The sequence below is a fragment of the Colius striatus genome, chromosome 21 (assembly GCF_028858725.1).
Source record: "Colius striatus isolate bColStr4 chromosome 21, bColStr4.1.hap1, whole genome shotgun sequence".
NCBI lineage: Eukaryota > Metazoa > Chordata > Aves > Coliiformes > Coliidae > Colius > Colius striatus.
The window spans coordinates 5,419,329-5,488,395 of NC_084779.1; the positions used below are offsets into that span (position 1 = coordinate 5,419,329).

Genomic DNA, 69,067 nt, shown 5'->3' on the forward strand with positions numbered 1-69,067 from the left:
TCTGCCTCTCACCAGGCACTAGCCAGAAATCTTGTGCCTCTCCTTTCTTCATATCATCCTGCCATGATTAACCTGAGAATCTTCCCTAGTACTACAACTTGTGAAAGCCACCTGTGTTATTTACACAGATGTAGTTACATCTATAACTTCATCCATTCCCTCCTTTGAGAGCTGAGGACACCATTTGCTGAAGAGTGCTGAACCACAGGCAGTGGGACTCCAGGAGCTTAAAGCACCTTGGGAAAAGCAGCTTGCCTCTAGATGTCAAAAGAATTCACAGCAAGTTTGTTATGAGCCTCAGCAAGACTAGCACAGGGCAAAGTCAGGGATCTTTAGCATCACACTACACAGCAGGACCAGTGAATCTAGAAATGCTCTCATGCACAAAGGAAAAGGTCATTTGGGAAACAAATCATTGAAAGGGAGGCAGGAACATCCACCAGTGAATCCATGGATGTGTCACTTCTCTCCCTGATGCCATCCAAGAGCCAGCACTGGGGATAATGAGGAGTCCAACAGATCTTGGCTGCCATAGGCCAAATATGGAAGCCTTAGGTGATATTTGTTTCTACCCCTGCTGTGGCAGAGATCAGAATTGGACCCAGCTCCTCTCCCAGCAAGCAGCAGCAAGCCACAGAGCACAGAGACAGCCATTTGACTAATACTGAGCACAATCTCCAGTTGTTTCATCCCCTCCCTCACTGCTGCTTCACTGCTGGGTTTATCATCAGCTAAATATGACAAATGTGCCTGGAAAACCTACTGTTAAAATTTCCCCATCAACCCCCAGTGCTTCAGAACCACCTATAACCTGCTACTAAATGCCAGGCTGCTGCCCTCCTTGTTCCAAAGGGCTACAAAGGAAAATATCTCCTCTTCACAGCTATCAAAGAGATCAGCAAAAGCAGAACTAATCACATAAAGGTAAAATGCATTTTTGGGAGCCCAGAGAAGAGTGGTGACAGCACTGTCCTCTTACTGGCCTTATCAGTACCAGAGATGTGCTGTTGGAAAGGAAGAGGGAGAAGTAAGGTGTGCAGTGGGCCACTGTAGGATGACCAGCCCACAGGGGATGCTCCTTCTGAGTCCCTCATTAGTGAAGGTTTTGTTTATTCCCCCCAGCGGGGCTATCACAGAGCCTAGGAGAACACAATTCCTTCAGTACACAGTCCCAACCATCCCTGAGGATGGATTGGATTGTGGATACATGCCAGTGGATACATGCCAGCTTTACAGCAGGCAAGCTGAGAACTGCTGCTGCACATCCTCCTGCATCTCCTTCTGCAACAGAGCCCCGCTGTCAGCACATAACCCAAGGTGAAAGCAATGAAGTGCCAGAAAAGCAAGCAGAGCACCTGCAGCTGGATAATAACCAGTCAAGCCTGGGCTCATGATGATGCTGTGCATTGAACCCTGCCTCAGCTCAGCCACTGGGTCACTCAGGAGAGGGCAAAGAAGGGAGACAACCAAGCAAATGCTTGGATACCACAGCTAAATGTTAATGTCTCATAATGAAGGGCCTCTAGTGCCAGCTTCCATCAAGGACTTGGCGATCCACTTTGATGAAAGCGCTGCAAACACGTCACTGCCCTTTCAGCCTGCTGCAGTGAGCCAGGAAACGCTGGCCTGAGCAATTGAGAAGGAGAGAGAGGCTGAAAGGGGTCAGTGAGCTGGGAAGGAGGATAATGAGTTAGTGCGGCAGCGCTCTAATAGTACCTATCTAAGCACGGCACACGCTATCAACTTCAGAGCTCAGCAGCCTGCAGAGATGAGGCAGATACAGCCCCAGAGGAATAGTATGCCCTAACCCTACTCTTTTAATAAGAAATAAACTCTCTGCTGATACAGGAGGAATAGCTCAGTAAGCAAGGAAACAATTTACTGTTGGAGATGAGCAATGCACCAGCCTGCTTTCTTCTTCATACTTCCTTCTGCCCTATATGGACAATTTTCCATAAAAAGGAACACTCAAATCACTTCAGAAATGGCATAAAGCCATTTCCTGTCTCCCAAATAATTTCTCCTGCCCTCAGGAGTTCTTCCCTTCTTACAGACTGAAGTTTGTTGTTGAAGTCTCTGTCTTAACTCCACCACCTCAATGGCAATTTTTGAAGTAGCTGTAAATATTCACACACTGAGTTTTGATGCTACTCTGAGCCCTGAGAAGTCCCAGAACATAAAGCAGAGACTTTTGCTGGATGGTTTTGCATTTCTAACTACTTCTTTCCACTCTATTAAATCTGATTTGAAGCCAGCTGATGACTAGATGGACTGAAGCTGGCCTCAGTGTCCAGGTGATGCAGCACTCACGTTGAGTGTCATTGTTTCAAGAGATGGAACATCCTTTTGTTCTGCTTACAGACAGCTGCAGTGCACCAGGACGAGAGGCAATGACATCATGTCAACAGGGAAAATTCCAACTAGACATTAAGGAATCATTGCTTCTTGGTGATTTTTCAAAACTCAACTTGACAAGACACTAAGCAATTTGATGTAAGTTGGCTCAGCTTTTAGCACAAGATCATACTGCAGACTTCCAGAAGTCCTTTCCAAACTTAATTAGGCTAATTTTACCAACACAGTCATAGATGAGGACTGTGCTAGCGTGTGGATTTCCAACAGTTACCAGAGAGAGAAGTCCCTCAAAACAAAATCAGAGATCTTGAAGTCAAGATTTATTGTTATTGTTTATATGCAGGCTTGTGACAAGCCAACCAAAGCAACTAACCAACCCTAGGCTTTTTCAGAGAAGAGGCAAGCCTGAGCTGTCCTGATCTTCTCTTACTGTCATGCTACACTGCAAAGTACACACCTCAAGTCTCTGAAATGACAATTCCACTTTCTAATATGATTCAGATCAAATGTGGTTATAACCAACAGCAACAACAAAAAACATCCCAACTATAGAATTACATCAGCCCTCCTCTCCTGTCAGAGGGGTGTTTTGAAGCTGTCTCTTTAGAATACCCATTTCTAGAGACATAAAACTGACAATGCTGAAAACATTAAACCTGCTGCCACAGCACAAAAGGACTTTTCCCAAGCTTTCAGTACCAACTGACTCTTAACCTCAAAGATCAGATGAAAAGTGCCAGATGGTCCTTCATTTCCATTTCGTCCCTACAGATCCAGCATAATGACCTTCAATTTTCTGCATCACATGTGTGCAAAAATGCAGTGAAAGATCAAAGTGTATTCTTGCATGCTCAAGAACATCTCCATTTTTCAGTGGGGCCAAGATTGAAGCCCTTAATGTACATGTAACTTAACATATTTTATTGCTGCTCTTCCCCACTGCCCTCAAAACAGAGAAAGGGTCATTTTTTTGGTATGGAACCTAGTGAAAAGCTCATTAGAACACACAGGGGGTTTGCAGAATCAGTCACATCTTCATCAGGGCACCCACACATCTCCCAGATGTTTTTACTGCAGAGGGAGTGATTTAAATACCCTCAAGACTCTGGCTAAGAACTGATTCAGTTTCCTCTGCTCCTAACATTTCATAGAATTAATTCTGCTTGATGCTGGTGCTTCAATTCATCAGAAATAATAGAAACCCCAAACAAACACAAAACCACAACAACAAACCCCACCAGACACACATTCTGATCCTGCAGCTTTTTCATTTCCCTGTAACTGTACATGTGGTCAGAAAGATGGTCAGACTCATTTCAGATTTAATACAAATCATGCCTGATAAACTGAGAAAGAACACACAGAAGTGGTTTTAGCTGGATCCAGGGGAGAAGAGGAATTCCTTCCTCAGCTTAAGCCACGTTGAAGCTTTCTCTGCGTGTCAGCCTGGTTTCAGCCACACTCCCTGTCACTCAGGCCAGTAACTAACACAACTTACTTGTCATATTTTTAGGACTTGGATTTTCCTCCTTCTCCTAATCACACTCTTGTGTCTCAGAGGTTACTAATGCCATATTCTTACGTTAGGTAATAACACTTAGTCCTTACATAGCACGTTTTATGAGATCCTCACCCCTCTGATGTGGTGATGTGAGCTGTGTGAACACAATTTGTGTCTCACCTCACTTTACACTTCTCTTCCAGTTATTTTTTTCTGGATGGAAACAAAGAGTTTAGCAGTCAGCCCAAGGAACACTGAGCTGAGCAAATTGACAGACACAAGTGGTACCAAGACAGCAGGCTGCAGAGACCTTCAGATTCCCAGCAACAGAATGATGCTGCACTGCCTAAGTGTACAATGCTCCTTCTCTTTGCCATCAGAAAAAAAAGAACTATTTCCTCCCTCCTCCTCCTGGGAGAATGAAAACAGATCAGAACCTCAAACCAATCCTTGCACTGGCAGGAGCTCAAAAGGTATGTTTGGGAGGGGTTGGAGGAAGATATAAAGGCTGGTAGCTGGAGACACAGAGCAACACTAAACTGGGAGAGACTCAAAGGGAGGAGGAATCAGAGACACCAAAGCCTGAAGATGAACCTGAAACTTCTTTCTTGCCCTGGATTTCTTCTGCTGCTGATTATGAGTCAAAACCAGGCAAGGGCCAGGCCCATTTCCAGCTTACAGGTAAGTGACTGCCTGCTCAATTAGATACTTCAGATTAGCTCCATTTCTTCCAACCCTAACTAAAGCAGTAGGAGACACTCAAAGAGATTGTGACAGTGGGAACCTAGAGGTGGGCAGACACAGTTATTACATGGAGAGACTAAAGAAATCAGTGATTAGGTTTAAATTCTGATGACATGAGGCAATTGAAAGGAAAATGTTTTTTCTTGTGGGGTGAGTTTGGAGATTGCAGCTTGAGGGTCATCCTGTGACTGACTGAAGTAATAAACTTTTGGAATAAAAGGAGTTTTTTTGGAAGGACTCTGATCCAGAGCCTCAGAGCAGTCACCTGCATGCTCCTCCCTGAGCCCCTGGTTTAAGCTGTAAAAGGAATTAACAGGATGTACCTGCATCTTATCCTCAGCTCAGCAGTGCAGGACTTTCCCTGCTTGAGAGTCCCAGAGGCCAAACATGAGAAAAGGAGAAAGTGTCTATGTGTGTGTCTGTATTTGTGTGTGCAGGAATTTCAAGTCATTAGGGAAACACATTTTAGCTACATGACTAGGGATCTGGTATTCCCAAATATGAAGCAACCTCCCAATCTGTGAAGAAACCTGTCATCCTTCTAGCACCAATTTCAATGTGTCTCCTGTCATTGCATGGCTTCTCTTATCATTCCAGGGTATCAACCATTTTTTCTTGTTCCCTATTCCCTCTTGACCAAGCCTCCTTCATTATCTTTCACAACTTATCCAATACTCCAGTTCCCCAGCTGCAGGAAAGATTTCACTGTCAGTTTGTCAGCTCAGAACCATAGAATACAGTAACAGCATAGAGCCTTAGAGCATTTTGAGAGAGCATCCACTGCTCAGAGCATTTTGGTGAGCCAGAAGAAACTAAAGATAACCATGAAGCCCCTCCTTTTTCTTCTCTCCTCTCTCTCCACCTTTCTCTTTCTTCAGAGTCTGTCCAAACTCTTAGATGAGGACCTGGAGCATCCTCTGGTCTCAGAAGAGAGGGACCATAAGCAAGACAACATGATCCCAACAGGTGCCTTTGATCAGCAAGATGCTGAACTCCAGTGGACCCGAAGCAGCAGAGACCAGCCTGAGAGCATGTCCATGGGTGACAGCTCTGTCCAGAGGTTCCTCAGCGACCTCCTAAGCTTACCCCGCAGATACCAAGGCAGAAGCAAAAAGGGGCTCTCCAGGGGCTGTTTTGGTGTCAAACTGGACAGGATTGGGTCACTGAGTGGACTGGGATGTTAACTGCTTGCTATGGTAAGAAAGTCAGAAGCAGGTATTCTGTGTGTTTGTGAATAACTCAAATATGCAGAAGAGTAAATTTAATCCAGCTTTAAGGGAATGGTGCCTTTTATGTTCCCATTGGTGCCTTTTATGTTCCCATTGCAAACACAGCTTACTAATTTCACCCTCCTCAAAATTCACTGTCATCAAATGCGCACTTTAAACTTGTGAATGCCACATCTCTGCTTTACCTGCTTTCACTCCTGTTTCCAAGTCAGCTGTATGCATTTCATCTTGCCACAGAAGCCAGATCAGAGAGGTTTTCACCAGCTCCCCAGAGATGCTTGTGTCAATCCAAAGAAACTCTCAGCAGAACAGTGGAGCCGAACCTGGCCCTAGAACAGTAAGAAATCAGTTAATTTCCATGTGTGAAATCCTGTCCACTTCTTTCTTTTACTTATTTCTCTGCTTTCTTGACAGGACTGACTGAGCTTTCAAAGGACCTGTTGCCTTTCAGTGAGATATTCAGCCCTTATTCACACTGGCTTTACCAATCCATTTATCACACAATGTACTGAGCAAACTGCACCCCACCTCTCCCCAACAGAAGACACCATTGCTGTACTGCCTATTTCTCTCAGAGTAACAACTTGTGAACATCTATCTGAAATATAATTACAAGATCACATTTGTAGTCTTTGTGAACTAAATGTGTAAACAAATGAGCCTCATGACAGCACAGATAATAAACTGTTTTCCATGATTTGGTGAATTTGCTTCAAGCCTTTGCTGTGATTCTTTCATGTATCATTCCTGAAACTGTCCCCAGTTTGCAGTTAAACACAATCCACTAGACTTCCAAAGCATTTCAGAGGGCTGCTCTCTGTAAAAAGGACTTTTCAGCTGGTCTTAAGAGAACAAACCAAACCAAAAGGACACACAGTCAAACAATCCCTTCTTCTTACCAAAAGAACCTTTCTGAAGTTAAGATATTACTGTTTAAACATAAATATACCAGGAACAAGACTGACATAGCCATGTTCACAGAAGAGCCATAAGAAACCAGGACACAAAGCCCCAGGTCTTTGAGTGCCACAGTTTGAGCTGAAAGGTTAGATGTCTTAGCTGGTTTCAGCAGAAAGCTGATACTTTGCAGCTGGATGTGCCACAGAGGAAAACAATTGTTTCTTACTAATATATCTTATCATTTAAAGAAAGTTTGAGGACACCCTACTCTTCCACAGACAGATCCAGGTAGTGAAAAGTACTTTTCCAACAAAAAAGTCGAGATGACACCAAAAACTGTACCTTACTGTTCTATTTTTTAAGTAAACCAAGCATTGACTGAATCTAACAATGAACAAATCGGAGCACAGCTGCTTGGCAAACATCCTGAGCCAAAAGAATTCCCTCTGAAGGCTGATTTGCCAAGATCATGCCTAATGCTGATGAGAGCTGAACTCTGCAAGCAGCCCCATGGAAATCAGTGAGGCTGCTCACACAAATGTCTACAGTGATGGTCACAAATGAAAGCACAGTTGTTCCCTTCCAGTCTTTTGCTTGGAGTGGACAGATGGGCTGTTAATCCACACAGCCCAGGGACATTATGGACATGCCAGTCAGATGGGGGAAGCTCATCTCTAGCTGTGTCATTTCCATCTCCCCTAAGCAGCAGTGCACAGGTTTACACACTAGGATTGTAGAAATTGCTGAGGAGAAAGGCCTGCAATCAAACTACTCCTACATAGAAGGAAACATACAGGTGTCTTCCTCAAATGTGTCTGCTTCTGGGGTACCTGTTCATAGGGGATGTAGGAAGCAATCAAGATTTGGTCTCATCCAAGACTCAAGGCTGCCTCATTTATTATTAGAGGGCCAAGTTATATTATGTCCCTTAGTCATCACAGATCCTTATATGCTCTCCCTGTTTTATCCCTTTCCACTCCTGTCTTTTCCACACACAAAACCAAGGATGATGCACATTCTCAGCTACCTGCTCTTGCTCTGCATCAACACCACATTCCCACCTGACCTGAGCTTCCTTCATTCATGTACCATACTTTCAAAACACACATCTCTTTCCTCTGCCAGATTCTTCTTTGCTGTGATGCTTTAAACAAAACCATTTGCTGACTCTTAAGACTGCTGCATGCAGAGATCATTCTCCCACACCAGTTGATATTGGTAGTTTCCTTCCAATCTACAATAAATTATGTCAACCATGGGTAGATTTGTGGAACAGAAGGACAAGAAAATGGGGGAAAGAGATGTAAAGCCATCCTGTATGTTGTTCCTTCTTCATACAGCACCTAGTAGTAGTAAGTCCACAATGACTTGGTTCAAACCCTCTGAATTCAGGGGAAAAGCTTTCTTTGTCTTTGCTGAGCTTTAGGAGAATCTCTGAAATATGGGCCCAAGGAGAACTCACTGCATATCAAGTGAAATCAGAGATGTATGAGAGTAGTGGTTAAGCAAACAATGAGGGCAGAAGGCAGAGAATTAGTGTAATTGCTTTAATATTACCCAGGTGGTGATTGAAAGGACCTTGTCTGCTACTCTGCCCACTGGATATCATGGGTTCTGCCTTTCATTCTGTAAGCATCTAACAGGGTCATATTGATTTGCACCCCAGGACCAGTGGAAATTGTACTCATTTATAGTTTAAATTTGCCACTTCCACAGGAGAGATGCTGAAAGTTTTGCTGAAAGTTAGTAATGAACTGCTGTCAATCTAAGCCAAAATAAGAGAAAGTTTCTTACAAAAAGGCTGCCTGTTGCAGTCACCAAATTGGTGATTCAGAGGCTTTTATCTGGAGAGTCTGAATACAAAGATCTACAATGTTTCTTTCTTAGAGACTGATCCTTGGGCTCTCTGGAGAGAACATTTGTTCCATAGGAATTTCTCACTCTAACCCAAGATGTAGGAGACAGAACACACCATCATTTACAGGAGAGATGGTGGGATATGAGGAGAGGATGGTGACTGATTCACAGCTGTGACCAAGGCAGGGTTGGAGAGAAAGTCATATAGCAAAGTGTTCATTTATGCCATCACTCAAGGCAGACTTAGGCCACTAAAAGGTTAGTGCCTCTTAGCTCTAGATGGAAGAGTTTGCCAACAACATCAGAGGAAGGAAAGAACAATCATCATATGAACATGCAAGGAAGGAAAATCTCCTAAAGCCAAATATTAGGATGTGGTCTATTCACATAGCACAAAAAATATCCATATAGAGAAGAAAAAGGTGTTGAGAGCTGCTGCAGATAATTCCTGATTGACCCCACCTTCTCTCCCCCATGAAGGAGAAATGATCCATCTCTCATTCCTTTGGAGGGGAAATCATGCCTCTGCTTGGGCCAGCTCACAGCTCCTGCATGTCTGCAGAGATAAGGCAGAGCAGATGGGTAAAAAGCACAAGGTCCTCTCCTACCTAACAGTGATGGAGAGTGGAAGCAGAGGAAATCACTGGGACAACTGCTGCTAGGAGGGGAGGAGATGACTCTGGGCAATTCTCTCCCTCCAGAGGAGACCTGCATTCAGGGGACCCCCCCCTCTCCTGGAGAGTCACCTGTGGGGCCAGTTGTAACCAGTTCCCTTATCGAAGCCGAGAGGCAGAGTGTGGCACTTGGGCTCCTGCGGGGATCTGGCAGGAGGCAGCTGAACTCCCTCGGGGCACAGATTGGGGATATAAGGAGAGGCATCCATGGGCAAACCAGCGACACGGTGCCTAGCTGGGATAGGATAGGGTAGGATGCAGCTCTCGGTTTTCTGTTGCAAGGCCTCGCTGCTACTGCTCGTCCTGCCATGGGCTGGAGCACAGCCCGACGACGGAGAGTACGAGCCGGAGCTGCGGTCCCTGCAGGTACCGGGGCTGGGGCGGCCACCCGCAGCCGTCCCGCCGAGGCGGAGCGGCAGCAGCGGGGATCCCTGTCCCTGCGCCGCGGCTGTGCTCCTCCCCTCTCCTTCTCTGGCCAGGACCTGCTGCAGGCGCTGGGGCAGCTCCGGGACGAGGAAGGGGAACCAGGCCTGGAGGACGAGCCGCTGGCCGGGGCTGAGGACGGCGGCTCCGAGTGGGCTCTCCCGGGGGCGGAGGGCGGCCCTCCGGGTGTCCCGCTGCCCGAGCACGGCCAGACCCAGCCTGCGGAGGGGCAGAGCCAGTGGAGGAGCCTCCTCTCCTCCTACAGACGGAGGCACTTCTCCAGCTGCTTTGGGACCAGGATGGAGAGGATCGGCGCGCAGACGGGGCTGGGATGCAACCAGTACAAAGCCCGTAGGTCCCTGCTTAGAGCCCGCGGCACGGGCGAGCGGGGGAGGCTGCGGCGGCCGCGGGGAGCAGCCGCTGTCCCCGGCTGAAAGCGGCTCCCCCAGCAGCTCTCGCCTCTTCTCTCCCAGGTTTCTGGAGGAGAGGGAGAAGCTGAAGCCGGGACCAGCTCCCAAGCGCTCCCTGAGCCTCCAGCCTGGTGTCCTGCAGCCAGGCAGCCAGGCAGCCCAGGGAGCGGGATATGAGCAATAAACTTTTGTATAAAGCTTGCATTGCCTTGCGGGGGTGTTCTCTTTTTCGGCCATGGTGTAGCACACAGGCAGAAGATACAGAAATTCCCTCCTTTCCCTCTGTCCTAAGGGGTCGATCGCGACCCTGGACAGAGAATCCCATCTCGTCCACACAAGCCTTTGCTGGTCGGTTACAGCAACAAGGATGGTGGTTGCATCCTTTCGGGACAATGACCAGTGCAGTGACCCTTCCCACTGCGCTGAAGAGCCGCTCTCAGGCACCGATGCCAGCTCTGGCACCGTGGCAGCGAGCTGAGATGCCTTTCCCAAAGGCTTCACGGCTGCTAGCTGTGAATCCTGCCAGGAGGTGGGCACTGGGCTTGGGGTTAACTCCAGGTACTGTCTCACGGGCTATGCCACCGGTATGAGTGCCAAGTTTGGCAGAGCGGGGTGCCAAAGGGGTGCCGCTAAGGACACGGGATGCCGCTAAGGACAGAAGGGCTAAATAGCTTTAAAAAGACATTTGGCAGGGGCTGCTGAAGAGCTGCTGCTGCGGACGAAGGGCCGGGAGGCGTTCAGGACCCGGGACAGACGCCGGCCGCCCCGCACGCCGAGCGCCGGCCCCATCGGGCTCCCGCCGGCTGCCTGGGCTCGGCCTCCCTTCCCCTCGGGCACAGCTTCCCTGGCCCAGAGTAGCTCACACGACCGCTGCTCCCCAAACTCATGTCACTGGGCCTGAGCAAGTCCCCTTGCTCTTTGGCCCGGGTTTTGTGCAAAAGCTGCTCCCGACAAAGCTGCAAAGCACAGGGAGCCCGAAACACACAGAAAGGCTCAGGGCATTGCCAAACTTCGTGCTCTAAAGGAGCTGAGAGAGGCAGGGATTGTGTCACCTGCACTGAGCCTGCAGAGTCCAGCAAAGGAAGAGGCAGCCACATCCTAGGGACAATATATCCTCAGCAGTGAGAGAAACAATCCATGTTTGGGATGAAAATAAGCTTTCTCCCCCACCCCCATGGAAAAAATGAGGCACCACTTAAGTATTTTAATTGCTGTAGAGCCTGTCCTATGATCCTGGTGCTGCATGCCCTGCACCAGACATTATTCAATTTCCCTTTTATTTCCTGCACTGATGGCCTCATCTTTTAATTTCCTTCTTAATCTAACCAAATTGCGAGGCAGGGAAAGAGCTTGGGTAGGGTATGGCATGGTCCTCTCAAAGGGTTGAGTCACTGAGAGATGAAAGGAATCCAAGTCCAGCCTCTTTCCAAGGATAGGACTGCAAAATCTCTTTGCAACCACCTCTGGCACTTTTTTGCTGCACACTGGCAATAGGAAGACATTGCTGGAAGGGTGGGCAGCAGGTACAGGCATCAATTAGGACAGATCTATCAGCAGAAGCGATTCACAGGACTTACAGTCCTTAGCTTTACAGGGATGAAAACAAAGGACAACTCATCATCCTGCTGGGGAAGGGGCTGTGTCACCCTTGGCTGAGCCCTACCTGTATAACATCCTCCTCCTCCTCACAGAGATCCACACAGGAGAGTGCCAGCAGCACCCCTGCTGCTCTCCTGCTTTGCTCTGAGTAACCATTGCTGCTTTCTAATGAAGTCTCACGTCCCCACACCTCGCATCTCACACCCTGGGATGCTGGGAAAATGTGCCCACTTCCCAATCCTAAAACTAGTCACAGTATGCTTTTTGTAAGAACCTGCTGCCCTGTTAAGGCTCCCAACAGGGGCTGTATCAGGCAAATACCCAGCTGAACATGGGCAATGCCAGGATCTTGACTATCTGCTGCTGAACTATAAAGCCTAAAGTTCACATGAATCTTGCCAGGGTGATGATACTGAGATAACAAAAGTAAACAAGCAAGGGAGCTTTATAGCTTCAACAAAGACGAGTTCTGACATTTTATACTCCATTTACTGTGGCAGAACTGCGAGATGGATAACAGAGGGCAGAGTTTGGCGTGGAAAACGTGACTGCTACAGTGATGGTCAGTCATTGTATCCCATCTACATGCTTCTGTACACAGTATATGAAATAGCACACAGAAATCTCCCTGTCTTAGAAAAGCTGAAGTTGGGTCCATACATCTCATTTATCTGCTGTGGAACACAGCAGATGGAAAAAGGAACAAATGAGTCAAAGAAAGGAGTATCTCTGAGTCCAGGTTATTGAATACAATCCTGGAATGTTAAGATTGTTTCACAGGGACAGGTCACTCCAAGCTGAATTTCACACCTGTGAGCAATATCCCTGTTTCTCAGTTTCTTGCTGCTGGGTTTGTGCCTCAGGGTTTGTTTTACAGATGTGCTGAGCTCTCAGGCGAAACTCAGATCAAACAGAAAGTTTTAGCACCGAGACAGCACTAGAGACCACTTAGCGGCTTGGGGGATGAAAGGAAAGAAACACAAAATAAAACAGTAACAGATTCTAGTTCTCTTATATTGGACACACAATCTTAATGAATACTTCTGGTTTAATCTCTCACACTTTCTCAGTTTACAAAAGCAAGTTCTGCCCTGGCACAAACACACGCCCCCAAGCACAGTGATTGGAACTAATTAGCGAATTATACAGGTAGTGCTGGATGGAGTGTTAAACTACAGCAAAACAAAGCTATCAGGATCTTACTTCTTCCTTAATAGCACAATATGAGAAGGTTTTGGGACATACAATTATACAAAAAAACAAGTAGTGCCTCCATGTGCTGAAAAAAGAAAGCACTGGGGAGAAACAGGGAGTGCTCTTATAATAAAGAGCTCCATTGGAAGAGTTGGGCTGATTTGGGGCTGTGTTAGGAGAAAGTAGCATTTGAGTTTGATTTCACAACCTTGAGAATGCCCTTTCTAGGATAATTTTGGTGGCAGATCATGTGAAGAGTGTGTGAATATGTTTGTACACAAACACTGTATTAAGACATTTAAGACCTGAGAAATATTTTATTGTTCTGTTATTATTTAGAGACTGTAAGCAGGAGACTCTCTATTTTTACTTTATATTTTGATATTATTTCTACATTTATATTAGTATTAAAAGGCAACAATTTATTACCAGACTGACATGTTTGACTTGCTCATATATTCACCTCTGTTTCAAATTGGAATAACAAGAAATGTTAGGCAAATGCAGGATAAACAAAATGAGTCATGATTTACAACTCTGGAAAAAAGAGAAGTTTTTAGTTGCACTTACAAGCACAAAGACAAGGCTGGAAGAGGAATTTGCAGCAAATCTTCCTTTCTGTAATATCTCACTTAAGCACGGGCAGTTTTTAGCTAATCTTGAAAACTTCAGCTCTCAAAGAAACAAAGACATACTTTTTGTTCTCTATTGAAAACTCAGCACTTCATTTTATCCCCTCCCAAAATACACAGCTACACAACTTCAGTCATTCTTCCTTGGGGCCCGATTCTGATACCTTTGCTGAATAGCACCCAAAGTCCTCATGGAGCAAGCTGCTGTGTGATGGTACAAGAAGATTATTCCTGAGTCTGATCATCTCTTCTTTAAACTTTAATAATGTAGGGTCATTAGCTTCGATGTTTAAAGAAATCCCATTGCTTTTAACATTCAGCTGTTAATAAAGACTAGAGGTTTTCAGTGGTGCCCAAGTCAGTCGTCCTGAGGGGCTGGAGACTCGGTGTCCCTGAAGAGTCAATCTAGACGTTATCGTCGGTATCGAGGTGCAGATCAGGGTGTCTCTGTTGTTGGCAACGTACAAGATACAAAGCCTCAATGGTGAGATCACCTCAAGAGCAAAGGGAAAAGAGAAGTGGCCCAAACTTGGGATTTTCAGCACACTCCATGGTATGTGGTGGCTGTGTATATTCCATATATAGAAGGAAAGTGTGCACAATACTTTGGGTGTCCTAAAAGCAGATTTATCTTCAGCCTTTACTCTCCACCAAATACTGATCTGGAAAGCCTATTGTTTTCCCTATAAAAAGGTAATTTCCCTATGGAAAGCTTCCAATTGAGTAGAGTTTAGAGCAGTTTCAGGGTTGTTTCCCTTCTCTGTAAATCTGACCACAGGGGTCTCTTGAAAGAAAATTGCTAAGAATTTCCAACTGGACTGTGTAATCACAGCGCCTGGTATCAAGAGGAGGGAGAGTGACATGAAATCACTGACTTGTGACATACATTCCTCAGCAACAGCAGCTGCTGCCTAATGACAGCTAATAAAGGGAATCTTCCCTTGACAGAGCTGCATGCCTGCAGTGGGACTGGAATGTGCCCCAGATAAATCCACTGATAACCTAGGAAGCAGAGATCACACCCAAAGAGTATAAAAGACAAGCTTCGGAAGAGAGAGGATAGGACAAGGAGGAGAGAGACCTGAAAGGACATCTCAGAAGAAACAGCTTCAACTTCCCTATTCCATACGAACTCAGCGCCATGGACACTAAAGGCTCATTTTCCTGTGGCTTCCTCTTGCTGCTGCTCATCCAGCTCCAGACCAGCAGAGCCAACCCGATCTACAACCTCAGCCCTGCCAAAGAACTGGCCAGCATGGAGGTGAGGACTCTCTCCTTTTGTAAGGTTAAACTTTTGGGGTGCTTAGTGGAGTGTGAGGTGGTGGTTTTGCCTTTCTTTTGCACAATGGGATAGACACATCAGCTACTACATGCTGAGGGACAAAGCCTCGGTTCTTCCCAGGGGTCCAAAGAAGCTCCATAGAGCCGCACGCTCCAGTGCTGGGGTCAACTGAGCTCCTGGGTAGCAGCAGGAAACAAAGTTCTGATGTTGTGGGATGTTTGCACTGGGTTTTTGGTTCTTCTCTCAAAGATCCACCTTCCTGGGAGCAAAGTCCCAGAGAAGGAAAAGAACCATCATAGCACAAATAGAAACCTCGTAGGTGGGCTCCTGCTTGTCCCCCTAAATGGCAGGAAGAGTGAAGCAGGAGAGCTAAATGCCTCTAGTTTTGGGGATTTAGGAGAACTGCCTGCATGTGGATTGGACATGAGGAGGTAAAGTGGAACACTCAAAGTCCAGCTTTTCTAGAAGTTGCTAGAAGAATAATTTGATAATTTAGTGATCCAGAAAAGTCTCTTTCTAGAGCTATGAAATGCCCAGGTGCATGCTTTAATGAACGATAGAGAACATTAATTGTTGCAGCACGATACAAACCTTTGGAGTCTTGCAAGATGAATTCTGAAAGGTCAAACCTTTCCTTGGACTGGTACCAGTGACCAGCTTCTCACACCATCAGACTCAGAACAAACTCGTTGAGATGATTAAGAATTAGGATGATTTAGCCAAAGCTAAAACTGCCCCATGCCTCTAGGCTGTTTCCAGCAGCCAAGAGTGGCTTTCAAATACATTCTCGGTCAAGCAAGACATAAGGCTCACTCCACTCTAGAGACGGACAATAAGATTCCTCTGTTTGGTTGAGCTGCCCTTGAGGAGGTTATCTGATCCCTATTATAAGAATTATAAAGCTTTAAAAAAATACAGAGAAAGGCAACTGCTGGCAAGCAGCATTGGAGACAACTTGTGAGCACATGGATTCGGAGGTACTTTGAGGTGTTGTACCACTGGTGGGTTCAGTACTATCTCCCTTGTGCACCTCAAACTTTGCTTTTTTTTCCTCTGCTAAGAACTCCCCTAACCTCACAAGTAAGATACACTTTGATGTCAAGCTGTTTCATTCAGCTCTCAGCTAGAACTACCCATAGGTGGAATTAACATGAACAGGGATTTACTGCAGAGCACAGAGCTCAAGTACTACCAGAACCCTGAGATCCAACCTGATAGTCTCCCCAGGGCTGGCTATTGCAGCATTGACAAATGCAGAACTGTATGATCACAAGATCAGGAGTTTCATTATATTAATCCTCTCTTTTAGGCTCTGCTGGAGAAACTGGAAGATAAGTTTGCAATGATTGAAGCCCTGGAGTCTAATCCTGACCTGCAAGAATCCAAAACCCAGGAGGAGACCCTACCAGAACTCGTGGATGACAGTGATGACCAGAACGTTGAACCCAGGCTGGCTCCCAGCAACTCTCTGTCGTACAGGGACCCCTTCCTCAAGAGACTGAGGGGGCTGCAGATGCCCAGGATGATGAGAGATTCTGGCTGCTTCGGGAGGAGAATTGACAGAATCGGCTCCCTGAGTGGAATGGGTTGCAATGGTGAGTCCCACCTAAGCCATTTTGCCAAATAGAACAGACTTTGTCACATGATAAAGGAAGAGCAGTTTCTCCTTTAAGTCTTTAATAAGGCACAGTTTGAGAAAGAAATTCCTTTTAGAGTAATAGTTAAGCTAATATTGGTTTCTCAAATGAAACCTGGTGCCTTATCAGTTTTGTAGGTGAAAGCTAACAATGGTGGTGGATACTGAGACAGAAACAGATGCTAGTAACATTTATTTCATGTTTGGCTTACAGGTCCTAGGAAGAATTAGGATAAACCTCCCTATACTCTGCTCTGAAGAATGCTTTACAGTACCTGTTCCTCCCAAGATGAAAGCCAGATGCTTTCTAAGATCTTCAACAGAAAGTGATTCCTATTTATTGTTATTTATTTATTTATTTATTTGATTTTTTAAAAAAGAATATTTCTTACTCTAGCACCAAAAGATCATCTTTAAATAAAACTAACACATTAGACATCTATGCTGGACCTCTCTCCTGTCTGATTGTATTTTCCTGAAGTCAAAAGCCTATGTTTTACTGGCACTCTGGTGTCCACAAAGCCAGATCTTACTTACACAAGACAAAGAAACTGGATAGAAATGAAAATGAGTTGTTTTACTGGAGTTTTTCCCCTCTGCACTAAGAAATTATAACAGATTAGCAAGGAAAAAAGCTTGCTCAACATTGAAAAACCCAACATGAGCCCACCTATAGACAGGGTTTCAGTAACAAGAGAGTCCTTTTGCTGCTGTAGATATTCAGTTAAGGGAACTGCCACAAATGCCACATGTAAGCAAAATTGACATGAAAGGAAATAGGAATAATAGTAAAAAAGAAATAAGAATCATAACACTCCATAAGCTTTAAGATAACCAGAGGGAGGAAAGGGAATTCATTGTATATGCTTCCTAGCACTGACCAAATAAAGGTTACGAGCATCAACAGAAAGATACATCATTAACTGTGTCTTGTCTCACTCTGCATGTGGCTGAGGTGCCTATTCCCAGTGTTTCTTGGTGGATCCTCAACAGGGTTGAATAATATCCCACTATTTCTCATGCAAGGGCAGGTGGGATCACTAATAACAAAGCAGCTGTATATAACATTTATCATTTTCTGGCAATGGCCCCTCATAAAGTTGTTCTAAACATGGATCACTGCAAGTCTGATAAAGGTTTCATTTCACACCTATGATCTGAATTTGGCCCAAATCACATTCTCCACCTCCCACAAATAGGGTTATATTGCCCAGATATACATGCCCACATCCAGTTAGCACCCCAAGGACCAAACAGCTTGAATTCCCAAGTCAGCCACAGCAATAGCACTGAGCCCAAGCTCATCACAGCTGTTCTGTGACTGCACATACTGCTGGAAACTGTTATTTTGAGCACCTAATTTTGGGTGTCTTTCCCAGCATCCATGACTCAAGCAGTCTGGAAAGCTCATTCAGTGCCTAAGAAGACAGCAGCACCAGGACACAACTGCAGAAGTCTAATTCTGGCTTTGCCTATGCATATGAACACAGGGAGAGGAATGATACTTAGTCACGATAGCCTACGGGGAGGCAGATGTGCCAGAACCATAACAGTTGCTGACAACAGCTTTCAGAAACCATAGCTACAGTGAAACCCTAAGCTGGAGTGCTGAATGGCACAGCACTCCTGCACATGCCTGTTTACAGCTAAGGCTGCTGTACCACTTTAATAGAGCTCATGTCACACGTCACATTTCTGACAAGCCACCCTCCCAGTCACTCCCTGTACTGCTGACATGGCCTCAGAGAGGCACCTGCCACGTGGTCCTCGTGATCCTTCCCTAGGGAAAGAAGGGCAGAAACCTGCTCTGAGGGAATCATTTTGCTCTGCTCCAGTGGGAAACAACACCTAGTGTGATACAAATCACATGTCAGAGCCTCTCCTTCCAGCAGCACCAGCCAAAGATAAAACACTCCCTGCAATATGACCCACACAGGTTTCCCTGGCAGGAGAACAGATTCCCAGGCCAAGAGATATCACCTACCATGAGACATCTCTGCAGTGAAAAGCTACAGTGCCTTTGCATTTACTCAGAGGAGGTTTTACAAATCAAGTTGAAGTCACTCTTAGAGGAACCTTTGTGGAGATAATGGGGCTTTGTCTTCTCAAACAGGCTTTCCAAACACACCCCAGCAGCCTCCTGCTTCCTGTTGTACCAAGACAGGAACACACAGGTGGATCCCTCCATGCTAGCAAAGGGCAACAGCCTGACTTCCCATGTGCTGCTGTAAAGGAAAGTAAATAAATCCCTGTGCTCTGACAAAAACAGCCCTTGCTGGAGCTGAATTTTACCCAATCAAGCAAAACTTGCATAGACACTGTAAATTGTCCCTCCCTGACAGCCCCTCAAGGCACAAAACACTAATGAGTTCAGTGGAATGTGCTAAAAATGGCAAGAAGAGTTGGCACTGCCTGACCCAAAGCCAGGTGGGTCCAGTATTAACAGTGAGCCAGTTCCCGGTGGAATAAGTCTGTATTGGCTTGCAGACAGGATGTTAATAGACCCTGCAGTCTGGGAGAACCTAATTGAGTCGGCAATCTAGGAAAAAAAGCATCTCTGTGGGTGGATTTTTACTGCTATTCCCATAAACACAGTGAGCTGTAAAGCTGCCTCAGGGAAATCTCACAGTCAGGTCAGAATAGGACTGAACACAGAAACAAGCGCTTAGAAAAGCTGAATGAGAGCAACTTAGCACAGATTGGCTCTACAGGCAAAGAGCATCACCCCCAAGGACGAGCAAAGCTCCCACTGTTGCTGTGAGAGCTGGATCAGGGAACAGTCTGGGGAACAGTCAGCTTCAAATAAGCACAAAGACAAAAGCAGCCCACTGCTTATGGAGAAGGCAAGGAGAGCTGAAAGCTCAGTGTCTCTCTAGAGCTGTACCGATTGCTTTCTCAAGAGGGTACCTATAGAAAACCTAAAAGGTCCCACTAGGAACTTGCTGTCACTGAGTCCAGAGATTTTATCCTATAGGTGCAGAAATGAAGGATCTTGGAGCAAGAGAGCAATTGAATTAATGTATCATCTGTTCCACAGAACAGCCACACACCCTGTGACTCAGTGGTATCAATAGCTCTGCTCTTCACCAAAGGTCAACAGGCTGACCTGAACTATAGCATGGGATGCACTACATGTTTGTGCTCCACCTTACTTTGCAGCAACTTGGACTTGTGTTCATGGCTCAAAAATTCAAAGGACAGTTCTGTCATCTCATATACACTTCAGGTGCTGATGTGGTCCATAAAAGGGTGCAAGTATTCCTTTTTAACTAGGCCCTGCTCTCTTCCAACAGTAGTCAGTTCTGCAGACTCACATCTCAGTGTGAGGCAGCTTCCTTCAGGTTTGTAGTGGATCTGCCTTTGGTGCCTGTAAGTTTTGGAAACCAATCCTGGTAGAACTTTTTGGAGGAAAACATGGGATTAGAATGGAGAAGAAACAAACAGTACTAAACTCTTGGGAGAGCATGAACTGAAGATATGTTAGTCTTCAGTTCTACACTATTTCCTCCTGAGTCTTCACATCTATCCAAGACACATCTCATGTCTTCTAGAGAAACTTCCCATAGGGGAAGGTAAGGTTGGTGATGAAAAGGCTAGTGGCCATGCAACCAAACAAGCTCTTCAGAGTTTTGGTTTAGGAACTGTGCTGTGAGATAGCCCAAAGACAGAGAATCAGCACAGCTTATAATTATAAGCAATTCATAAACTGTCTAACCATGGGATGCCTTTGGGACAAAGCTGTCACTGCAGAGCAGGAGCTGATGTCAAAAACAGATAATGTAGGTTAGGTTCCAAGTAACTATTTGGCACTGAGCATAGGGTAGGATCCTGAAATCTTGCCCACCCCCACCCTGTCAGACATCAGAGTGCTTTATAAACCTTTATCAACCTCCAGAATGCAGCACCCAGGACACATCCAAGTGCTACCAAGCCTATCGCACAAAGGAAGTAATATCCCAGTGGGATCAGAAAAGATGAGGCTAACACCCTCCACCCAGCTCTAATGACATTTGCCACCTCCTGCAATGCCAGACTTCATACTCACTTCCTAATAGCTTCTGGCAGTAACCCTGACTGGCAGTGCATAATTCAGCAGCTTTCTTCCCTTTGAACTCTGAAATGCAGTAATTACAGCCGCGTGCTTCACGCACGCTGCAAGGCCTGAGCCTCACTTGGGACAGTGGTCTGGTTGCTGTGGGTTTGGCTTTTTTTTTTCCAAATTAGATTTGACAGTTTCTTTCCTTCCTCAGACACTGCACTATCCCTTTCCAGCTTCCCACTAGATGAGATGTTTCACTGAAATCCCACGCTGCAGGCAAGAATACCCAGAGGAGTTATCACCACTGCTTCATTTCTCAGAGAAATCACATGTGAAATATAGGGCTCATATCCTTGCTGCTGCAGGGAAGGTGGACCTGTGGCAATTTGCATAACAATCTGGCCCTATCCAGCTTGCTTGATTTACTTTCACTAAAGCTTGGCCCTCGAAGGCCTTTGCTGATTGACATCTACTTGATAAGTGTGTCTCAGTCATCCTAGGCAGACAGGAATATGCTGGCACTATGCCCAAAGACAGAGGCTACCTGCAGTCTGGTCCTACAGTTCAGAATCCAGCAGAAAGACTGTTGACAGCCATGCTGAGAACAGCCTCTCCCTGAGTCTCCTGCATGCTTACCTACAGGCACAGCTCCCAACAGTTGGCATCCACCTATCCAACACTTGTCTCAATTTTCACACCAAAGAAGGAAGAGTCCAGAGGCAATGCTGAAAGACAAAGGAAGGGGCATCTTTTCTGGAGTTCATCTCACACCTTTGAGGTGTGAAACATCTTGAAACAAGTTAAGAATGTTTCCTGCTGCACAGACTCCCTGGGCTGTCACTCCTTGCCAGAGCTGAACCATTGCCACTCCAGTGACAGCTGCTATAGACAAATAGCTTTAAAAGGGAATCTTCTGCTGGCTTCAAACCCCACTCCTTTACTCAAGCTAGTGACAGAATGGAACAGGCTTTGTTCTTGGGATCTTATTCCTGCCATCATTGCAAACATAAAGAGGTTAAAAGATCTGTCTCACAGTGAGGAGAAGGAAAACACCAGAGTGAAAACTAAAAGACAGGAAGAAAATTTAAGATCATGAGACGGGCTCTGGTACATCACTGCTGGCAAACAAAACTCAGCTGCTGCCTTTGGTCCTTTCCACTGATTACTTGTGATGGTTTCTGAGGCCAGCCTTCCCACCATGCTATCTGGACAAAAGGAATTAGTAGAACTGAAGCTCCCAGTGTAAAGAAACACAAGCAAATCAGATCCCCTCTCAACAGTACAACTCACTCTTTGTGAACAGGTTGTATCATGCCTGTATTTTGCTTCCCTAGCAAAAGCTTCTATCCCCGAGTGATATACTTCCACCCCCCCAAAAATCCCCACAAAAGTAAGGCTTGTAGTTGTAATCCTAGTTTGGGGTCTCTTGTGTGGGAAGGAAGGAGGATTTGTAAGATCTTCCCCCTACCTTCCCATCTCCTGAATGCTGCCTTGGAAACGAGCAGAACTCTGTATAGAAAAAGCAGGGTTGGGAGGGGCTAGTGAGAAGGCAGCTCTGGTCAGACCTGGTATGCAGGGAATTGAGAAAAAACAAAAGAAAGGTAAAATCAACGTGTACAGTCAGCCATCCCACACAGATATCCTCTGGTGTAGACACCAAGGAGCTGCTGGAGGAGTCAAGAGTCTCAGGGTTGTTGTCTCTTTTCTGTTAGTCATGAGTTCTTCAACACAATGTTGTTTTCTGTGTTCATCTATTCAAACTGGCATAAATGTGTTCCAGCCTCCTGCTCCTAGATGGTTAAGAATCACCAAAATGTGTGTTAAACCACAGAGCCCACACAGTGATCATGCTTTTATTTCTGCAGCTCTGAAACCTCCTGGAGAAAGGGAGATCCTGCTTAAACAGTCATCTCAACATCCAAACCTCACAAACTGAAACCCTCCCGCTTCCCAGTCGCTGGTGGAACTCGCTGCCATCTCATTCCAGCTAGGAACAAACTTTTTTCACACAGTGCAAATGAAAAGCTACAGTGGATGCTGAAGAGGCTGAGTGTATCCCACTGCAGCTTCAGCACCCTGGACAAGAAGAGCAGCTTCATTCTCATCGTGCATGCAGGCTGAGCCAAAGCTCAGGGCAGCCATCCTCTGCTGCTTCCCGTTGTGTGCTGGATGATACACACCTGCACATGTATACACACATGCTGAAGCAGGCAGCTTGTCTCCTGCCAGCAAAGAAACAAATAAACCCGAACCAATCTTGCTGAACAACACTAAATTCTTCTGCTAGGTACAGAGCTTACAGGCACAGGGATCACGACACAGGGTTGGATTTCATGATCTCAGTAGAAAAGGGTTTAAATCTAAACATGAAGTCGATTGCTTTAAGTATAAATGCATAGTAATCAATTATCACCCATGATAAAATGACAAACCACCAGTGGTTTTGATCCCCTCTTCAGGCAAGAAACTTCACTGCTTTTATTCTCAGCAACAGGGATCACCCTATGTACAATCATGATGCCCAAAGCAGCCCTAAAGTTGACAAAGGCTCTAACCAAGCGTGCCACCTCTGCATCAGAGCAGCTGCCTGCTTTAGGTCTGGCTGCAAGGAAGTTGCCATTACACCAAATTGCCAAGCTGTGTAAGCATGGACATGCCTCTCTTACCTCCGTTTTTCAGAGGCAGGTGCAAAAGTAGACAGGAAACAGTGTCTTTCCTTCTTTACTGGTATGCTGAGGTACCTCAAATTTTAGGGAGGAAATGCTTCTCTCATTCCTTCCTACATTACTGCACTTATAACTGAAGGCAGCAGCAGAGCTGAAGCAGTTCCTCCCACTCTTCCCCTGATGACTCTTCTACCCTAATTCCTTGCTAGGAGCACATCTTAATTAAAGACCACCATGGCATTTTTTATTTGGCTCTCAAACACAGATTTTCTACTAGGTCCTCTCAAACACAGATGCTTTATCTGTTTCAGGTCCTCTTTATCATTACACACATCCCCCAAGTGAGACTAAGGGCAGAAGCCAGACAAGCATCTGGCTAACTTTGTATCAGATAGCTATGACATGCATCCTGTACAACACAGTTACTTGATCCAGAAAAACAGCCCAAACGTGCAAAGGCAGTGAGCTTTTGGGTCAGACATTTCTACAGTGCCCAAAGACTGTACTTAGTCACAATTTTTGGCCTGTAAGCATGTGAGGAAAGATCCAAAATTGTCACAAGTTCTTTTCTGTAAGCAGGATAAAGCAGGAAAGATAGTCACAAGCTAAATAACAAACTAAACAAAAGATAGAGATGAAATGAAGATTTTTCACATCCTGGAGAAGTCATCTGTAAAACAAGAGGTGCAATACTGCACTTAATGTGTTTCATCAACTTCCTGGGAGGAAAGTGGAAAGCAAGTCCTCTCAGGTCAGAAAAGCAGTAGTTGCCTCTAGCACAATGTGCACAATTCAGCTCCTCATCAAACAATTGGTAATTCCCTCTTTTTAAAGAGCTGTTGTGAGAGAACATGAGACTGGAGTGGTTGCAACCTAAAGGATTACACCAACTCCTACCTTTGCCCAGTCTTAGAACACCTACTGCACAAACTGTTAGATCCAGACAGTTCATGAACAGCAACTACTCATCCACCTGAAATCATGTTCTTGGATATTGTCATGTTCTACTAGTTTTATTATAATAAAGGGCAGAAATAACACTAGAAACATCAGAAGGCCTTCAAAGTGCTGAAGGAGACACACAAACAGTTTACTCTCAGACATGTTCAGGTTACATGAATACTTCCCAAGTGTCATAGTTCAAATAAAAATATATTCATACAAATGTAAAAAAAATACAATTTATATACAGGGTGGAATTAGCTTACATCATAACCAACCCAAAACAGTGCAAAACAACAAATGGAAAGGGAAGTTGCTACCATTGGAATGGCTCACAGTAAGTTAACAATTCAAAACTGCACATGAAACCATGAGGCAGAGGAGAATGCCACATACTACCCCCTAACTTTTGCCAGCAATACTAATCCAGTTCTTGGTTACTATTCCTTTAGTGATGCTTTGAGGAAAAGGTTACAGGCACCTATGTTAGAATTAAGTTTCTTGGTAAACCCGTAAGCAACCAGAGCCAGAGTAGATGCAGTTAGTGTGTTTTAAGTGACCAGAGTGTGTGAACAAGACTGACTCAACACAAACCCCTTTGCATCTGTCCCTAGCAGAAGGGAAATGCTGCGTCTCGAAACATGAGATGAACTTGCAATTCCTTTTCTGCGGGTTTGTAACAGTGATTGCACACTGAGATTCCCCCTTAAAGCAGCTGAAAGGGTCACCCACCACCCTCAATTAAAACTTTGCTACAGTGAAATGGGTGTGTTTTCCAGCTGAAACAGTTGAATAAGATAGATGTGCAGGCAGAGCAGACAGTGCTGAGAGCAGGTTGAAGGCAAGTGGCCTTCTCAGAGGGAAACACAGCTGGTGCTCAGACAGAACTTGACAAGATTTTTCAGCCTGCCTTGTCTGGATTGCCTAACTCCAGGCCATAGCAGCAATGACAAGACACCCTGCATCAAAATATACTGCTGCAGTTTGTGTACAGAAATAAAATGGGACGAGATCAGCTCAAGGCAAACAATCTAAGGAACACTATTCATGTGCAGAAGAGAAGGAACCTTCCACACACAATCACTCAACATGAGCAGGAGCAAAAAGATTTGTCATGGAGAGATATGGGGCATTCTACAGATGCTCTGACAGCACAGGATTGTAATTCAACATTAGAGTGATCTAAAACCCCATCAAAATAGGATTTCTGTGATCTCTAACTGCCCACGAGCCCAAATCCTCTGACTGAAAATTAGGTTAACAGAAGCAGATTTGAAACCTACAGTCCAGCTTCAGGGAGTGCAAAAGGGTGCTGGAAGTTTCTTGGGATAGCTCAGTGCAAGATCAGAGCTCAGGGAACACAGACATTTTAGAAATCATCTGCACAGACCATCCAGACAAGACAAACATCCTTACTTTACTTACAGAGAAAGAACTTCCAAGTCAAAAGCAGTAGCAAATGCCAACTCATAACACTCAAAGGAACATGCCCCATCTGTCCAAGCTAAGGGGTCCAAGTTGAAGGGACAAGATGGATCCTGGCTGTAGGAAAACACCTTTGCTTTTACTCTTAGAAGTTGAAGATTTTGAATGCTTTACTTGAGGAGGAGCTAGGATATTCAGAAGCCAGGAAAACTACTTCAGTGGAGGAAATAAGCTGTTGTTGCAAGTTTCACAGTAAGAAAGGGAAAAGAACAAACTTATTCCCTGCTCTTTAGATAGGTCACTTCCCAGCAAGTCCTTCAAAGTGGTCATAGACACAGTTTCCTTTGCAACAACTGTCATTGCATGTACCACAGCTTATTCTTTGTGGAAATGGTATAAATCTATTCTTGAAAACAAAGATCTGCCCCTTCTCTCTTAATAAGGCAGCAGATGGGAAAGAATACTAAGAAAGGCCTCCAGATGTTCACTAAGAGAAACAAAAATTAAAACCTAAGTGCTTACTAACAGCTTTGCTAAAGTCAAACTTCCCAGCTGAGCCATGCCATGCACTGTATAACAAGGACAAATTCTACCCTACAACTTGGCCTCAGGAACTACTTACAAGACCTAGTTTTCTCTCATCTCCAGGACAAAATTCAAGAGCCTCTCATGACTCATCTGTCTTTACTGCAAGCACAGCCAGAGAATACATCTCTGTACCAACTGCAAAGACTCTATGAACATCTAAGAGACCCAGTGACTTCAAGAGCACTACATTAAGACCACGGCTGGTGACCTGGGCACATAACTTCCTCCTAATCTCAACTATAGCAAGGCTCAGCAGCCAGCAGTTTGCAGAGCAGTGCCCTGGAGCAAACAGCTCCCACAAAGTCAGTCAAAGAGGCTGTTTTAACACATTTAGTGTTTTGACATATGTAAGGAAAAGGTACAACTTTTCCAGGCTTAGTCAGGAAAACCTTCAAACTAGACAAGTTCCTGAATTTAGGAGATACAATAATGTCTGATTTCCTTCTGCCACAGCTTTCATGTAGCCAGCTCCTTATGGCAGACAATAGGTTAAGTGGAGTGCTCAGAGGTTGTGTAGAAGCTTTTCTGGGATATATTCCCCATGGTACTTGGCCCAGTCTCTTGGCTGAGAGAATGCTCTGTGCTCTATCAAGCCAATCAGCTCTGCAGCCCCTAGAGGCATAATGCTGGCTTCCCACTGAGGGTTATCTGTATGCTAAACTCAGGAAGGCAGGTGCCTGCTGGAACAATACAGGTGCTGGCCAGGATGGTACCTGCTAAAGCAGCGAACTGGCTGCAACTGGCTTCTAAGTGCTGATTTTACCCTTACAGATATTTGGCTGCTGCAGTTGCAAACATTATCTTAAGCATTTTTAGAGCATAGACAGCCCCACTTACCACCCTGCAGCAGATCCTGCCTGTGAGTCACCAAGTATCCCTCCTGTACGGCAGCCTGAAGCTACATCAGCTCCTCTCACAACTCAGAGGCAATTCAACCAAGCCCTGAGACAGGGCATCAGTTCTATTTGCCTCCAGAAAGCAACATTTCACCATGCTCTGAGAACACGAGGTTCCCTGGTCTCTGACTCTAGCTGGAAAGGTGTCCCAGGCTCTCACTGTTAGGTCAGTACTAGGACAAAGTGCCTGTGAATGCCAAGAAATTCAGGAGTGTCAAGGCAGTGACAAAGTGGAGTTACACATAGTGCCTTAGAAGAGTCTCTTAAAGGGAGATAACAGCGGTAGCTAACAGAGAAAGAGATCTCCCTTCTCAAGATGCTCTGCAAATGTATGAAATATTTATAACCCCCAACAATAACTGGAATTGAATGCTTTTGAACTCCTGATTTGCTCAATGCCTCTCAGAAGTCAGCTGCTGTCAAAAACATCACAGCAGGGATGCTTCCCCACAAAAGAGAAATTAGGAACAAATGAAGCCAGAGTGGAAAAACATAGACAAGTGGAGCACTCACAAAGAGAGGTGTATTTCCAAAGAGTTGGATTTTTTTAATACTGCTTTTGAGAAGAGTCATCCTCCAGAGCAGCTATTTGATAACTGCAAACTTCAATATCTCCTCTCAGCCTTGACAGAGACCCCTTTCTCACACAAGTAAGGCAACAGTTGCAGGAAAAAGGAAGGAAGAAGAAAAGGCAGACAGATAGGAGGACAGGGGAAAGATGCTGCAGGACATGGTGGAGTAGATGGTTCATTTTTCCAACTCTTATAAACCTCCCCCCTCAAAAAAAATAGTAGAACACACAGTGTCAGGGCAACATCTGATGAAAGGAGACAACTGGGGCACAGGAAAAGAAATAACCTGCATCAAGAGTGATCAAACCAAGTGCCTGACACCAATCAACAGCTCTGGTCTCAGGCAGCTCCTCTAATTCTCTGGCTAGCAAGATGTTTTCCAGCTCCCCAGGCTTGATGTGCATGTGAGAAGCCAAACGGCAAGTCTTGGGCCTTGTGGGGTCCAAGCAGAACAGCGAGCGCGTGTGCAGGCTTGGAAGAGGGAGGTAGCCACACCGACAGTGGGACAGTGGGGCAGGGGCATCAAATGGTCTGATAGTGTTGTCTCAGTCTTGCCTGCAGAAACTCGTGGGTCAGGTTGTGCCGAGTGATTATCCCAACAATCTTAAAGGGGAAGAAAAGAGGAAAAAAAGAGATACAAGTCAGTATTCACAGATGTGCCACTAAGAGATGTGTAGGGTAGAGCTGTTGTTCTTTCCAACCCCCCCAAAAAGAGGGAACCCGAAAGCAGGTCTTGGCCAACGCTGAGTTAGAGTGGGTTCAAGTTCAAATCTCATGGAAACAATGCCCCTCCTTCTCCCAGGCAAGACACTGCTTCATGGACAGCTTAACCACTGCCATCATGTCTGGACATAGCAGTAGTTACCCCTGCCTAGGAAGGGAAATCCTGTCCATGTTAGACAGTATATGGATGTAACTAAGTCTTCTGGAAAGTGAAAACTGTAATTGGAAACAAGAGAGCTGCTTCTTATAGCTTCATAAGAGAACTTTCTGGCATCTCATATGACGTGACTGCTGATAGTTCACATCAAATACACTCTAGGAAGCTCTGAAGATTGAAACAGAGAAATGGTAAAGACTCAGTGGTGACTGCACACTGGCCATCACCAGCTTGCAGATCACAACAGGGACTCTGTCCCAGCCTGCCAGGAACACAGTCAAACTGCACATTTCAGTTGATGAAACACACCTGAACGAGTCAACGTTTCTTGTTTTCAACGAACAGCCTCTGCAGAACTGCTCTTAGGAACCTCAAGAGGCAGACAAAGCACCACTGTCTCATAGGGACAGCCCAGTTCAGGCTTAAAGGATTGTGTTTACAGGGAGTTACTGACACCTACTGACTACTTCTGAGCCTTGTAGATGGCAAACCAAGCACACCAAATCAAACACAATCATTCAAAGACTACTTAAACTTGCTGCTCCTATGAGTAGGAACAGAATGCAAGTTCCTTTCCAGTAGAAAAACCTTTTGCCCCAACACACAGGAAATTCTTCTCTTGGCCTTGAATACAGCTGTCAAAGAGGAAGCTAAATTAATCTACTCTAATGAGCTCAAGGCCTCTCAACAGGTACAAGACAGTACGAGCTTCCACCTGCTGCCAATGTGGGACAGGAGAGAGGCTGCATGTCCTGCCCTTTGCAGGGAAAGTGGGAAGCAGGCTTGGATGCAAAAGACAGTAACAAAGCCACAGTAATCAACAACACTCCAAGGCCTTAAGAAGGTCACATTCTCATTGCTTTAAAACATTATTGTTTGATGTTCAAAGAGATATTAATTCTCCCAAAGATGGAAACCACTGCAAATAAACCCCAGAGTGGCTTCCTTACCCAGCCAAGACAAAAGGGAGACAAAGACTCACCTCTCCAACCGCATTCACAACTGGTAAATGTCTGAGTCCCATTGTCCTGAACAGGTTGAAGACTTGTGACACATGAGTATTTGGAGAGACAGCAAAGGGTGATGGGTTCATGTATGGAGTAACATCCTATGAAAGCAAAACAATTCTATTATTTACAAGAGGCATTTTCACTATATCTGGGAATCACTAACATGAAATCCCTACACAAACTCCAAAGCACTGATCTCTGGACAGGGTTTTGGACTGGGGGCACCTGCTATTTCTCCACAAATATGAAATTATTTCAAGAACCTGAATTTGGTTGAATACTGTAATCCATGATCTCAAGAGCCCAATGCTACAGAAAGTCTCTGAGCAGGATAAACGCAGGTCTATAAATACATTCTTACAAAGTATACTTAAAAAAAGCACTTTGGCCTATGTGGTAACCTTCCCATCACAAAGACAATGACAGGCCTGCCACTGACTGGGCTGTGTGTGATCTTAACCTCAGAGCAGGTATGAGGACTGATTTCCACATGCAGACAAGGCTGACTGAATGTATGAGAAGTACAAGATGCTGGTCACTGCACCCAAGGGGGGACTTAGACCACGCTCTCAACCTTTTTTAAAGGCTTGGGACAGTCCTAAACATGTACCAGGAGGCACTGTGACACTGCAGTGTATCTCTTACCACTATCATGCGAGGGTTCAGCAAGGTGAGATCCAGGTCATGGATATCTGGGTAGCGGGGGTAATCCTCTGACATCTCTGCATGAGACAGACGAGGCTGACTTGCACTCTGCAATGAAAACAAATCCCATTGAACCCATCCCAGACAGCACATGAGCTGCAGGCAGCACAACAAACACCAACTCCCAATGGCTAACCCAGATCTCCTCCTCCACCCATGCCCAAATACAGCTTCTGCAGAGGTACTCCTTGCAGCTCATCTCAGAATGCAGCACTACAAGCCCAAATCTATACAGATGTTTAGCTGACAAAACAACAGATCTGCTCTCCAATCTCTACACTCAACACTGGAGGGCAGCAACAAATCAGCCTTGTGGAAGATGTGCCTCAAACACAAATGGTCATACTGATCTCAGTCATATAGATGACACTCTTTGTTTCTTAGCATGCATGAGTCAAAAGACACAGTGTACACTGCTGGTAACTCTATTTATGTTTAGTATCTGCCCTCCATTCTCCAGTTCTGACATGACTGCACTTTTATGCAACAAAAAGGGCTGCTGATGTTATTTTTTAAACAGTAGCTGCCCTTAATACTTAAACAGAAATACAGTGATACTTAAACAGAATTCATTTCTCTTGATTTTGGAGCTGCAAGGGAGAATTCACAACTCATATGCAGCTTCTAAAACACAGATGCATTCCTTGGTAGCCCATAACTATCACTCCCAGCCTTCTCAGCCAAGAGAGCAGGGATGGCTCTGCTCCAGTTCCTGGTTATGAAGACTCACCGATTGGCTCTCAGAGTAACAAACACCCCTGACGAGGAGGGTGACCAGCTGTGAGCGCAAGATCAAGCCATGGAAGGTCAAAGGTCTGAAGCGTTCCTCCATAGTCCACTCCTCACTGGGAGACTGGTCAGGGTACAGGTTGGGGTAGGGAGTGTATCTGTGACAGATTTAACACTCCATGTTAGAGCTGTATGAACTCAAGCAGAGAAATGCACCCCTACCTCCAAGATAACAACAGCTATTTCAGCAATTTGCAACACTGTGAACATTTCAGGGACTCATTTGCTAGAGACAGCAAGTCTTTGCTCCACCAAACAAAACATCAGGGAGGGATCAAGAGCCACTACCATGAGCAGAGTATGACAACAACAGCAGAATGGAGACATTCTCCTAACTGTCAAATTCAAATCACTTGCTAATAAAGCCATCTTCAGTGCCAAATTAACCAGATTCTGATAAAAGCTGAAGTATCTGGCAAAACATTAGGGTCAGGACTCCACTCATAAAAGTAACAATCACTAGAACCTGAATCTATGTGATCTTTGCAGAGCCCTCAGGTGCTTTCAAACAAGATATTTCCTCAGCTATTTCATTCTGTTCAGGAAACATTTCTGGATAGGGGTTTGAAGTAAATTTAAGTGAACAAGTTGGATACCATCATGCCATTAGCCTAGGATTTGGTTATGACCAAGTGGTGTGAGCTCCAGCACTGGCTGATGACACCAGACAAGTCACTTCTAAAACGTGGAACCTGGCACTGTTTCCCCTAACATATGGAACTATATAAAGCATCATAATACATCTCAACAGAAACATCCTCTTTCCATACATTTGTGCCTACCAGGACCTCACCTTCTCTCTAGCATCTGTTGCAGCAGATCCTCCTTTTCTGGTGGCTCCTCTGTTGCTATGTGCTCATCACACATGTTACGCAGCTCACTCGAAGGGTAGGACTTCATGGACTGACTGCGCTTGCGCTGCTCTCCAGCTCGGGTGAGGATGCTGCATTTCTGCACACAACAGATCATGTTCAGATACTCACTAGGCAGCTCAACAGTTATCCAAGAGCGACTATGAACTATTTGATCACAGCTTTATGTCACCAGATACAGTGTTCCTTAGTCAGTGCTGCTCCATAACTCAGAGAATAGCCAATAGGACTGTGCTCTCCTTGTACAGAGAACCTGGAGTTTAGGAACTCAGGTATCCCTTTTTGTTAGAGCTCAGGTTTGCCATAAGCACATTCATTATTCACTCTGACCTGAAAGTTTCTCAAGAGACTAAAACATCTGTCCTGCTACCCCTCCTACAAAGGAAAGAAACATTTAGGCACCCACTACGGACCTCAATGGTGGGCTCAGTACTTCAGTGCCAAATCCTAACTTTTCTCATGTCTATCCTAAACAGGTTACTTGATCCTCTTAAAATTTGCCTCTAGGGATGTAGCCCACTCTTCTGCCTTTACCATGACCCCGAGAACAGAATAAATACTCCTGGAACATTTCCTATTCCTTATCGCTAGCCTGAATTCTGCACTGACAAAAGCCTAGGTGACAAAAGGCCTTTCACCTGTGAAGCAAAGCTCTTTACCCTTCAACTTTGCAAACAAGATCTTTTTACCTTGAATTTGATGTTGTTACTTATCAGTTGATTGCCCTTCATGAACTCCCTCTCATTGCCCCGGTTCTCAGTCACCACAGGGAAGGCATGATGGACAGTTGTGCGCAGGATACTAACAAGGGACTGGATCCTGGTGTGTGGGTAGACATAGGTCAAGTTGGGTTCCATGATGTCACTGGCTCGTAGCCTGAGGAAACAGATCCAAAATTGCTGCAATACATCACATCAGCAATAGAAGGTTGGTGATAGACAAAAAAAAGTCCCAAAATGAGATCCTGAAGGAGTGTGTTGAAGTTCAACCCTGCCAGCTCCTTATACCCATGTGCTCACCATTACCATGCTATTAGCTGTTCTGAAACAACTGATTGATTTCTTTCAACATATGATTGCATCAGTGATGCACTGTAGGCAAGGAAAAGAGATGCAACTTGTAACACACAAAGTGTCTGAATACTACTGGGAAATGATGACACATGAGAAGATGAAATTCTGCAAGAAACAAACAGTGGAACATTTTCAGAGCTCTTGCTGAACCTCACAAATCTGATCTCCATCCATCTATGCCTTCCCAGAAAGGGATCCAGCATCTCTTTCCTGCCAAAGGCCTGATGCACTACTCCCAACCCCTCTCACAACAGTCCTCCTCACAGGGCAGCCAGGTTTGGTGGAGATGAAGCATCATCCTCCTGTATTACAGCTTTCCAAGCAAGAACCCTACCACAGTCTAGCCCACAGCCATGCCAAGATAAGCAGCCTTACTTATCCATTTCCACCTCTGTTTCCCACTCCAGGAGAGGCACTCCTCGCAAGTTAACATGGATGTCGTAGATGCCTTTGTTGAAAAAGTCTCCTGTCCATTTGGCTACCTGCAAAGCAAACAGAGGTCTACTGAGTTGTTGCCTCAAGTACAAGACTCCTTGAATGAATCCTGGGGATTCAGAGACAGCAGATGTCTGAAAGGTCTTTAAGAACCCAGAGCTAAGAGCCTGCACTCACCATGAGGGTGATCATTATTGGGAGTCCATAGGTGATCTCATTGGTGGATTCAATTAGGATGACAGTCAGGCTAATTGTCATGCGGACCACTCCTCCCAGGAATGCTGCTGCCCCAATCAGTGCAAAGGTTCCTGAGTAGATGTGATCCAGGCCAATGTAGCTAGGGCAAAACACAGAGAGTAGAGATTAGAATGCCCTGGGGGAGAGCTCAGCCTACATCTGCAGGATATTTCACACAAACACACACACACTCTTGCACCTTTTGAGGAGGTTGGCGACCAGGCGTCCGAAGGCAGCCCCACAAAGCAGTGATGGCACAAAAAGACCACTGGGCACAGAGATCCCATATGTCCAGCAGGAGAGTAAGAAATAGAGAAGGAAGAACAAGGACAGTGTGACTGGGCTGAAAGTACCTGCAACACAAGAAGAATCATGACTAAAAGGCACACAGGTCTGTCAGAGACCACACTCACAACACCCCTCAGCTCACAGCAGGCTCATGTCACAACAGCTACTTAGTCTCACAGTCCAAACACACATGAAAACAATGAATAAGTGAAGAAGAGAGGAAAAGCAGGTCTTTCTTCCCATGGGGGAGGCTTTGACCTGTTGTACTAGCAGTCCTCCAGAGCCATGAAGGCCTGAAGATGCTTTTAGCCTTGCAGTTCTTATGATGAGGCTTCTTCCAAGCATGATGAAGCCCTGAAGCCGAAGCATGGGATGGAAGCCGAAGTTGTTTTCTAGCTACTCACCATCCTGGTGGAAGAGCTGCAAGATAGCCGACTCCTGAGGGTTGAAGAAGAGTGTAGCCATGTCATTGTAGGTTTCATTTGGACAGAAGAATGTTTTGATGCTTGAATTCACATCCTCAGACATACCCTAATACAGGACACAAGACATGGAACAGTTTAAATCCACTCGCTCCTATATTAATGTCTGGGCAGAATGAGAGTAACCCTTCTGTATGGGGCTGTCAACTCTGGGAAGTTCAGACAAACAACAGAGTGTATGGGGTCTGCAGCATCAACTGGCTCCCTGATTCACAGCCTGAGCTGCTTTGCCAAAGTATAAAAGCACAAGAGGCAGCTTTTATTATCCTAAGCTCCTGCGACTGTCTATAGGCTTTCACTTAAGTTTTGTTATGTACTGCATGCTGTCAGACACTCATTATGTGTCTGTCCTTTTCTAGGGTGAACAATATGATGTGGACATGTAATCTTCATGTAAGATGCCTCACCTGCAGGCTCAGAGTGCCATTGCCACTATGACTGGTGGAAGGCATCTGCCGGCACTCCCCCAGAACCATGGAGGCCACGAAGACCACGACTGTGGTAGTCAATGACACCAGCAGGCTCTCCAAGACTCTGCAAGCACACAATAGAAACCATACACTGAAGCCACACTCAGCCCTGTAACCCATTCCCAGCTCTGCAAACAACTTCAATCAGCCTGCAAGAAGCAGAAGCCACCACAGCCCGAGATCAGCAGCAGGGGACCTCGCAGTTCAAGCTGAACTATGACTTGATTACCAGGGACTGTATTAACTCCCCTTTTTGATTGCCTGACCCGAAAAGGAACTAACTCTGCCCAAAGAACACATAGCAGTCACGTACAAAAAGCCACAGGGAATGGTTCAGTGATGGGTTTGTTCACATCCTGTAGATTCTTACAGGGTAAAAGGCTAGTAAGAATCAGACAGGCTGTTGATGTGTGGTCTCTCAGACTTTTTTTCTGTACACTTCTTTTTCTTTTTAAACCTGGGCTTCTCACCTAGGAATTGTCTAGAGCAAGCAAACAGCTATTTTCCAGAACTACGTGGCAATTTCCTCTCTAAACAGCACAGTTCCCATCTCAGCTGGGGATTCAATTAACCAAGATAATTAAAAAGAGTGGGATCAGCTATTCTTTCCACATCTGTTTGGACAAGACAAAAAACACTGCATGGAGATAAAGCTGTTTGTTCAGCTACAGCCTTTATTATTAAGAGCTCCCTTCATAGCCCTTGTAAGGGAGGATTGCAGCTCTCACTGTACCACCAAAATGCACAGGGACTGTAACATCTGGTTTCTGGTGTTAACTTTTAAATTCTATGGAGGCCTTGTTTTGTGATTTCAGAAAGAAGAGGTCTAAGACTTCCTCCAGCTCCACTCACTGGGTCTCCTACATTTCTGCTTTTGCTTTGGGATTTACAGATCAGAAACTCCTGCACAAAATCAAGTGAGCAGAAATACCTGACCAGCTTTGGCTTGGGATGCACATTCCGCATGCGGTACTTGGCAAGTCTCTTGTTCAGGCAGTTGAAGGTGGCTCCCAGAAGGCCTCCTATGATCCCCATCAGAATGAAGAAGCCCAAGTCCACAGCTGTCCAGAGGTGGCATTTCTTATCAGATTCAGAGCACTATGTATAGAAAAGCATAAAAGAAGGGCACTAACTCAGTAGCTGCTGCAATTTCCTACCACTTCTGTCTCCACAGCAGGAGACTTTAAGCAGCTATGACCAACAGGAACAATTCTATCAGGCTGTCAATGTACAGCAGCCAAGTATCAACTGCTCTCCACTGAAATACAAGCATAAATTAAAAAAGTCCAAAAAATAAACCAGAAAGAAACACTGAACTGACAACAGAATGGAGGGAGGCACAGAAATAACAGCACTAAATCCTACCTTAAACTCTCCAAAGTTCAGCAGCCCAGGGAGCTGAAAAGATCCCCAACTTCCAAACTGAATCCCAGAGCAGAAAAAATTCAGGGTGAAGGTGGCAGCCATGGAACAGAAAAGCTGAGGAAGTAAAAAAAGGAAGTAAAGTCTCCCAAAATTAAGATTGGCACAGTCAGCTGTTCCTTGACCAGAGAGGAAAACCTCACAGCTTACTCAGGCCTTATGAAAATAATGCACTGAGGTTTAACATCCATTCCCTGCTGCAAGAGGGAGCAGGGCTAGAACAGACTGATATAATTGATACAATCATCTGATTTCATTTCTTGCATAAGAAGTGAGGAATCTTCCCTAGTAATTCTTCCAACAAAAGCTTTGGGTATTTATCTGTAGCTGTAAATCAATTAGAGACACTAACACAGCTTTTTTTAGAGTTGGAATTGAGGTCTCCCTCCAAGAGACTTGCTCTCTTGGCAAATCCTCTAGTTCCTTTCACTGCTGCTGAGAAAGAGTAGACTTAACTGAGTCCTATCAAGAGGACACTTCGCATGGGAAATCCCAAGAGCATCATGAAATCCAATGCATTAACATACTGTCAGCTTCAGGAGAGTAGGCACAGCAGAGAAATCAGCAATCTAAAGGCACGGGACAAGAAATTCATCATTTGCCTATTCTGTCTGCTCTCAAAGGATCAGACTGCAAAGAGCCCAGGCACAAAAGCCCTTTTTCCCAAACACACAAGTCCTTTTTCGCAAGCACACTACATCTACTGCCTACTGAGCTGCCCCATAGCTCCAGATAGTACCAGACTCATCTCTGCTCTTGATCTGTTGTAATTTTGGAGCACTGATAGAGCAGGCAATCTCTCCCTTGCCACGAGAGCTCAGGAAAACACCAGATAATCTGAATGCTCTCAGAGACAAGCCTTCCCAAAAGTCAAACTCAAGACAGAGACAGTTGTTACTCACCACTTTCCATGTAAGTCCCTGGTTCCAGAAAGAAGAACCTTCCTCTAAGCTGAAAAGTGTGCCCCCAATTGGGGCTCCAAAGGCAGCTGCAACCCCTGCGGCTGCTCCAGCAGATACAAAATCCCTTTTATCCCTGAAATGAAGAGGAAAACAACCTCAGTTCAGCCAAGTAAAGCTCTGGAGGTGCTTAGGTTCTATAAGAGACCCTTCCCAATTATACATATACCCTAGAGATACAGGAGAGACAGCTGAGAGAAGTGCTGGCCATGGCAGGAAACACCATTTCTAAGTCATTGCAGTATCATGCTTTTTTTCTAGAGCACCAACACAGAGCAAAGCCCTGGCACTACACAATCACCCAGTATATGAGGAACCACCACAGACCATGGGACTCCACCATCACTTGAAAGAATCAGAGAGGGAAAGGGGGTGAGAAACTGAGCTTGTTCCCAACAATGAAGCCATTTAACCATTCAGATTAAAGGTTTTAAATGGATATAAACTTGCTGAGCAGTACGAGAGAACATTAACGGACTTGGAGATCAGAGTAGAGCAGTACAGAAGAGTCAAATCCTGGAGCTGTTGTCTTGCTGCAGCAAGAAACTGCAGGACACTAGGAAAAACCACCAACTGATTCATCCCAGCCTGCCATCCTTCTCCCAAGGAAGTCTGCTCACTCATCCTTCCCTCCCCTCCTCCACATCCTGGGTACAGTACCTGTCACTGCGGAAATAGGGAAAGTTAAATTGGATCTTCTTCAAGGAGATGCTCTGGAACTACAAACAAAGCAAAGATTTAGAAACATAGGAGATTGAAACTTAGACCTCACAGTACTTTTAAAAAGCTATGGTGTGACCAGGACAGCAACCCAGGTCAGCACTTACCTGTGGCAAACCAGCACCCACAACAGCACCACTGTGAATCATTGGACCCTCCTTCCCGACAAAAAGACCTGGAAAAACAGGACTGATGAGGCAACACACTCCCTCATCAGTCTGCTTTGCTGACAATACCAGGAAAGATGAACTCACCACTCCCAACCCAGCCTCCTGTGCTGGGCCTGCACCCCCATCCCTCTCCCCTCAAAGTGACAGAAGGTGCTGACCTCCACCCTCTCAAATGTTTGTGAACACTTGCCCAGACTTTGCACTGCAAGTGGGTAGAATCAAAGGCAGCTGCTACAAAGACAATGAACTCTCCACGTTACTCTGCCCCGCTGCCTAGAACGTGGCCTCTCTCAGGCTGCTTTAGACAACATGTTCTGGAGGATTCTCAGGTCTCCCTCTTGGATTGAGCCACAAAGAGGCAGGTCTGACTAGTCCACCTGGAAAAACACCTGTGTGCCCAATAGTCCCGATCCTTTTGTCTGTTTTTTACTATACACACATTGAGGGCTCACACGCCTTTCAGTGATTCCTTATCCCAACAAGACCAATACACTGCAGCCCTTCTTACCTCCTGCCACGCTGAAGAGCACTCCCACAGCTTTGCACATCACTGTCCGGAGACGCACAACCCCTGGAACCTTTACCCCGTTGAGGTAACACTTAATTTCAGGAATTCCTGATCCAGCTGCTACAGGCTGCAGAAAAGAACACTGTGCTGCATCAATTGCATAGCTGACTGACAAATTCTCATCTGAGCACACAGCAAGCAACCAAGAGACCTTGCTTAGCTAAATCAATTAGTGCTATGAAGCTGGTTTGACATCTTGGAGCAGAAAGTGCTCCTGGCACGAAGGATACTTCATGCCAAGGACCTGTGTGACAGGAAGGGGAGACTGGGTAAGGGATAACAGTGAACCTAAGTCTTACTTGGATTAGGACCAGAAGACTGGAAAGAAAAACAAAGGTGAGGTTGAACCCCAGCAGCTCCAGCAAGGACAATGCAAGACAGCCTTTCTCAGTGCATTCTTCCACCGCTGCAGGGATGGTCAAGGAAAACAACATTTCCCCCACAACCACTTGATCCTTTCCGAGGGTCCCACTGGCATCAGGAGCCAAGCTTGCACTCCCTAATCCAGCTGGACAGCTGACAGGACCCATCAGGAAGCCAGGCTTCCTTTTCAGAGCTCAAGACTGAGCTAGAAGGAAGAGAAACCACTCATTCTTTCTAGGATTAGCCTTGGCCTACCTACATGATACTGGAAACATTTATTGCTTTTTGACACAGGTCAAGTTGAAAACTTGATTAATCATTAACAACATGAGTGATGGCAGAAATCTGAGAGTCAGCTGTTCTGAGCAAAACATGGCAACAGAAAGGAAAAGGTCATTTGGGTCCATCGGGAACCTATACACAAGGTAAAAGATACAGCTTTGTACCACCCGGAACTTGAGCTGGGTAAAGAGTCGTACGAAAAAATCCACAAAGAGACCCACCTGTGAAAGATAAGACAGATGACTACAGAAAAGAAGACAAATGACTACATCCAAGTAACAAATACCACCCTCTAGCAAGCCCTACCAGAAGTATGCACATGTAGGACAAAGGATGAAGAAGGCAAAAGAGGCATCATTCAGAGTCAAGTAACTTTGGAAGCTCAGATTTGCTGCCTCTTTTTTTTCTCCCTGGGACAGATCCAGCCTAGAACTATTCCTGAAGAGATGCATTTTATAGTACTAATCTGGTGGCATTTTTACCACCCACAACATACTCCAGAGTACAGAAGAAAGCTGGTGTTTAACTAAGGCATACAATCAGCAGAGCTCATTTTCAAGCACTCTAGAAAGCACAAGCAGTGATGCTAATACAGCCAAATATAAAAAAACCTTACAGTTCAACTGTAAATTGGCATTATTTTTATTAAGTGTTCACTTTGAATAAGTTTTCCTGTATGTAGAACTAAAGGACTTGCCACAATACTTGGCAAAGAAAGCACAACAAGTTCTAAAATAAAAAAAAGGCTTTGGGGAAAATAATCTAGCAACAATGCCCTGTAATTCCCAAAAGACAACTCGAGCTACTCAGCTCTCCATATCATGAAAGAGAATGTTTCCTCCTCATTTACTCCCTGATCACTGACTTCAAAATTATTCCTGCTTAGTCTCCTGAATATTCCTCATTCTCCAAACAGCATGGTCCTTACCAGTCCTGTGCAGACTCCAATAGCAAAAACCATCACCCACTTCACTGCTTCGTACCTTTGGGCTTTCTGTTTAGGAAGAGGAGAAAAAAATAAATGAAAAAACCCCAAGCCAGACAAAACAACATAGAAATGGAGATGAGAAAAAGGTTGTTTGGGTCTCTACAGCTTAGTTACAGCTAGAGTGATAGAGAACTGAAGGTGTTGAACGTCTTGCTCACATTAAACCTGAGGATCAGAATAGATGCTGAGAGGCTATAACCTTCACACAAATTTTTATTCTTTTCATAGAGGAAACCAAGAGAGCACACAGAATTTGTTTCATAAAGAAAAACCCCAAAAAACTCCCTGCAGTTACAGATTTGTTTGGGTTGGAAGAGTCTTTTTTAAAGGTCATCAAGTTCAAGCCCTTGCCATGGGCAGGAACTCGCTAGCTCAGATTGATCAAACTCCCCATTCAACATGACCTTGAACACTTCCAGTGCTGGAGCATCCACAGCTTCTCTGGGCAATTTCCAGTTTTAGCTCTCAAGCTAATGAAAAATAAAAAGAACAAAGTCCTACCTTGTTGTCCATGCTCTCCAAAACTTCCAAGTACGGGTCATTGATACAGCGATCATAGTCCAAGCTCTGAAACAACGCCAAAAGGTCGATTTGAAAGAATTAGTTGTAACAGATTGCAAAAAACCATTACAGATAGAAGAGCCTGTTAAAGATTAAGGTCAACACAACCAAGTGCAGCAAGTTTTGCAAACAAGGTTAGTAGAAAATAAACTCCTGGAAACAATTTCATTTAAATATTTCCAGTAGATCCAGACTCCGAGGATCAGGAAGTGAGAGGACAGCTCAACTTCACTGCCCAAGCAGAGACAGGGAACCAAACAGGAACATAACTTTAAAGAAGTCACATTGTACATTTACACATTGTAAATTGGAGGCACTTTACTTTTTGAAGTGCCTCCAATTTGATAGTGCAGGGGATAACATTAAATCTTTGTATTTAGCCTGTCGTTACACCAGGTATGCTAGAATCCCTCTCCAGACGAAGACATCAGTTCTTAGGCTCAACAGAGCAGGGAATTAAAAGCAATACAGAGTTGCCCAGTCATAATCACAAAGCACACAAACCCTCTACCTATGTCAGCCTCACCTTTTTATGTCAAGCAGTAACAGGCAGAGCTGGTGACACTCACGCTAATGGCAACTGCTCTAAATACCTAAATACAGGAACCCAAATACCTCCTGTAAGAAGCAGACTCTAGGAGATGGGAAGACCTGCTGTAAACCAGCAGAGACAGCAGCAAGGCAATAGTGCCCAAGTAGCCACAGATGATTTTTACAATCATGAGAACAAGACCACTACAACCCATAAATCTCACATTTAAAAAGTGAACCAAAGCATCAGACTCTCTGTGAAAATGATTTTTTCTCAACAAAAGTCTGACTTAAGCAGCAGATGCTCAAGATCTACTCGCAGGGGTTTAACCCAGAAACATATAATGATGAGAAGTTCTTTGCAACTGCAAGTCTTGATATTTCTGTTGGTGCCAGTGCAATCCAACTAGTGATACTTTGAGTATCCAGCTCATTACAAATGCAACACAGCCTGAAACCTGTCTGCAGATCTCTTCACCTTAGCTTCACTAGTTGCTATCAGTTAATTTCCTACCTCATAGTCTTTCCGTGGAAGGATTTCATCCTCCTCTTCATGAGTTTCTCCTAGGATCGTCTGCAAAACAAACGTGGGAAAGGAAAATCATCAGGGGAACGAATGTACGTACAGGTGCTCAGGTAGCACAGCCAAAATTAGGGCAGATCTATGTCACTACTGCTTATAAAGTCAAAGCATAGATTACCAGGCTGACATCTACTTTGAAGTAACTGTACAGGGTCTTACCTTAAAGCTTTCCCCCCTGCAAGAATATTCTACAATACTTTGATGGGGGAACTCTCCACAGCAATGCAGAACGCCAAACCCCCATCCCCACTTCCTTCCCAGCCACAGCTTCTGGGGAAGCACTGGGCAAGAAACCTGCACTGCCAGCATTCTGCTGGAATTTTGGCTGGAGAGCCACAACCAGAGCCCTTCTTCTCCAACGGCTGCTGAGCCCGGGAGGAGCAGCGGCTGGGATACCAGGCCCCGCCAGACCAAACGCTGACTGGAGTAGCAGGGCGGTGTGGGCTGGGGCAGCGGCGGCTGAGGGAACAGGCCCCACACGAGGCGAAAGCGCGGGAAGGGGCTGAGGCCCCACGCCCTGAGGCGCTACCAGCGGGGGCGGCGGCCCCGGGCCTGAGGCGCCAGGCCGAGCACGGCGTGAGGCGCGATACCGCACCCTGAGGCGCCGGGCCCTGGGCTGGAGGCCCTGCACCGTAGCAACGCTCAACTCCCCCCACACAGCCGCCCGCCCTCAGGCGCTCCCCAGAGCCGGCGCGGCGGCCGAGGCCCGGTGTCGGTGCGCCGCCAGCAAGCGGGGGGAGTGGGAAAGGCGAAGGAGGGATGCCGGGCACAGGCAGGGTCGCGCGGGGCCGCGGGCGTACCAGCTCCTCGGGGGTGCGGCTCTCCCGCTCGCCGCAGCAGCGCGGGCAGCAGCAGCAGCACAGCCCGGCCCCGCACCCCGCCATCTTCCGCCGCCACCGCCCCTTCCCGGCCCCGCCCGCCGCGCTGCGCCGCGGCCGCCGCTGGCCCCGCCCACTGCTCGCGCGGCGAGGGGGGAGCGCGGGGCGCGCGCCGCCATGTTGGCGAGGGGAGCCGCGCGGGGCACCACGTGACCCATCCCCGTCCCCCCCCCTCCCCACCTAGTTCAGCCCGGCCTTAAAGCGGCGCGGGCCGGGGCCGCCCGCCTCGCGCAGCGCCCGGCACCGCCCGCAGGTGAGCGCGGCCCCGCCACGGGCCCCGACCCCTGTCCCCGCCCCGCGGCACCCCCCGAGCCCCCCCCCGAGCCGCGATACCGGCCCCGGCCGCCCCCGCGCTGCGTCGGGCCGAGGTGCGCTCCCAGCGGGTTCACCTGAGGTGATGGGGCTGCCGTCGGCCCCTGCCGCGGCACAGGGACCCTCCCCCGGCCCCCAACCCCTCTCCCAGCGCTGCCCCTGCCCCTTCGCCCCCGGCAGCCCGCGGGGGTGGTTGGGGTCCCCCCGGGTCCTTTCCCACCGGCCATGCCCGGTAAGGCTGACAGCCCGGTGCCATGGCCCGGGACAGCACGGCCCTGGGTACGGTCGCCCGCAGCTGTGCCCCAGCTGAAGGGCACATCGAGGCAGACGAGTTTAGCAAGGGTGGTAAAACTAAGCTTAGGAGGATGCAGATCTCCACCCTGCATGGGGAGGTGTGCCAAGGGCTCGGTTCCGGCGTAGAACCAGTAGAAATACCCTACAGCAAAGCAAATAGGCACCGTCAGCGTCAACGTGCTGGGCCGCAGAGCTTTGGGCTCGTCTGTGTGCTGCAGAGCTGACCCAGAGCAGCTGATGGGTGCTTTAAGATTGCAAAATAAGGCAACTGTTGTTGTTTAGAAAATCTTTACCTTTGCCACAACTGCAAGGCTCTGCCAGCAAATCTCTGGTGCCTCTGATGGTAGGGAAATGGCTCTGCATGGTGCCTGTGCCCAAAATTTAAGTGGGGCCTTTCTTATGTCTTTGAGGCTCTAGATTGCCAGTAAGATAGGGATCTTTCCTCAAGAACAAATCTCATCCAATAGAGACATCAATACATGAACCCTCCCTTGTGCTGGGTGTTAAATCTTGAGTGGGAAAAGAGATACTGTGATTTGCCTACAGTGCCAGAGCATGCTTGCAAAAAGTGTGATACCAGGAGTTGCCTGCACGTGGTTTTTGTGCCGCTGGCTTGATTACTAACGGACACTTTGGGATAACACTCCCAGATTACTGCCATGAGGATGTTAGACAAGGTCCTTGGAGAAGCTCGGCCAAGGCTGTTGCTATGCACCCAGTTGCTTTTGCATCACTTGTCAGCAGGTCTGTGCTGCTGATTTTTCAACATGGCTTATGTTTGTACACAAGAGATGTGAGACTCCCGTCCCACTTGGCAGCAGAAGGCGTGCGCTCCTTCCTCATATCTCCTGCCAGCTGGAGAGGTTCCCCAGGTGGTAAAAGTAGACTTTCTCCCAAAGGCTTTTGCTTGATTGGCAACTCAATGTAAACAGTAGAAAAGGAGTTCAAAGGCTTCTTGGATCACCTAAATCTACATTGCTTATGATAAGGACAAAGTGCACACTAGCTCACATAACTGTTTCCTCTGTGACAGGCTCCAGGATTATGTAATACAACAGGTTGTTGTTTCCCAATGACAATTTAAGTTTGGCAGGTACCTAAGCAAACAATGTGCATGCAAATTTGATGTCATCTCTTCTGTAATTACCTGTAATTACTACCTAATTTTAAAGGCATAGAGTGAAATGCTTTTGGGAGCTAAGCTGGGCATCTAGACCCACTGGTACCACTGACTTTGCAGTGTAATCTTCCTTTCTGTCAAGCCAAAGCAGCACAGCTGATGATGTTGCAAGGCAGGGAATCACATGTCAAGGGAATGGTCTGTGCTGACCTTGTTTCCAAGCAGCCACAGTTGGTGAAGGAAGGAACAGTGAACATCTGATAAAAAGCTGAGTGTGTGCAGTGGTATTGGCAAAGGGGACAGCTGTCTGTGGAGATGGTGTGGCTTGTGGAAGAAGGTGAATGGTTAGAAATGCAACTGATGCCTGCTGAGATGAAACAAAGGACAAGATTTGTGGGAACAGCCTGAGCAGAGGGAGTTCTTCACTATTTTTTTCTGACCTAAGAATAGTTTGTGCATTCTTGTGTACCTGCCTTATTAGCACTTGCTGTCCTCCCTGCCCTGTAAAGAAGTGCTGCCTTTGGGGAACAAATGGAATGGAAACTCTGCAGATGGATACTGTCCAAGAAGCAGGTGCTGTAGAAAAAAACATATCTCCTGGCACATCTAGCCCAAGGCCACAAGATCAGAGGCCCTCACCTGATACACATGGGTATCATGGCTTGCAAAGCTGTTCTCAGGGCAAAAGCAATGTTGACTCAACTTCTTTGAGAGCCAAATTTGACCCAGCAGGCACAGAATAGCTGCACTGAAGTGGCAGAAAGCCATCTGCTGGTATTTCTCTCAGCACTATCTAAACACACGCTTTTTTGGTGTGTTTTCACCAGATCCCCTACTACAGCTTAGAGTGAGGGCTGGCAAAAGACACCTTGGTGATGATTAACGTTGGGTTGCACAGGCTTTTTCATCATCTGCCCACCCCAGCAGCAACTGACATCTCTGTCCTGTCTCGTACCCACCGTGCTCCTTCTGTTCCCTTCCTCCAGAGAGCTCACCATGGTCAATGAGACCCAGCATACCTGCAGTGGTGGCAGTTCCAGCTCCAGGTCTGATGGAGGGAGCAGCAGTGGGAGCGAGAGCTCCAAGGACAGCTCCCGCTGCTCCACCCCTGTGCTGGATGCCGACCGCCACGAGCGGCTGCGCGAGAAGATGCGGCGGCGGCAGGACTCCGGGGACAAGTGGTTCTCCTTGGAGTTCTTCCCTCCACGCACAGCCAATGCTGCTGTCAACCTCATCTCCAGGTGAAGGCTGTGGGGTGGGAGAAGGGAGAGGTCAAGTGTCTTTGGTGGAGGGCTGGGAAATAGCTAATGAGGCAGGCTCTGCCCCATGCTCTGTTTCCCCTTCCAGGTGACGAAACAGGTAGTGGGGCTGTGCTTTCCCGCTGAGGAGGGTAATGGACACCAGGTAACTTGTCTTCCTTGGAGGCCCTGAAGAGTTAAGTGTCATGGTGGGGTTAATGAAGGCACCAGGCTCTTTTCCCTCTCCCACTCTGTGAAGATGGAGCAACTCCAGTGTCATGCTCTGGGGCTGAAGCAGACTGCTGGGGGACAACAGAGCAGAAAAGTACTTCTGGACAGTGTACCCACCGCCCTGGAACACTCTCACTTGTTACCAGAATCGCCCAGCCTCTATGGTTTGTGGCTCTGTTACTGAGTTCCTGAGTTTTAGGCTTTGAGATGGGTGTCTCCAGAGCTGAAGGTTATCCTGGAGCCCAGCTGGGAGCACCACAAACCACCATGTACTCACCTGGAGGAGAAGAGGGAGGGGTTTTTTTTGTAACTGCTGTATGCCAGTGCCAGGTTGACTTTAAACAGAAGGGCTGGTTCAACCTACAGGAGGCAGACAGGGGAGCTTTTGTTTCCTCTGTTAGGCACTTGTGTTCCCACGTGGAACACAACAGAGATCTGGTCCATCTTTTCATATTTGTGGGCTCTGTGGTTAAAGCCGAGAACAGGGGTTGCAGCACAGTCTCCCATCTCAAAAAGAATGGGACTTGCATTGCTGCCTATCAGGAGATGTATCAGTCTAAAAGAGCATGCTGAGAGGAATTGTATTCTACAGGGAACACTTCAGTTGCCTCTTCTTCAAAGAGATTGTAAGTTCCTCCTCATGCAGCCTTAAAGGATAACTTCTCTTGTTTATATTGGCCACTTGCTAAACTCCTAGTTCAACACCTCTTGGTCTCTCCTGCTGCTGTCATCCAAGCTCTCAGTCTGTTGCTGGCATTCCAGCAGTGAGCAGGATATCCCAGGCAAAGAGAGGGGAGCTGGCTACACAGTAGCATAACACAGCTCTAAAATCCACAGGTTTGACCGCATGGGAGCAGGTGGACCGCTCTTCATTGATGTGACGTGGCACCCTGCAGGAGACCCAGGATCTGACAAAGAAACCTCTTCTATGATTATTGCCAACACTGCAGTCAATTACTGTGGCCTGGAGACCATCCTGCACATGACATGCTGCAATCAGACCAAGGATGATATCACAGGGCACCTGCAGAAAGCCAAGAGGCTCGGGCTGAAGAACATCATGGCGCTGCGTGGAGGTGAATCGTTTTGTGCAATGGTGCAGAGGGCAGAGGCTGTACTGCTATTCACTTCCAGGGTAAAAATATAAATTAGAGGCTCCTTCTGCTGTGGGAATTAAAAGTAGAGGCTGCATTTCACCCAGTTCCTTTGTTAGCAGTCCCTCCAGATCAAGGATAGACAAAAGCAGTCCATAGGCAAAACTGCAAACTTGGAGACTTCATCTTGTCTTGATTCTGATAGCAGGAGATTTATACAGTACAGGCAGATCTGGGTCCAGCAAACACTTGGAAAGAGCTGTGGATTTGTTCTCTTTTCAGATCCTTCTGGTGAGGAGTGGGAGGAAGAAGTAGAGGGCTTTAACTATGCTGTTGACCTGGTTAAGCACATTCGCAATGAATTTGATGATTACTTTGACATCTGTGTGGCAGGTAAATGTCTTTCATTGCACACTGTGGGATAGTGTCTGAGACAGGGAAGTCAGCTCAGCAGTTCCTCTCTGAACCTGGGCTGTAAGTAACAGTACAATCAGCTTGGCTACTTTCTCATTTCTACTGTGTTCTCCCAACCACACCAGAGTTTCACTGTTCTCCTTCTTTTTCTCCCACCACCTCTTCTCCAAAGGCTACCCCAAAGGTCATCCTGAAGCAGAGAGCTATGAGGCAGACCTGAGGCACCTGAAGGAAAAAGTCTTTGCTGGGGCAGACTTCATCATTACACAGCTGTTTTTCCGCTCAGAAACCTTTCTCAAGTTCGTGAAGGACTGTCAAGCCATTGGCATCACCTGCCCCATTATTCCTGGCATCTTCCCCATACAGGTGAAATCCAGTAATTCCAGGTGGGAGAGGGAATTAAGGATCCAGGATATTCAGTGTTTGTGGGTCAGAGCCTGAGAGAGGTCTGGAAATGCCCTCCACAAAACTTCTGGGAAGTGAGGCTGCTAAATGTTTGATAAGTCTGTAGGAGGTTGCCAAATACAACTCTCAGGCATGTAGTAACCAGTTTAAAATGTTTTCTGTGCCCATATGGTAAAAAACCCCCTATAAAGGAAAATGGTCTGTCAGTCCTGAGGTGGCTGTTAGTCCTCACTGTCAGCATGTTGGGCCCAGGCAAAGAAATGGGAAGAAAGCACCTACAGTGATATGACCAGGACTGTGTTACTGTCCTAGAGATGAGGCCTAGGTGTAGAATCCAGGAGCCCCAATTCTAAAGCTCCTGCCACAGAAATTAGACATCAAGTACCTGTGTTACTGGGATGTCAGAACAGGGCCTTAAAACCAAAAATGCTCTGCATCCTCGCACAGGGTTACCACTCCCTGCGGCAGCTGGTGAAGCTCTCCAAGCTGGAAGTGCCTCAAGAAATCAAAGATGTGATTGAACCCATCAAGGACAATGATGCAGCCATCAGGAACTATGGGGTGGAGCTGGCAGTGACCATGTGCAGGGAGCTGTTGGACAGTGGTGTGGTGCACGGGCTCCACTTCTACACCCTCAATCGGGAAGTGGCTACGACCGAAGTCCTGAAGCGCCTGGGCGTATGGAACGAGGACCCCAGGTGAGTATCTGTAGTTCCCCTTTCCCATCCATTCATCCCATCTACTGAAGGCTAAAGCTGGGAGGAATAGAGGAGACAGCTCAAGGAGGAGCTTTAGTCAAGTGGCTTTAAAGTAGTTGGTTCTGGAACTTGAAAACCCCAAACTTCGAGCTGCCTCTTGGAATAAACAGTTTGTTTTGAGGACTGTCACGAGCCTTTTTCCAGGCTAGGTGCTATGTAGCTCCCACTGGGGATTTCTTGGGTTCTCTGCAGCTGATAACTGAATGTGGACTTCTCTCCAAGTCCCCAGGCTTCAGTGCAGACAAGAGGAAGGAAAGGAAAATGAACAGATGGGTTTTTTTTCCCTTACCTCATCCAATTTCAAGTGTAAGTCCTGTACTAGATATGTGCTAAACATGGTGAGGTTGGACTAGATGATCTCTAAAGGTCCCTTCCAACCCCTAACATTCTATGATCCTGTGAGGGAACTGAGTAGGAAAAGATCTTCCATAAAGGAAGATGAGTTCTCTGTCCTACTTGACCAAAAGAACACTTTTCAGCCTCTGTTGCTTACTCTCCCTAGAGACAAAGTTCTCCAGGGGAAGGGCTTCCAGCCTCTAGAGGAAAGTGAGCAGAGGAACTGTGTTAACATCTGCTCCTCCCTGCAGGCGGCCTCTGCCCTGGGCAGTCAGTGCTCACCCCAAGAGGAGAGTGGAAGATGTTCGGCCAATCTTCTGGGCCTCCAGGCCAAAGAGTTACATCTATCGAACTCAGGAGTGGGATGATTTCCCCAATGGCAGATGGTAAGCTGTCAGCCTGCAATGGCAGTGAAGAAGAGGTATGAAAGCCTGTCCCACAGCTGATCTTTGCCCTTAGTGGGTGTCCTGGGCATGCTTTGGGCTTGACAGAATAGGTGTCATCTTAACACAGCTCCTCCATTGCTTGGAGTTGAATGAGGTGGAAATGGCACCAAGATATTGAGGCTTTTGGTCTCTAGGTGGATTGTGTTGGATGCTTTTGTTCTGGGTGGCTGTCTTTCTGCATCACCAGATCAGCCCATCTTCCTCAGTGGCCTGTTAACCCTGTGTCTGCTCCCTTTACAGGGGTAATTCCTCCTCTCCAGCCTTTGGGGAACTGAAGGACTATTACCTCTTCTACCTGAAGAGCAAGTCCCCCCGGGAGGAGCTCCTGAAGATGTGGGGAGAAGAGCTGACTGGTGAGGAAAGTGTCTTTGAGGTGTTCACGTGTTACATCACAGGAGAACCCAACAAGAACGGGCACAAGGTGAGTGATGGCCCAGGAAGGGATGGTCAGAGTGGCACAGACAACAGCATGTATTTCCTCTTGCTTCTGGTACCACATTGTTCTAACAAGAACTGGCACTTTCCTTTCCAAAAGGACTCACTGAGACAGTGGATGAAGGAAATCCAACAGCCAGAGCTAGGGCTCAACAAGAGGAAAGCTGCTACAGTGTGACAGGCCCAGTACTGATAGACTTCAGCATTCATTCTTAGAGTTGAGCATATCCTACCCCTGGAACTAAACTTGGGAGTTTGTCCTGAAGTAGGTGTGTTTGAGACCATTGAGGCACTTAGGAGCTCCTTCATCACCCATAGGGTAACAAAAGGGTTGTTACACCCATTGTGAGCCATGCTTTCTCCTCACTGGCAGGTTACATGTATGCCCTGGAACGATGACCCTCTTGCTACTGAAACCAACCTTCTGAAGGAGCAGCTGGAGAAGGTTAACAGACGAGGAATCCTGACCATCAACTCCCAGCCAAACATCAATGGCAAACCATCCACAGACCCCATTGTAGGCTGGGGGCCCAGTGGGGGTTATGTCTTCCAAAAGGTATTGCAGTGCTCTGGGCTAGGCAGCAAAGAGTTATGACCCAGTTTGGGTAGGGAGGTCCTTGGCTTTCACCCAGATAATCCTTCTGCCTGCTCCTTATCTTAATGCCTCCTTGCTGAGATGAGGCAAAGCTCCTTTGGTATCTTAAGAAAGAGACTATGTCATCTCTATGGCTTACTTCATAGCTGTCTTCCCCCTCCTTAAAACATCATTGAACATCTACAGAGTTTCTTGGTTTTACTCAGCCAGTAATTACTAGTGACTTCATTTTAGAGCAAGGTTAATAGTTTTACATACAACCACATGCCTGCCTCTGCATCTGATCCCATTCAGTGATGCAGGAAGCATGCAGGTTTTTCATAGAGAATCAATAAATGCAGCTTCTCATGGTGGTAACTAAGCATTGAAAAACTCCCTTATCTGTCCTTCTCTAAGACAGAATTCTTCACCAGTTCCTTCACTCCTGCTGTGCTGTTCAGGCAGCTGCCAGGTTCCTTCTCTGGCCTGCAAGCAGCCTTATCTCCCACACCTGCCTCCTACTGTCTTACATTTTCAGGCCCTAGAGCCTTGCCACTAATGGCTGTGATAGGAATCTCCCATCAAGGTAAATGCCAAGCAAGTGGCTCATACTAGGAAACAAAGCAGCATTGTTCAAAAGGGATCCAAACCACTAAAGCCAAGAGACCAGCAGATGGCAAATGCAGTTATGTGTTCAAAGGAAGAAATTCCCCCGAGGTGAGGGGAAATCCATCATCTCACACAATGGCCAGGAAATGGGGGGAGGGGAACAGTTGTTGGGAGCAGCCAAGCACAGAGCAGCAGTAGATGGAACAAAGAGAGAATTAGGTTGTATAAGCACACAGAACTGCAAACAAAAGATGAGGACAGGGAACAGGAGGGTGCTTGGGAGACCCCAGCTGAGACCCCTGACTTCTGCTCCCAGCAGACTGGGCTGCCTTGGCAGGACACTGCTGTTCAAAGGTAGCACATTGAGCTGAGGTCGAGCTCAGGCTCTTCTGAGCACTCTCCTGTCTGGCACAGGCTGCTTCCCAGGCAGAGTTGTGGTTACACACTCTGGAGCTATTCCAGCCTGCCTGCTTACATGAGTGAAAACCAGGAAGGCTGTAGCATTCCTGAGCTGGCTGCTCCTGGGCTGTTACTTCTGCTTTGTATGTTTTTATTTCCCCCTCCCAAGGTCTGACAGATTTGCTCTGCCCTTTGCTCAAGCATCCTCTTCAGAACATGTTTCTGGGAATGGACATACATGTGTTAAGCTCCCTGGTTTCCCAGCAGCCCAGACTGTACAGCTTGTATGTGTCCCAGCCCTGCAATGAGTAAAGTCTCTTACCCTCTTTGCCCTTCCTCCCTGCAGGCATACCTGGAGTTCTTCACCTCCAGTGAGATTGTCACAGCACTACTCAAAGTGCTGAAGAAGTACGAGCTGCGAGTGAACTACCACATTGTCAATGTCAAGGTAGGCTGTGGCCAGGACACTCCTTTCACCACCTTGGGAGAGAGGCAAATATGAGAGAGTCAGATGTCACTGTGACCAAAGTGGGACAAGAGGGACGATGAAGGTTAGGCAAAGGGAAGCAAGTCAGCTGTGATGTGCAGCAGCTGTCTAATCTTTGAACAAGGAAAGGGTAAATGCACTTGTTCTAACTCAATCTCTCCTCCAGCAGTTGCTTCAGAAACGTTTTTCCTTCCTTTTGGCAGGGCCAGAACATCACCAATGCTCCAGATCTGCAACCCAATGCTGTCACCTGGGGCATCTTCCCAGGCAGAGAGATCATCCAGCCCACTGTAGTGGATCCTGTAAGCTTCCTCTCCTGGAAGGTGAGTGCTCCCTCCTGCTGAATACAGTGCTGTGATGCCTCTGGAAGACCAGAGTGTCTGGTTTGTTTTTAATGAGTGACACTTCTCACAGCTGAGTACTGCTGTGATATTAGCTTGCAGAGCTGCAGATATTGCTCCTGTTGCTCCATCCGTGAAAGGACTTTGCTCCTGCAAAAGCTCTTCACAAACACCAAGTGCCCAGTGACAGGAGGCTTGGGAGCTTCTGCTGTCACTGTACTGAGCCCCAGAGCTCTGGGCAGTGGCTCCTCCTCCCCTCCTGCACGCACAGGGGCAGCATTGAGCCATTTTACTGCAAGCATGTTTCCTGTCGGCTCTGGGCACTTGCCACCGACTACAAAGCCTGGGGCGACCTCGCTCAGTTCTTGCCATTTTCACTAAGAAACAAGCTCCAGCTGGCCAGGCCTATGTGACACTGGTTGTCCTAAACAGAGCTGCATTTTAATGTTCCTCAGACATCTGCATTACACCACTGCTACCAGGAGTTTGTTTTTCCTTGGCAGGATGAGGCCTTTGCCCTGTGGATCGAGCAATGGGCCAAGCTGTATGAAGAGGAGTCGCCCTCTCGCATGATCATCCAGTACATCCATGACAACTACTACTTGGTCAACCTGGTGGACAACGACTTCCCACTCGAAAACTGCCTTTGGCAGGTTGTGGATGATACTTTTGAGCTGTTGAACTCTCAGACTCAGCAGTGAAAATTCCTCTTATACTCCCTTATACTTCCTTCTTCCATCCACTGACTGCAGAGAGAGAAAAGCAGCTCCTGTGCTGCTGATGGACCACACACTCCCAAACCCAGTGACCAGGCTAGCTCTGATCTGCTCCCACCACATGCTGCTCTATCCCCAACACCCTGACCCCTGCTCACTGAACAAGGACCAGAAGGACCTGAACCTCGGAGCTGAGGCTGAGCCTGAGCTTGAAGGCCAGCTCTGCTAATCAGGGCTCTGTTGATTACAGCAACAGGAGAATTCTGGTGCATCAATGTGATAACTCTGTGGGAGTCTGGTAACTGTCTCCTGGCAGAAATGCTGCTTTAGGGGCAGACCCTCTCATGGCAGCAGTGCCTATGCAAGGAAACTACTGCAGCAGTTATCCATGCTGAAAAGAAGCTCAAGTTGCATTTACATTGCACTCCTAAGACTTATCTCTTCATAACTGATCAGATCATGCTGTTTTGCACTCCACAAGAAGGTTCTCATTTTCTCCATAACGTTTCTCCTTTTATTGTATTGCCTGTTGTCAGCAGCAGTCTGTGAATTTCACTTCTGGAGGAGACTCTGAGTAGGAATCACACTATTTCTTAGGTTTAGTACAATAAAATGCACAAAGGGAAGGTGTCTCTTGCATTAGGCCCTATTTTGGCTAAGTAACAAAGACATTTTGTGTGCAAACTGATGAGCCTGGCACAAAGGAAAACTGTGAGAACACCTATTGTTTATGGGGCAGTTCTGCCCTCCCTTATCAACACCTGCCCTAAGGAAAGTGTGGACAAAGCTCCACAGCAGAGCAGGGAAAGTGTAAATCCTAGAACTTCCCAAAAGCTGACAGCTACAACCTTTGCCTCAGTTCTGCAAGGTCAAAGGAGCTGGGGTGGTCCTTTTCCAGTGCCTGGAGGGAAAGAGAGGCTATCTTTTCTGACCTAATGACTCTGAGCAGCCTCAGTCCCCCCAGCATTGGAATAAGGGGTTGGGGGAAGCTTTGTGTACTTTAACAATCCTGCAAAGCTACTCCAGGCTAGGAAAACAAGACCTTGGGGCAGCTCCCAGTGGGATTTTGAGATCCCTGCCATGCTGTGAGCATCTCTTTCAAACAAGCATGGAAGAAAAGCCTTTTCCAGATTCTTCAGACCCTCTCATTACAGCTGTCTGAGACTGGGCTCATATATCCAGGGTAATTACAGGGCATCAATCACAGAAGCAAGTAATGGGAAGGTTGGGGGTCAGACACGCCTGTCTTGCCTCAGCAAAGCTTTTGGTGCTCAGCTGTTCCTGGCAGGTTTCTTCATCCCTAGCCCATTCAGCACAGAAAGGAACCAGCAGGAAGCAGTCAAGAGGTTGGCCACCCACTGAAAGGCTTAATGAAGAGCTGATGGACCTAGACAGGGGGGGAGGGGGGAGCCATGTGGGAATCCTCCCCCAGGGGAGGAGCCAAACCTCAAAATAAAGACCTGTGTTCACAGCTACCTACCCAGGACAGGCCAGCCTTCAGCACCAATAGGATGTAGCATTTGCACAGGCACACTGCTGCTCTTCCCTAAGACTGAGGTATTTGCTTACTCCCCTGCATGACACTAAATGCCTGTCCAGGAAGAAAAACACGGAGTAAAAGGAGAGCCTATGAGGTGGGGTTGTGGCCTTTTATCAGAAGTGCAGCAAAATCGGGGTCTGGGGGAAAAGGGAATGCAACCTCACAACAAAAGGCAATAACCTCTCCAATTCCTGCCTCCAGGGAGGTAGGAGATCAGTCCTTTAGAGAGGAACTGTCACTGGGTACCATCTCTTGTCCTTTGGCTACTGCTTCTGGCCTGCAACACTGCTTTTATGTGGGGAGCACAGCCTTGATTTGCTTGCACAGGAGCAGCTCTTTGTTGTGACAGGCAGCTGTATCCTCCACCGGGTCCTGAAGTGAGCAGCAGCTGCATGCAGGCTCCCACCCTTCACCAGTGGCCTTTGTCCTTGAGCTGCAGTGCTGTGAGCCGGCGCCACCTTCCAAAGGCCTGAAACAGGGAAGTGGACAAATCAAACAGTCAGGTTGCCCTTGAGAGGCTGCAGCCACCCTCACAGGACCCACATACACGGCTCTTCCTCTGGCAAGGGCTGTGCCAACTGCCTCACCCTTCACTCAGAGCCCTTCTGTCTCCCCTGTGTTCCTGGAGCCAGTAAGTGAAGTGCAGAGTATGAATCAATGTGAGAAAATGAAGAGCAATGCTCCCTCTGCCCTCTAATTTCAGCCCTTGCTCTCACCTTGTTAAAGGAGGACCTCATCCTCATCCTGCATGGATCTTTGGGAGGCAGGCAGAGGAGCAAACTGGCTCTTGGAGCTCTAAGGCTTTGCCTGCCCCTGGGTGCAAGTCAGCACAGTTTTCCTTCACTGACATGGAGCCCATTTCTTCCCTGTGTGGACTCTTGAGAGGCAAAGGATTAGTGCATGAACATCTCTGGTAACAGTGGGGAAGGGTGCACATGTCAGGGAATCTGACTGCTGGCACAAAGACTGTAAAAAACCCCAAAGTTGAACCTTTGTAAAGCTGGAAGCTATTTCTCTTCGTTATAGGCAAGTCTCATGCCTTGGTGTGTTCAGGCTCTCCCTAAGCAAGCACTTTGTGCAGGGAGACTGAGATACAGGGAGTACCAGTTGTCCTTTTGGGTCCACTGAGGTCCACAGAATGAAGGCACTTGTAACTGCTTACCTGAGACAGGAGGCTCCTGGCTTCCTCCTCCAAAAACTTCTGCACCACACAGTTTTGCAGATGTCGTTGTCTCCACACCCTCCAGGCCTTTTGTACCAGCCACTGCTGGTCCTGCCAGGAAGAGACAGGACACAGATTACTGGGGCTCTGGCAGGGCTCAGGTAGGCTGTGGGCACCAGAGGGATAAGTCAGGAACACCAGTGAGGACAATGATTCTAATCCTTGCTGAGAAGGTTTTGCACAGGCTACAATCTTTACAAGTCATCTGTCTGTAAGATGGGGCAAAGCACAATGAAATGCATGGATATACCCATCTGCCACGCTTCCAAGAGGAAGACAAAGAGTAGCCAGAGCAGCAAAGCAGTGCTCTGCTGCACTCTGGGACATGTTAAAGCCTTAGGTCGCATCTCCCAGGATGTATGTGAGGCTGGAGGCAGAGCAGGCTCGCCCAGGAACACCCATGAGTGCCACTCCATGGCAGTACCACACACTCACCAACACCTGAGCCAGGACCAGCACCCTGCTGGCTTCCTGCCATTGATGCCATGCCCTTGCCAGACACAGCAGCCTCCCGTCACGCTGGCACCGGACGAGTATCACCGTGTGATGCCACCACCTCAGATACTTCCTCCTATAGGCAAGAAGGGAAAATAAACTTCATCAGCCCAACAGTCCCATAAGAGTTCTCTGATGGCAGCAACAAGAGGAAACCCAGAGCCCTCCACCCCACTTACCCAAGCCACTCCTTGGAGTCCACCTCTGCTTTGTTCTCCTGGATCCTTGTGTGTGCAGGAGAAAGCCCTCCCACACCAGGCTCCTCTACCAGGTGAGGGAGCAGTAGCCTTTCAGCCCTGTCTTGGTTTCTGTACATCACCAGCCAGCGCTGAACAGCACTGGGAAAAAGGCCAAGAAGGGCAGCTGGTGCTGAACTCCTTTCTCTTCCTCTTCTGCTTTCTAGGAAAGAAAAGAACAATCCCATAGGAGCTAACCTCAGAGATAAGAGAGGCCCTGAGCCTTAGACCTTTGGCTCCTGAACACAGAAGCAACCCACAGGCAAGAGTTCAATTGCCACCTCTCCATAATGAGCAATTTCTCCACAAAGAAATCCCAGTCATCTGGCTGGCAAACACTACCCCCTGCCCTCCTCACTCACACTGCCCCCAAGGCCACATCAAAGGAAGAGAGGAGGGGGCATCTTCTTACTCATGGACCAAGACAGACACATCTTCCTGCTCTTCCTGGCCCCTATCAGGGTGCTGCACTGCCGTGAGCACAGGGAAAGGGCTGCTGCTTTTGTCCAGTAGTTGCAGGCCTGCAAACAGAAACAACACAGGTGCAGTCAAGACTAAACACAGCACACACACACAAACTAGCCCGAGAGACACGTTTGTGTGCATATCCCTGCAGGTAGTTTAATGTGCCAGACCCCAGGCTGGAAACTGCACAGATGAGATCCCAGCAGGACTGACTCAGCCCTTCCAAATCAATCGACCTCTTTGTGGTTTGCTAGCTGTGAGCCTTCTGAAAAGAAAGCTGCAACTCTGACAGCTCACTCTGCTCTGCAGGGACTGTGATTATCCCATCTCATCTCTGAGCAGAGAGGAAGGAGGGCTGTACCCTCTCTGGTCAGAATGTCCCCATTCCTTATTGCTGTGCTGCAGATGGTTGGCAGATTACGGTGATGGAGCTGTGTGAGTCAAACCAGGTTATTAGAGGTGCTCGTCACTCTCAGCACCCAGTGACTCACCGAGGTGTTTGTGAGAGAACAAGCAGCTAAGAACAAGTCTCCCAGGGCCCTTCACCCTTCCTTACCTGTTTGACAGCAGTCACAGAGCCGAGGCGCAGGGCCCGCTGTCCTCTTGAGGCCAAGCGCCAGCGCCGACAGGCCTCACCCCGGCAGGCTTCCTGCCACTTGGCCTTGCTCTCTCCCTGTACCCGCTGCTCTGCTCTCAGGAACTCCACCCTCCACTTTGTAAAGCTCACAACTTGGAGATGGTGCTCTCTGACCCTTTTAAAAGAAGAGAGGGCTGCCTGCTCCCTCAGTGCACCAGCAGTGACCTGGGCCCAGCTGACCATGCACCTGAAAGACAATGCAAGCACAGAAACGCATCAGATGCCTCAAGTCACATTTCCATGTCAGCACCAGACTGGCTATAGATCAAATCCTGCCCTCTCCCCCACCCTGCAGTGTCACATATAAGTGGCCAAAGCAAGCCAGAGAGCATTCAACATGAAAGGAGCCTGCTCCCGTGGTTCCTTCTGCAATCAACTTTACGTGCCTTTCTCCACGTTACTTATTTTCTAGTGTCTTGGCCTTGGGAGGTGCAAGCTCAGACTCCTTGAGTACAGTTTCTTTCTGTTAAAACCCTGCCTTCATTTCACTTGAGGTTCCCAGCACTGTTACCTCTCGGCTCCTCCAAGCCCAGGAGCACGTGTGCTGCCTTTCCTCCTCCTCAAAGGCCTCTGCAAACTGAATGCAATGTTTCACTATGCTTTGCCTCTGCATACAAAAATGCTTTCCCTAGGCTGTCCTGCCACTACACACAGATGATCCCTCAAAAAACAGGAAGGAATTAAAGTAGTCAGCCTTCAGTCTTTGCCTGTGCCAGCAGCTGACCTTCAGGATCAGGCCTGAGGAAGGGTTTTTCTTTATGGGGTGAGAATAAAAGTGCTAAAATCTCCTCCAGCATAGAGCCCAGCAGATCCCTTAAGCCTGCTTGCTGCAGAACCAGGCTGCATTTAAGACAGCAGCTTGCTGTCAAGGCTCAGGTTGTCATTTTTGCCTTGTCTGTCACAAATGAAGGGCCTGGGTACATGGCAGGTACAGTTGGAATCTTTTATGGAGGCTATTTTATTCAAACCAATAATCAATGTCCACAAGGGTTACTATTAATAGCGCTGTAAATCTGCACCCACAATAATCTCTCTGTATCTTGCAGGCTGATGCACAGGAGGCCAAGTCTTCCTCTCCAAGCCCAGAAGCCAATCTGCTTTCAACTCCTGGCTTATCCTTTTGGTTCCTTGTTCCACTTGGGCTTTCATTATGTAAATCACCCCACTGCACCATAGTGCAGAGCTGTAAATATCCTCTGCCTGGCAGGCTTCTCTGAAGATCAAGAGAATCTATTGCAGGTTATCCTAGCATGAAAAATGACCCCCTCAGAGGAGACAGGGCTCAGCCTGCACCATATCCAGGTGAGAAATTAGAAGTGTTCTCTCATCAAAGGAGAACTCAGAAGGAAGATTAATGGTGGAGACACACTCTACGGGAAGGAGCAACAATAAGGACTTCTCTCAAACACACATCCCACTAGGGTGCCACCACACAGATTGATTTACAGGAGAAAATGCAATTGGGTGGGGTGAGTGCAGTCTCACATCACAGCCACTAAGGTTTCACTGGGTTTTTAGTTGCTCTTTTTCTCTGTGGATCTTTGTCTCCTCTCAGCCTGAACCTGCCATTCAAAAGGAAATCTGCTGAGTGAAACCTGCACTTCTTATGCCTTAAATGAATCCTTGGCATAAATAATGTCCTGAATGATCCCAAAGAGAACCACCTGAACAATTCCTGGTTCACTGCAGCTGGACACTTCACTGCATTTCAGACAGGCAGCAGCTCCCACAACATAAACCACAAACAGAACAGATTTCAATAAGAAAGATACTGAGCAGCAACTAAGAAAGAAAGAAAATGTTGTTAACAATTGGCTGCAGACACCTTGCTCTTCAGATTACATTCCTGTGCTCTCAGAGCCTGCACCATCAGAGTATAAAACATACCACAGCTTCAGCTGTATTGTAACTAACACCAAGATCAATTGGATCCCGTGGCTCTCCCTGATTGCCTTTCTGCAGGAATACATCGAAGTCAATTTTTCACGTCAGTTGAAATTAAAATCAACACACTGTGTCCAGATGCTAAAAGATTCAGGTTTATAAACAGCAGACCTCTGTGAGACCCCTGCCCAGTATTCCTTGGGGACTGAACAATTCCAGTGGAAATAAGGCTGTCACCTGTTTTAAACGAAACAAAGTTGTTTGCATCTCCCTTGTTTAGTTGACAAATGCCTCACTGCATAACTAAACCTGAACAGGAGTTCTGGAAAGAAAACTTCTGCATGGGAAGGAGGTGGGGAGTGTGAGGCTATGGGTAACAGACCCCTTAATGGAGGAGCATCTCCAGGGAAGAACTCCTACAGAAGCTCCACTTACACACAAGGTGTTTGTGCTTTCAAACCCAAGGTCTGGTCTGAATATGCTGGATTCTCTGCTACATGAACTGCACTTCACTCAAAGCTTCCCTTGGCAATGCTTTGAGGGCAGGAAACAAACCTGTGCAGGAGACAACGTTCCCAGAATAAAGCTGCATATTTCTGCTTCCTGGTTTGGCAATACCATGTCTGCAGGACCAGTCTCTTCTTCTCCTGGCAGCTGTGCTGAACCCATCGCTGCTGCAGCTCCCTCACAGCTCGCTGCCCTGGGACAGAACACAAGAGCTTGCTGAGCTGAGCCCAACGAGCTTTTTGTATCCCAGAGTGTACACAAGAGCAAAGAATACATCTGCTGCAAATACCAAACAGTACCACACTCTCAGGTTTCCTGTCTTCCCCAAGCAAGGGATGACAGATCACTTCCACTCTCATCTGCAAGGCAGTTTTCCATCAGAAGGGGTGAGTGTTCCTTCCCTGGCACAGTGAGGTACTTAGCACTTAAAGTGGGATCAGGATTGTTAAGCCACCCAAAAATATCCACCTTGATCCCACTGAAGCAAAGTCTGACAGTTGAGTCTGAGGAGATGTGTTCAAGCTTGGAATGCTGCACCCAAACTTCATTTAACTGCTGCTAAAATGCACTGCTTGAACACTCCTTTGGTAATGCAGATAAAACAAGAGCCCCCTTTTCCCAATCAGCTGCCAAAAGAGCAAGTCCCCCAGCACAAAGCACTACACACAGTAGAGCTCATGTCCTGCTTGTAACTACAAGGCAGTGACACAGGCATCCAGTGACCCTTGTAGTAGTATGTGCCATTCCAGAAGAGCAGTGCATCCCACATTTACAACCAGAAGTGGGACTTTCTCCATCCCAGCCATACCCACAGCATCTCTCTCTTACAGACAAGTGCTGCTGCAGGATGGAGTAACTCACTTTGCCAGCAGGAATGCCAATGCCTCAGAGCATCAGCAGTCATCTGGTGCATGTGCCATCTGAATCTCTGGTCAGCTTCTACTTTCTGGGCCAGCCTCTTCTTCCACAGGCTGAAAGCCATCTGGCAGCAATGAAGTTGATATTTTAGGGCTGCTGCTGCTTTTCTGTTCTTATTTTCCATGACCCAGTGGTGCCAGCTGAGAAAGGCTCTGAGAAACACAAAGGTTGTAGCAAAAACTGTAGGAACAATTCACAGAGATTTCACACCCTTGTAAATGAAACTTCAACAAGAAACACACACACGAGGGCATTCAGGAGACACATCTGGTCTGTTCACATCCTTTGCCCTTTAAATGGCAGGGGAAAACAACGGACAGGGCAAGTTGTTGGGAGGAAGGTATTCTGTCTTGGCTGTCCCAAGCCTGTTGTGCTCTTCAGCTTCCAAATGAGTAGCCAGCAAGGTGAGTTCAGTGGCTAGGAAATTAGCAGGGCTTCTTATCAGCAGTGCTGGGCTTGCTCTAATTTGTGAGGCATCCCATCAGACCAGAAGTGATTGTGTTCAGACACAGTAATTGTAAAGCAGGAAAAAACCCACCTCAAAATAATGGTCTGGAAAACTCACTGAAGCCAGAAACTGAGAGCTAGAGCTTTTTCATAAAAGCAAGTGCAGAGCTCTCCAGCAGACAGCTTCTGGAAACTTCTGGAAAACACAATACCTACCGAGAGAGCTGAGCGAGCCTGGAGTGCTGCTGAGCCTTTACAAGCTGCTGAGCCCGAGCTGACCACACAATGAAGTACCTCTGCAGGCAGCATTTCTCTGCTTGGTGCCAGCAACTCTTCACCTCCTCATCAGAACTGCAGTCCTGTAATCCAGACAAGCAAAAAAAGGGCTTTAAACTGCTGCTGTAACTCAGTCACTCCATGCAGCTCAGCCCTTCCTCCTTGCCACCGTGACTGCCTGACTGCTAACCCCCACACACCTCATGAACACCCAGCCATGAGAGTCTAACACATCCCTTTTAAATCCTTGCCATTTGGCCAGTTTCAAACTCAGCTGGCAAATGGTGAGGAAAAGTGACTTTGAGAAACGCCTCAATCTCCCAAACCTTCTGTCTCAGAGAGAAGAACAAAGACAGAACAGCAGTGAGACCTTTCATATGCTGGTACTGAAACCCAAAAGCTCTTTTTGCTAAACTGAGATACATTTACATGCATTTGCAGCTCTTTTCAGCCTTACCTCTTCCCATGCAGAGTAACTGGTAAGAGGCTGGGCGTTATTGCCTGGACTCTGCAGTGCCAAAGACTGGAACTGAGCTCCCACAAACCAATTTCCTCTGCAAGACAAAAGCATCAAGGACAAAGTGAAAGAAAGAAGAGGATAAAGTATCTGGAAGGATGGTGTGAGGTGATGTGAGGGTCTACCCAGAAGGAAAGAATTCAGCCAGACCAAACAAGGGGCCATTGCTACCAGAATCCCAAGAAACCAGTCTTCAACTCACCCAGATCCAGTAGTCCATGGAGGAAGGGAGGCTGGCAAGCACAGCTCCCCACCCAGCTCAGCTGGCAGCTCTGCACACTGGTGTAGCTGCAGGAATGAACTGTGGTATGGCACATGTGTGACATCCTCAGCAGGCAGAAGGGAAGAGAAGCTCTGCTGGCTGCTGTCACTAAAACTGTATTCCTGCAGGTATGGAGGGAAGAACATGCTGTAAATGTCTCATCCCTTCCACCTTGCAGCCATAAACAGAAGCAAGTGCACAAGAGAACCTCAAGTAGCTCAGCACCTTGTCACATCACCAAATGATGAACAAGGGAAGGCACAGAGAGAAGTAACTTTATAATTTCTGATTACATTTGAACTCCAGGACCCTGTAGGCTCAGTGTTCTTCAGGCCTGAACACTAGGTACAGTTTGCTGATGAGAGTATTATGTTGAAGCAGAAAGTTTTCCCCCCCAAATTCAAGTAGTTTAATACCTGACAGCAGTCTGGATGTATCAAGCCCTACTCACCTTTTCCAGTGAGTTCTGAGAGGCCACAGTAGTTGGAGCACTGCTGTCAAAGCCAGATGATGTCGAGAGGTCCTCAGTAAACAGCATGCTAAGAGGTTCTTCATAGACAGTCTCATGCAAGTGCTGAGGACTTTGTTCAACTGTCTTCAGCTTGAGATACTTTTGGTGCCACAATTTCAGAGCTTTTCTAAGCCTACACTGCTCCAAAGCCTGGGAGAAAGAACTGAGAGAGCACACATTGAGACAGCAAAGTGACTGAAAAGGGATGCCAGAGGGAGGACACTAGTATAGACACGATGGATGACAGCTGGTAAAAGGGGTACTTCCAGAAGGACCAGAAAGTCAAGTGGACACTACTGAGGACAGGAACTGGCTCTTCACTCACTCAGCTCTGTGACTCTCTTGCAGCCTTGCTTTCCACAGCAGATAAACTCTCTGGAGCTTCACCTTTTGGCAGTAGTCATCAAGTGAGAAGCCTGTTTTCTCAGGAAACCACCTCTCTACAGTTCCCAACAGCTGGTGTTCATGTCTCTCTGTTGAAGTCTTGGCAGCTACAGAGCTTATAATTGGTCCTTAACCAGAGAGTGACAAGAGACAACATTTGTCAGGAGGCATTCCTAAGAAACTCAGCACAGCACAGCCCTCACACTGCTTCTTTTCAGCAAGGTTTAAGACTTTCTGCTAGGTTTATGAAGCAGAGCAACGAATCTCCCTGTAGCCTCACTGACATGTCCAGAACAAATAGCCCTCTACCCACTTTGGTTTGTTAATACCATGGATTAACTAAGCCTCTATAATGAGGCTGTTTTCAGCTGGTTTACACCATTCAAGAAGAGGAGGAAGGAGACTAAGCACCTCCAAATCTTAGATTCTGCACAGGTCCCAAGCTGCTCACCACAGTGCTGCTTCCATCGTTGGAGGAAGAAGTTCAGCATTGCCTCCTTATCACCTTTTCTGACCTGCAGCAGCTGAAGCCACTGCTGGAAGTATTTCCTCAGTGATACTGCTCTGAGATGTGCCAGGTTGCACCTGTAAAGTGTTTTCTGCTCAACGATCTTCTTCCAGGCACTGAAGCACCTGAGAAAACCAAAGGAAAACAAAACCACCTAGAGAACCTCAGGAAGAGTGTACAAGTTTGTTTTTCCTCCAGAGGCTGGGTTTAGTTCAGGAAAGGCTGACAGAAGCTGGTGTCTTCTGAGCTTCTATTAGTTTATTTAATTAAAAGCCCCTGCCCTCAGTGCTCAGCACAGTGGGTGCTCCCACCTTTGGTCTTTCAGGACATCAAAGGTCAGGAGCTGTGGCAGTGCACAGGGGGCAAATCATTACATCTGAGGCCACAGTAGTTCCTTTTCATGTCTCTATCTCTACTTTTATCTTTATTAACCCTTAAAATAAAAGAATAGATGACTGGAAGATGAAACAACACATCCCTGTCTGGGTTGGCTCTGTCATTCCTGTGGACTTGCACAGTCAGACTTTTCAGGTGACAAACTGACCTCATCAACTTACCGGGAGACCAAGTTTCTTTGGCTCCGAGTTGTCAGCACTAAAACCTGTTTCATCTCCAAGCACTGGGAATGCCACATCCAGAAACTATTTTGTAGCTGCTTCTTTTCCAGCAGAGCACGAGCTTCCAAAAGCCTGGCTTCTTCTTTGCTCAGCAGCTCCTTCTGCAGGCGCCACAGTCTGAAAGCTGCTGCGTAGCAGGGCAGGAAGAGAAGGACAGGCAGAAAGAGAACTTAGAAGACCTTTAAAGGACTTAGTGTCACACAGAAGGTAGCACCTGACTGAATCCCAGCTGTCTCAGAAAGGGCACAAGGGAGACAGCTCACATTGCTGCAGCAACGGCATCTGTTGTAGCTGAATGAATACAGGGAATGAGGCAAAACCTTATGACACAGCGAGCAGGATCAGGTCCTGAAAGAGCCTGGTCAAAGCAGCAACCAGACACAAACCAAGAAACATGATGAAACAGTGATTGCCTCCAAGCTACTCCAAAGCTCCAGAACATGTGCTTACCTGCCAGCCTTCTTATGTCTCTGATTGCTTGTGCTCTCCAGCAAAACTCATCTCCTCTCTGCCTACGATGAAGCTGTGTCCACAGTTCTTTCTCCACCCTGAAAGAGTCACAAGCATGTTTTGACAACATCCATCTGTCCAAAGAGGCACTCTCAGAACAGAATCCAGTGCCTTCCTTCTCCTTAGGTAGCACTCTCTCTCTTTGTCTGGACTTGTTCTTCTGCCTTCAGAATCAGAAGGTACAACTTCTTTTGACACCTCCACCATTCTGCTAGAGACTGCAGTATTGCCTCACTCCAATCTCATTTACACCTGTATCACACATGCAGGTGATGGCTGAACTCAAGAAATAAGACAGGAGCATTTCTATCAGGCACTCAGACTGGAAACAGTGCACAGAGGCTCTGAAATAACTTTAAGAACTAAACAATCCTAAGTTAGGAATTCTTGCAGTGCTCATCTGCAGCAACACATCTGTGAACCTGGAAATGAGTTTGCCAATCATCTGAGAAGAAGTTCCCCCTGTGCTTATAAACCTCCACTTGTCCAAGATACCAGGAAGAGAATGCTCCCAGCTTACCTACAAGCCTGCTCAGCTTCCTTTGAGTATCCCACTGTAAGCTGGTGCTGAGCTGATGTTGTCATAGTTGCTAATCTTCCTACTCCAAAACCCCTCACTGATGAACTTTTGGTACAGGAACCTGGCTCAGGCTGTGGAGCTTGCTTCTGACTCTGTTTTTCCACAGCTTCCTTCCACTAAAGGAGAAACCAGATGATTAGAATAAATTGCAGGTATCAGTATCAGGCTCCACATCACTGAATTTCACCCAGGGCACCCTTTCCTCCTCCCTATCCAAACAGCACTTCTGTCTTCTCTGGCAGCACAGCAAAGAACTCTGCTACTGTCCCTAGCCCATCCTTACCCTGTGGAAGCTGACAGCTAGTAGAGCTGAGGCATGTCTCTGCTGGGCTGCCTCCAGCTGCCTCCTCCTCTGGTGCACAGCCCACTGCAAAGCTCCAAGGCCCTTCCGAAGCAGCTGCTGTCTGTAAAGCTGACAGGCTGCAGCCTTTTTCTGGAGGATGTGTCCCCTCCAGGTTTGGAAACACCTCCTTAGGATTTGTCTCTCACACAAGTGCTGGAAACTTAAAAGAGAAAAAAAGAACAAAAAGTGAGCTCCAGTTAAGAGAAAGAGAAATGAAACACAGCCAGGAGGTGGCAACCAGAGTCCAGCCGCTGAGCTGAGAGGAAGCATTTCAAATCACTCTCTCTAAAGAGTGAGAAACCTGCAGCCTCACACCAAATGAAGGTATCACTGTTGCTAAATTGGTAGCAACTTCCCACACATCTCATCCACAGCTCACAAATTCCAATCCCATCTCATGGATAGGCACAGTTCTTGACCTTCACTACCTGTGCAGTGAGCATGGCAGGACTTGCTGCCCCGAAAAGCAGCACACACAGTACCAATGCTTTGTCACTGCTGGCAGCAACCAAGGTTCAGTTTAGAAGCCAGAACTTTGAAGACATAGGAAATATTTAACAGAGCATGCTCCATTCTAGATGGCAACCCTTTGAAAAGAAATGGATGCAGCCCCTGAGCCAACCATGGCAGAGTAATGTAGGTTAAATCCTAAACCCAACCATTCCCATGTTTGGAATGTGGCTCCTTAGTCCCTTTCCAGCACTTCTCCTCCCCTGTTAGCTACCAGCACACACACACATTAACAGTCTTTTTACCTTTGCTCATTTGCATTCAAGGGCCAGAAGTTGTTCTCTGAGACCTGCAAACAGACAAAAGACAATAACCCACATGATTATTCACACTGACCCTGAGAAGAATTGGTCTGTGCCCATCCTGGGAAGTCATTTTAGGCAGAGACCAGAAGAGTCTCTGTTTTACATCAGATGCCTTTGACACTGCCCCCACCACTGATCTATGAATACTCTTACAGATTTCAGATATGGAAAAGCACAACAGAACTGAAATGTCAGGGCCCTGCAACCATGCACAGAAAACAACCAACCAAACAAGAGTTTACTGCTTCCCCTCTGCATCTGCATCCAAAGAAGATAAACAGATATTTATATTCACCAAGAACAAGCAAGTGAACAAGCTGCTCTTTAGGAAGAAGCATGTGAGACAGAAAGATGTGTGTTTTGGGATGGAGCAGGACCACAAGAGATTCTGGCCATTTAGTGTCTGAAAAAAACCTACAGGACAAGCAGCCCCATCACTGCTGTGCCTCAAACTCTAGATAGAAGCAGAAACAAGCACAAGTAGTATCTGTGTACAGGGATGCTACACACCGAGCACACCCTCACCTCTCTGGACAAAGCTGCCTGTGTCTGGCTCCCTTCTCCACAGCTCCATGGTTCTTTGGCACTCCTCTCCACAAAAGGTTCTTCAGATTGGTTGAGACTGGCATCAGCTTTCCAATTCCTCCAGCTGCTTTGGTGGAAGTGTTTATTTCTCCTTCCTTGTCTGCTCACATTCCTACAATCTACATCAGAAACTGCACTAAAGCATTCTCCAACCTGGGCATCCAAAGGGCTGGACTGGCTGCTGCCCACCACAGCCATCCTCCTGGCTGCCTGTGATCTAGAGTCACATCTCTCTTCTGACTCTTTGCTGGACTTAACATGAGGTTCAGACTTGTTGACTTCTATGGATTTAATACTAAACTGCTGGACTGGACTAAACTCCTTATCTCCAGAAGTGACTCTCACACACACTTCTCTTGGAGCCCCAGACATGGCTACACCAATGTTCATCTGAGTCCCTGTCGAATCTGTCTCCAGTGACACCTGCAGACCCTCTGCATACAGACTGGCTGGAAGGTTTTTCTTCCAAGACACAGCACACAATGATGCCCCATTAGATGCTTCTCCTTTAAGAAACTTTTCAGGGGAATGACTTTTCATGTGAACATGACAACTACCAGTGTCCACAGTTGGTTCTGTCTGGGATTGGCATCTGAAATAAGGGAGGCAATTGGAGGAGGGCTCTGCTTCTGCAGCCACTAAGCTAGCAGAGGCCACCCCAGAAGTGAGGGTTTCTGGCTGAATGTCACCTGTATTTTTGGTTCTCCATGTGTTGGAGTCAATGCATCCATACCTGTGAGAGGCAGAGAGAGGTTCTGCATGACTGAAGTCCCTTGTCACTGCACTAAGGCTCCAGTCTTTAGCAAATGGGACACCCCATTTCAATCTTGCCTGAGCAGCACTGGTCTTTACTCCAGCTGGCTGTTCTCCTGTGCTCAGGATACCAGGAGCTGAATCATCAGGAGCAAAGCACAAACTGCCACTGATTCGAGCAGACTTGGGCTCCAGAGGGAGAGAGCCCCATACCCCCATCAAAGCACTTACTTGCTTAAGCCTTTGGACTGAACAATACAAGCTAGCAGAAATCTGTGAGGATTGCAATAGAGACTGAAGGGACTCCAAACCAGATGGATCGAGATCCCCCAAGGTCGGGGCTGAACTACAGGCATTAATGCTTTCACCTGAGCTCCCTGGAGAGGGACACACCACTGACTGGTGCCTAAGAGAGGAATCTACAGCAGGAGATAACAAATGTGCTTTGACCAGTGAAGCATTCACAGGATCCATACAAGAAGCAGCAGGAGGCTGATGCTGTTGTTTTCCCACTGGACAGTCTCTGTTCTTGTTCCCACTTCCCAAACAGCGGTGGCAAGCAGCGTGTATGGAGCAGCCCCCAGCTACCTTTGCTTTCTGATGGAGTTGTTCAGGAAAGTCAATGCTCTCACTCCTTCTTCCTTCTAAGCTATAAGCCTCAAGGTGTGAGTGTCTCTGAGGGAGATTCTCAGCAGGGAGCACTGACGAGGCGAGACTGGGACTCTTACGAACCACACACTTGGAGCCGTGCTGCTGCAACCTAGGGCAGAGATTATCCTGCTGCAGGAAGCAGGATCTGGAGAACTGATTGGTGGTGTCCCAGACTGGCTGAGAAGGGTAGGAGAGATTATTCTGTCTCAGAGTGGGATCTCTCTTCCCAGCTGGCAGAGGTGTGGCACGCGGCCGGCCTCGTTCTGCTCCCTCACTGGGGGTTCCAGGGAAGGAGAGCCAGCAAGGAGAGATGTCAGCTCGACTTCTAGTGCCCAAACACACATCAACATTCCCATTCTTCTGAA

The 69,067-nt window shown here is 47.1% G+C and overlaps 5 protein-coding genes and 1 long non-coding RNA gene across 8 annotated transcripts; 4 read left to right on the forward strand and 2 right to left on the reverse strand.

Annotated features, from left to right (window-relative positions):
• Positions 1–4,444: 4,444 nt before the first annotated feature.
• Positions 4,445–5,784, forward strand: LOC104550146 (C-type natriuretic peptide 1). The gene is made up of 2 exons (XM_010198838.2): positions 4,445–4,537; positions 5,479–5,784. Exons 1-2 carry the CDS (start codon positions 4,445–4,447, stop codon positions 5,782–5,784), a joined length of 399 nt encoding a protein of 132 aa, XP_010197140.1.
• A 3,731-nt stretch (positions 5,785–9,515) lies between these two features.
• LOC133627423 (natriuretic peptides A-like) lies at positions 9,516–10,182 on the forward strand. The gene is made up of 3 exons (XM_062012780.1): positions 9,516–9,626; positions 9,740–10,034; positions 10,157–10,182. The coding sequence occupies exons 1-3, from the start codon at positions 9,516–9,518 to the stop codon at positions 10,180–10,182; spliced, it is 432 nt and encodes a 143-aa protein (XP_061868764.1).
• Positions 10,183–14,659: 4,477 nt separating this feature from the next.
• LOC104552472 (natriuretic peptides A) lies at positions 14,660–16,427 on the forward strand. The gene is made up of 2 exons (XM_010199366.2): positions 14,660–14,779; positions 16,110–16,427. The coding sequence occupies exons 1-2, from the start codon at positions 14,660–14,662 to the stop codon at positions 16,425–16,427; spliced, it is 438 nt and encodes a 145-aa protein (XP_010197668.2).
• A 7,708-nt stretch (positions 16,428–24,135) lies between these two features.
• On the reverse strand, positions 24,136–42,841 carry CLCN6 (chloride voltage-gated channel 6). The gene is made up of 23 exons (XM_062012883.1): positions 42,753–42,841; positions 41,884–41,943; positions 40,779–40,844; positions 40,218–40,283; positions 39,444–39,510; positions 38,944–39,050; positions 38,585–38,711; positions 38,014–38,081; positions 37,847–37,905; positions 37,130–37,262; positions 36,171–36,284; positions 35,737–35,903; positions 34,743–34,869; positions 34,258–34,384; positions 33,765–33,918; positions 33,506–33,665; positions 33,269–33,375; positions 32,510–32,696; positions 31,742–31,899; positions 30,890–31,046; positions 30,100–30,207; positions 29,427–29,552; positions 24,136–28,167 (listed from the first exon to the last, which is right to left on the reverse strand). Exons 1-23 carry the CDS (start codon positions 42,834–42,836, stop codon positions 28,087–28,089), a joined length of 2,610 nt encoding a protein of 869 aa, XP_061868867.1. The 5' UTR covers positions 42,837–42,841; the 3' UTR covers positions 24,136–28,086.
• A 156-nt stretch (positions 42,842–42,997) lies between these two features.
• Positions 42,998–53,657, forward strand: MTHFR (methylenetetrahydrofolate reductase). 3 transcript variants are annotated; one of them, XM_062012884.1, is made up of 12 exons: positions 42,998–43,083; positions 45,543–45,797; positions 46,863–47,101; positions 47,402–47,512; positions 47,706–47,899; positions 48,386–48,636; positions 49,284–49,418; positions 49,719–49,899; positions 50,287–50,469; positions 51,842–51,943; positions 52,186–52,305; positions 52,827–53,657. In XM_062012884.1, exons 2-12 carry the CDS (start codon positions 45,553–45,555, stop codon positions 53,022–53,024), a joined length of 1,959 nt encoding a protein of 652 aa, XP_061868868.1. In that variant the 5' UTR covers positions 42,998–43,083; positions 45,543–45,552; the 3' UTR covers positions 53,025–53,657. The 3 variants fall into 3 exon arrangements, with proteins under 3 accessions (XP_061868868.1, XP_061868869.1, XP_061868871.1); XM_062012885.1 differs by lacking the exon at positions 42,998–43,083 and adding an exon at positions 45,904–45,960 and having other exon boundaries at positions 45,729–45,797; XM_062012887.1 differs by lacking the exons at positions 42,998–43,083; positions 45,543–45,797 and adding an exon at positions 45,947–45,990.
• A 2,111-nt stretch (positions 53,658–55,768) lies between these two features.
• Positions 55,769–56,543, reverse strand: LOC133627432 (uncharacterized). The gene is made up of 3 exons (XR_009820190.1): positions 56,476–56,543; positions 56,237–56,372; positions 55,769–55,852 (listed from the first exon to the last, which is right to left on the reverse strand). It is a non-coding gene; the product is annotated as an uncharacterized LOC133627432 (long non-coding RNA).
• Positions 56,544–69,067: the final 12,524 nt, after the last annotated feature.

What these genes read in the sequence shown, in the direction of transcription:
- LOC104550146 (XM_010198838.2), top strand. Translation starts at nt 4,445, where the DNA reads ATGAACCTGAAACTTCTTTCTTGCCCTGGATTTCTTCTGCTGCTGATT. An exon ending in GGCCCATTTCCAGCTTACAG is followed by an intron (nt 4,538 to 5,478) that starts GTAAGTGACTGC and finishes CTCTTTCTTCAG; the next exon opens with AGTCTGTCCAAACTCTTAGA.
- LOC133627423 (XM_062012780.1), top strand. Translation starts at nt 9,516, where the DNA reads ATGCAGCTCTCGGTTTTCTGTTGCAAGGCCTCGCTGCTACTGCTCGTC. An exon ending in CGGAGCTGCGGTCCCTGCAG is followed by an intron (nt 9,627 to 9,739) that starts GTACCGGGGCTG and finishes TTCTCTGGCCAG; the next exon opens with GACCTGCTGCAGGCGCTGGG. An exon ending in ATGCAACCAGTACAAAGCCC is followed by an intron (nt 10,035 to 10,156) that starts GTAGGTCCCTGC and finishes CTTCTCTCCCAG; the next exon opens with GTTTCTGGAGGAGAGGGAGA.
- MTHFR (XM_062012884.1), top strand. Translation starts at nt 45,553, where the DNA reads ATGGTCAATGAGACCCAGCATACCTGCAGTGGTGGCAGTTCCAGCTCC. An exon ending in GTATGGAACGAGGACCCCAG is followed by an intron (nt 48,637 to 49,283) that starts GTGAGTATCTGT and finishes TCCTCCCTGCAG; the next exon opens with GCGGCCTCTGCCCTGGGCAG. An exon ending in GGGGTTATGTCTTCCAAAAG is followed by an intron (nt 50,470 to 51,841) that starts GTATTGCAGTGC and finishes TCCTCCCTGCAG; the next exon opens with GCATACCTGGAGTTCTTCAC.
- CLCN6 (XM_062012883.1), bottom strand. Translation starts at nt 42,836, where the DNA reads ATGGCGGGGTGCGGGGCCGGGCTGTGCTGCTGCTGCTGCCCGCGCTGC. An exon ending in GTCTTCTGGTCCTAATCCAA is followed by an intron (nt 38,712 to 38,943) that starts GTAAGACTTAGG and finishes TCTTTTCTGCAG; the next exon opens with CCTGTAGCAGCTGGATCAGG. An exon ending in ATGGCACTCTGAGCCTGCAG is followed by an intron (nt 34,385 to 34,742) that starts GTGAGGCATCTT and finishes GTCCTGTATTAG; the next exon opens with GGTATGTCTGAGGATGTGAA.
- LOC104552472 (XM_010199366.2), top strand. Translation starts at nt 14,660, where the DNA reads ATGGACACTAAAGGCTCATTTTCCTGTGGCTTCCTCTTGCTGCTGCTC. An exon ending in AAGAACTGGCCAGCATGGAG is followed by an intron (nt 14,780 to 16,109) that starts GTGAGGACTCTC and finishes CCTCTCTTTTAG; the next exon opens with GCTCTGCTGGAGAAACTGGA.